At 38.8% G+C, this 72,089-nt stretch overlaps 1 protein-coding gene, 1 long non-coding RNA gene and 4 pseudogenes across 4 annotated transcripts; 2 read left to right on the plus strand and 4 right to left on the minus strand.

Annotated features, from left to right (window-relative positions):
* Window positions 1-382: 382 nt before the first annotated feature.
* Window positions 383-3,959, minus strand: LOC120289632 (annotated as a pseudogene).
* An 846-nt stretch (window positions 3,960-4,805) lies between these two features.
* On the plus strand, window positions 4,806-19,760 carry LOC120289871 (annotated as a pseudogene).
* Window positions 19,761-21,837: 2,077 nt separating this feature from the next.
* LOC120289872 lies at window positions 21,838-35,531 on the plus strand (annotated as a pseudogene).
* Window positions 35,532-36,719: 1,188 nt separating this feature from the next.
* On the minus strand, window positions 36,720-39,636 carry LOC120289634. 3 transcript variants are annotated; one of them, XR_005547739.1, is made up of 5 exons: window positions 38,553-39,636; window positions 38,384-38,446; window positions 37,891-38,025; window positions 37,233-37,334; window positions 36,720-37,059 (listed from the first exon to the last, which is right to left on the minus strand). XR_005547739.1 is itself a non-coding variant. In XM_039304865.1 (4 exons), exons 1-4 carry the CDS (start codon window positions 38,814-38,816, stop codon window positions 37,314-37,316), a joined length of 483 nt encoding a protein of 160 aa, XP_039160799.1. In that variant the 5' UTR covers window positions 38,817-39,636; the 3' UTR covers window positions 37,073-37,313. The 3 variants fall into 3 exon arrangements, 1 of the variants encoding a protein (XP_039160799.1); XM_039304865.1 differs by lacking the exon at window positions 36,720-37,059 and having other exon boundaries at window positions 37,073-37,334; XR_005547740.1 differs by lacking the exons at window positions 36,720-37,059; window positions 37,233-37,334 and having other exon boundaries at window positions 37,919-38,025; window positions 38,120-39,636.
* Window positions 39,637-39,709: 73 nt separating this feature from the next.
* LOC120289638 lies at window positions 39,710-52,810 on the minus strand. Its single transcript, XR_005547744.1, has 3 exons — window positions 51,880-52,810; window positions 40,124-40,203; window positions 39,710-39,870 (listed from the first exon to the last, which is right to left on the minus strand). It is a non-coding gene; the product is annotated as an uncharacterized LOC120289638 (long non-coding RNA).
* Window positions 52,811-63,702: 10,892 nt separating this feature from the next.
* LOC120289635 lies at window positions 63,703-66,764 on the minus strand (annotated as a pseudogene).
* Between the last annotated feature and the right edge of the window lie 5,325 nt (window positions 66,765-72,089).

Genomic DNA, 72,089 nt, shown 5'->3' on the forward strand with positions numbered 1-72,089 from the left:
AAATTATGTTGATGACTGGCCAGTTTAAGATGTAAATTCAAAGGTTGTTGGTGGAATTGTCTACTTTGAAATTTTGACTACCAGTATCCTGTTTTATAGGAAAAAAAGGATACATCTGTTATGGTTTGATACATCATCTCCGGTTAATACCAGAGAGCACACCATCTCTTTCTGCGTGAGCACCAATTTTTTTGACCTTGAAAAATTATGCATGGATAACCACATCGTATGAGCAGTGGTGAAATTGAAAATGACATAACAAAATGATTGCGTGATGGCTTTTAGCTTCTTGTCATTCTGATTGACCATCCATCTGGGTCTTCAGCTTGATCAAATAATTTACATGATCCATACTCAAATCGACTAGAACCGCGTCCTCGCAAGCATTAAAGCCCAAAACCCCCAAACCCTAAGAACACCACGCTCGTTCCTCCGACGGACCGAACTCCAATGCACCTTCATCCCATGAAACACCTTCATTAACATAGGTGGCAGGATTTGGTCTGTACCAGAGCTGCTCACGTAGCCCTACCTATCCAGAGATGTAACGTCCTCTACACTCAGACTCCAAAGACGATCAAATATGGAAAGCTCCAGCGTCAGATTAAATGTATAAAAGCAATTTGTAAAGAAAAGTCTCTTTCCATCAGAGAATTAAATGTTAAAAGGAATTGATAATGATTGGAAGGATAACCAAAGAAAATCAACCCAGCAAATTGGCTCGATACAATGAAACTCTGTTCTTTATCCATCGCGAAGCAGAAAAATCCTCTTGCGTCACAACTTCTTCAGAGTTTGCCCTTGCAAACCATTCCAAAATGCAGCAGCATTGACCACTTTCTTACCTGGAAGTTGAACTTCCAATACCTGGTCATGTGAGACAAATAACAAATCATCCTTTTGCAACATTTCTCCAAAAACATCTAGAAGACAAAATACCAATGTCCCCAGAAAAGAGAACTCATTACTTTTTCCAAGACTCCAAGCGTGATAAAAGCAGTGGGCTCTGAGGATAACCCAAATGACCAAATTCCATAATAAATTTTGATTGGAAGGAACAAAGCATACCTCCAGTACCGTGCCACCTCCACAAGGAACTAATAAAGCACCCTTGGCAAAACTTATGCCATCCACTTCACCACCTTCACTTCTGATCTCACCGCATACCCTCGTAGTGATGATTTTAAGCTCTATGACATTCTGCTGACCATTCTCTTTGTCCATCACGGCAAAATTGGCTTGCGTTCCTGGCCAACCTGCAAATGCACGAACCTAAAATGGTTGTATGTCATTCCACACGGTCCAACACAGGGAAGAAAGGACCGCTCACTTTATTATGAAGGGCCACAGCCTCCTCATTGACGCATGGCCATGACTCCTCAGGGGATATCTGTGAGAAGCAGGAGAAGCTATCAAAGACACTAACCTCAGTTTCAAGTGGTTACTGAAATTAAGAAATTGACTCAATCTATCATATCCTGTTCTGGCACTTATTATGTACGGAGAGTAGTACCTTCGGAGCTAAGGTGGCTTTAGTCTCATTTTGTGGCTTGGCTTCTGCTTGAGCAGAGCCATCAAGTAAAGATGGAAGTTCACGGATCAAAAGCTTAGATCCTGCAATAGAGAATATTTTCTTCAGGAGGTAAAATGTGCATATAACAAGTGGATGTCACTGTCCAAATGAAGAATTTAGATACAACACTGAATGGAGAACACAACTTTACATGTGAACAAGATAAATACACTGGAATGATGCTGAGTTCAGATATTATCTTTCCTCCTAATTAATTGGATCCTCCAAGTCCATAGCAAAGTATTGCCAGTACCAAAATAAACATGAAACCGCCATTCGATTCACCGAGTCAGCTCGATTACACCCGAGTCCAGCCCAACATATTCTGTACCAACTAGCTGATATGCTTGCTATGAAAGAGCAGATGAAGGAAAAACCTAACCATCTGCTCTAGTAACACCGATGGAACAAATTTTGGAAAATCATTTGAGAAAACAATCCAAATCTGCATATTCTCTACCAAGAACTCTCACTACCTTACTTTCGATCATCAACTTCCCATCGCTGAGTGGCAATCACGGGTCCCGCATCCAAAGCACGGACAGTGAATGCTAATGATACTCCGGTTTCCTAGAAACCATCCTCATACATAACTCCACAAATGAGAATATCCTCCTTATTTAATCACAAGTTCTGTAAGCATATGTTAACTTAAGCCTACCTGAATTGCTCTTTGAACTGGAGAAGTGCCACGGTATAATGGTAGTAGGCTTGGGTGTATATTAACAGTCCCTAATTGCAGATAAGTAAACCGATCAAATGTTATTCATGCAGCCTCGTGACTTTAAAAATGTTCATTGATTGATTACATTTAACGAAAACAAGAAGATCAATCATTGGTAAATCACATGATCTGGAAGATAATCATGCAGATTATAATAAGAAGCCGGCATTGCATTTGACTAACCCAATGGAGGAATTTTAAGAAACTTGCTCGGTAGAATATTTCCATATGCTGCAGCGTTGCAAATATCGGGATTCAATGCTCTTAAAGTATACGGAAGGAGTCCTGAAAGAAAAGCAAAATCTTAGCCTTATTGAAAGTTTCGCGCCATCTTTACAATGTCGAACTTTCTAGAGTAGCGCCATCCAAGCAATACAGAAGAACTGGAGGAATTTGAAGAAAAATAAGTTAAGCGGTTGATAAATCAAATGCATCGTCAACGACTTATCAGTAAGTAATATTTCCAGTGAGCTAAGTACTGAGCGACCGAAAAGACGAGAAGATATGTACAGTTCGTCTGCATTAACATGCAAGGGAGAACCATCAGATAACCTCTCCAACAATTCTGATACTTGTACGTAAATAAGAAGAGTAACGGGCATGTCGAAACCAGGAGGACGAGAAGGAACCGCTTAGACTAGTGAAGTAGCTATACAGATAGCTGTAATCAAAACAAGCAGTTCAACTTGTACGGAGAAAAGATAAATGAGAAGTCCAAGCTCCATTCTAGCTCAACGAACTAGAATACTTCAGCTGAATGCAGCGAATAAATTCAAAATCACTGAGACCATAAAAAAGAAAAACAATAGAGATAGAGAAAAAGGCACTAGATCTACATTACCTCTCCTGCTGGTTCTGGCTTGAGAATAAGTTTGGGGGAGAATCCCCTGTCGAGCGCATATTGTGCCACCGGAGACGGCATGATCTTTTTCCCCCTGTTTCTTCTAGCCGGCGGTTGGGTAACTATTGCTGCAACCTAAATCGCACCATATTAGCGACGCGAGTCACCACCACTGGATGTCGAAAATCAGGCCATACTAATCAACGAATCCAACCTTTCGCCCCCTTACCGTCGCGGGCTGACCATAACCTCTCCAAACAACCCAACATTGCCAACACAGCAATCACATCTATCTTCAGCTCTACATGGAATTTCAAAAAGCACCCATCTCCAGTCTCCTATGCATTAAACGCGTACATATATCTCGCAAATAAAATACACCCAGTAAACCGAGCGACGCCGCGAAACCAGGTAAAGCAATGGACGGGAACAGCAGCTCAGCGGATCGATGAAAGAGACCACAACGCAACGAGGTTGGAGTCGGTACCTCAAACGGGGAGTCCGGGGAGCTCGAGGCGTTGAAGAGGGCGTCAAGAACAGTGGCCGAGACCTGCCCACTTGAGTAAATGAAGGAACTTCAAAGGCTACACATCATGCGGGTTCTCACAGGAACGAACTGGTACGAGTAGATACACGCCTGCAACGAGAGAGAGGACCTGAGGAGAGCCGAGGAAGACGAGGGGCTTCTTCTTGGCGGTGGGAGCGGATGACGAAGAGGAGGTGGAGGGACAGACGGCGGTGCCGAAGCAGCAGAAACGACGTAATTTTATTTTTTCAATTCGATTTATAACTTTCATGGGATAACCAATTTCCACGTACGAGAATTTACTATCCGTAATATAGAGATCTAGTGTCGTCAACGGTCTTAATAATACACAAATGTAATATTTCTCGAGAATTTTAATTGCGCATGTATTCATTAGGTCGGACTTGGGTTCATGAGCAAGAAAATTCGTTGGACCCGCCCATAATATTTTTTCTTCTCGACATTCGTCAGTAACTTCTTCTTGTAATAAGTAGTACTCAATAAAGAAAAATTAATTGATTTAATAAAATGACCTGTTGCCACAGTTGGTTATCTTTTATATTGACAAAATATACACCTATTTTTATTAACATAAAATATAGATTCGATTTATAATCTCCATGCCATTAAAGAATTATTTGTGACCAGTTTACTCATTCATTTGACTAATGACACTTATGCATAATTAGGAACTTTAATATTCATTAAAATTTTAAGTGAAATGACACCGGTGGTATCTCTTTTTTTGCGCGATTGGAAACCCAAACTCCTTTTATATGTATTACTTTTGGCTCAAAATGACACTCGGTATTCTTTAAAAAGTGTCGCGATTAGTCCATCGATTATTTAGGAAGTGTTTGGTAATACTCTATTTTGAAGAATAATTTCTTTTCAAAATTAAATTTTTTCTATTTTTATTCCCAAGAACAATTTCTGAGTAAAGGAACGCATTTGGTAGCCATATAAAATTTCTATTCTCGGAATAGAAAATGAACAGTAATGCGTTTGATACGATCCATAAATTTTTTTTATAAGGCAGTATTTATTTTATATTTTATATATATTTTTAAAATTTTCCTTTTTTTCCACTCTTCTTCTTCTTGCTCCTCCTTTAGTCAGTGGCAGCGGCCAGCGCTGGCAAATGGCAACAGGGGGCGACGGATGGCAAGGAGCGGCGGCAGCGAGGAAGACATTTAGACAGGTGAATTTACTTCAATGCAAAGTTATGATTCCCTTTAGACCACATTTATGAGTTACTCTCTTATGTACATGAACACATTCACATTATATATGTTACTGATTACTAACTTTGCATTCCAATATCATCATTATAACTTATTATTGGGTGGTGATGCCTCTTTGCTATGAACCTCAATAGATAGGACCTTTCCCAATCTTCGACAAGGTGCTAAGGTAATTATTTGAGTAGAGAACCCTAAAGATGCTTTCAAACTGTTATGAATTCTTTATTGTCTATCATTTATTGCAAATTTTTTGCTCAGGATCATTTATCATGTTCAAGCTAGAATAGATTTGTAGAGAAATGGTACAATTATTGTGCTTGAATCGATGTGAATGACATTGTGATATTGATGGATTTATTGTGTTAAACCTATTCTTTAAAGAAGATTAATAAACTCACATTCTCTTATCTTTATAGCTTCTAGAGAAAGAGTGTTATGATATCGATATTACTCCTGATGACATGTTGGGTGGCGCATTCGTTGATAAGGCTACCCAATATTTAGCGTCAATAGGGAAAGAGGCACAAAATCTGGCTGTTATCCCAAGATACACTGAGCTTCATACTTGCCTTTTGCCTTCAAATATTAGCTTTTCATATTTTAATGTATAAATTTATGATTTGACATGAAGTTTATGTGTTGAGTATTGGTCAATGTTTATTCTACACCAGAAGTCTGCAATGTGAGCGGTGGTTATTTGTTTGTTGTGCACTCCATGTCTTACATAGTGATTTCTTCATTGCTGAAAAGGAAAGACTCGAAAAGAGTGTTCACTAGAGTATAAATTAAAGATGAATAGGTGTACAATATCTAGTCAAATAACTAAGATCTTAGGATCAAGTAATACCAGCTGAAAGTGCGAAGGAAGAGGATTATAAGAGTGTTTTGAAGGCTTTGAGATTGCTATTTTGAAGACAAAAGACTCTTAATTCTTCATGATAAAACTGTTTCTTTTACTTCATGAAATTTGAAGTGCTAAACATTTTATAGACATTAGATTCTATATATTGAATGTGACCTATATGTTAGGGTTGGCACGCATGTGGTTTAGGTTGTGCAAGACCCTTGTAGCTTTTATCAATTTTCACTGTAAATAATCCATTTCTATATGTGTGATCACACTGCTTTGCACTGACCTCAAAGCACAACCCAAAAATTATTAAGTAAATCAAATAATTCAAAGAAGTGTTCCAATTGCCAATCTCGTGCACATCTTACAAATTCTATATCCCTCCAAAAAAGACTGTCATCAAAAGTTGATCACCTCATGATTTGTAAAGCAGTCTCCCTAGAGATAAAGCTACTCTTGGAGGGAGTCTACACTTAGAAATCAAGATTAATTGGCCCTCTTAAATATTTCTCCTTGGGCTTTGAAATATGGTTAAGTGTAGAACAAATGGTTCACTTTAATTGGAATAAGGAGCATATCTTTTGAGAATACCCTTGTCTTGCTACATTTTCCCCCCTTGATTTTTATATTTTAGTCTCATTATCTGGCAAGGTCTACTCTGAACTTGTTTTTGTATGTTAGTCACGAAATATGTTTTCGTTGGCATAGTTGCATTTGGAACTTGTTATTACATGAATATTTTCTCCTATTATATGATTGAATTAGGTTGTGGTATATTATTGTGGCAGATGCTATCTCCATTCCGATTGGGTATTTGAAGACATTTATACATAAATTTAGTTTTGCAGCAACCCAAACCAGTCAAAACATTTGCAAACAGTGAGGATGCGCCTCTATGATATATGGATAGATTTTATGAATTTAAGGTCTGAAAAGTACAGTGAGAATAGCCGCATTCCCACCTAGATGGTATGCAATAGTACAGTTGTTATTTCATCTGTTGTATATATTCTTTCCACCTGTATCTTATTATCTTGTTTAGTGATGGCTAACTAGACGGTATCATACAAGTATATAGTAGAAATAGCTTTTAGCACTTTCATGAACTCTCTCTTTTTTAAGAAAAGAAAGATAAGCTAATTTAGTAGGTATTCTCAATAGGGCTACAGCTTGCTCACTCCACAATGGTATTCGTACTCAAGGAATGCAAGCCTACAAATGACAAGTATGTAGCTCATGATCAATGGTAAAGTGACTTGAATTCTAACAATCATACATCTATCCTTGGACAGTCTTGATTGAGGAACTTTCTTCTAAATTATTTTTCTTTCTTTTGCTAATTCACTCGAGAGACTTGTTGAATAAACATTAGTTTCTTATAAGTGTCAAGTATATCATCCTAAGATAAGAGGGCCTAAAAATCATCATGAAAGCTAAAAGCAAGGCAGAAGTACACCACAAGTGCCATAACTTGGCACGCCGGGACACTTAGGTCCATAACTTCAAAACGGTACACTTAAGTGCCACTTTTTTTTTCGAGTGGGACACTTAAGTGCCACCTCCGGCGACCCTTTGCTTAGAAATCCTACGTGGCAATATATTTTATTATTATTTTTTGCCTACGTGGCTCGCCGAGCTCCAAATCAAAGCATAAAAATTAAAAAAAAAATTAAAAAAATTTAAAAAAAAAAAGTAAAATTTAAAAATTTTAAAAATTTTAATTTTAAAAATTAAAAAAATAAGAAAATTTTAAAAATTTTAATTTTAAAAAATTTTATAAAAAAGAAAATTTTTAAAAATTAAAAAAATTTAGAAAATTTAAAAAAATTTAAAAAATTTTAAAAATTTTAAAAAATTAAAAAAATAGAAAAATTTAAAAATTTAAAAAATTTAAAAATTAAAAAAATTTAAAAATTTAAAAAAAATTTAAAAATTTTAAAAAATAAGAAAATTTTAAAAATTTTAATTTTAAAAAATTAAAAAAAATTATAAAATAAGAAAATTTAAAAATTTTAATTTTAAAAATTTTAAAAATTTTTAAAAAAAAGAAAATTTAAAAAAATTTAAAAATTTAAAAAAAGGGGGTGGGGGAGGCGGAGGTGGCGGCGGTGAGGGAGCCGGCGGCGGCGGCAAGGGAGCCGCCCCATTCGGCCTCCCACCCCCCTTTTTTATAATTTTTTTCTAATTTTAATTTTTTTAATTTTTCTTAATTTTTAAAAAATTTAAAATTTTCTTAATTTAAAAAAAATTAAAATTTTCTTAATTTTTTAAAATTTTTTAAAATTTTCTTAATTTTTTAAATTTTTTTAAATTTTCTTATTTTTAAAATTTTTTAAAATTTTCTTAATTTTTTTAAAATTTTTAAAATTTTCTTAATTTTTAAAATTTTTTAAACTTTTTAAAATTTTCTTAATTTTTTAAATTTTTAAAATTTTCTTAATTTTTAAAATTTTTTAAAATTTTCTTATTTTAAAAATTTTTAAAAATTTTTAAAATTTTTTTAAATTTTTCTTAATTTTTGAAATTTTTAAAATTTTCTTAATTTTTTTTAATTTTTGAATATTTTAAATCTAATTTAATTAATTTATATACTATTATTTACACGTAGACGCGAAACGGCGTCGTTTTTGCATTTTCTCCGCCACGTCAGCGTGCAAAACGACGCCGTTTTGGACCGAGCTCGCCGGAAAGTCGCCACGTCAGCCATTTGGCCGGATTTTCGCTGGAGTGGCACTTAAGTGTCCCATTTCACTCCGATGATAGCACTTAAGTGTACCATTTTAAAGTTATGACTTAAGTGTCCTTGCCAGAAGCTGTGCGACTCAGGTGTCCCGCACTCCTAAAAGCAATGAGCTCAAGGCCTCTTATATTTTGTGTGCATGGCTAGTCGTTTTTTACATTAGCTTGGTGTTTTCTCTTAGATTGTCTATGCTTGGAGCAAACTTTTGTTTACTTATTGCTTTATCCCCTCCCCCCCAAAAAAAAAAAAAAAATTGGTGCTTCCAATGTAATTGAGCTTTTGTTAAACTATTTATGACCTAAAAATTATGCTAGTTTCCCGGTTGTTACTTTTGTGAATGGTTGTTCAATTTGACTTCTCTTACAATATTTTGGCACTACAAAATAGGATGCTTATAGAAGGGATTTAAGTATAAACAGGTGTCTCTTTTGCTTATGTAATTGATAAATTGCTCTTGAATCAAAATGTTAATTGCATTATATTATGTTTATCTCAAAACAATGTATTGCTTAGTTTTAGGTGGTATTTGATCTAACACCTGTTAGTTAAATCCATTTTGAACGTATTAAATCATTCTATTGCTCTATAATTGGCACATAACAAATCATTATATTACTCTATCCAACCTTATTTCCGATTATGGAGGTGAATGAATGGTTGTCAGTTGTAGCAGATAGTGGACATGGTCTGCTCTTCCGTGAAGTATATGTAGTTCCAAATTTATTGCCAGTTGATTATTTAATGCCAATTAACTAAATGAGAATTAAAGAGGAATTAGTGGTCATTTTGGTTTTTGGTCAGATGGCAAGAAATCATGGAATGTGTAGTCTTTCATATCTTTATTCGGATATCTTTTTTTTTTTAATAGCTTATAAAGTGGTTTAGCACCACATGTGTCACATCCCGATCCTCGGTCACGTGCCCATCCTTCATCTTTGGTTGATTTTAAAAACAATATCCCAAGACGTATCGCCAACCCTTTTCTTTTTAATATGCACATGCGGAAGCAATTATAATCCCCAAACAATAAAACAATGGGATATAAAAGTAGGGCCATATTTTTCATATAGAAATTCACAACCAAACTTTTATACAACCACACCTCAAAGTATTTTACCATACTATTAACAAAGGTCTAGTCTCACACTCAACCACCTATAAACAGGGTTCACAAAAGAGGGTGGGATCTCAGTCCTCATCTGGGTCGTACTCGGGATCATCATTAGGGTTCTCCTCCAGGTACTCCTCTTCGGGTTCTTTCTCCTCAAGCTCCTCATCAGGATCCTGAAATGTTGTCCCACAACTAGGATGAGACTACGTCTCAGCAAGTTCTACCCCCTAAGACCCGATTAGTAAACCAATACGCTATCCGGGCTGCCTATGCACGCACGGGTCAGAGGACTTACCTTGGCCTCAGATTCCACTTGCATATTAGCACAATTCAATAGGCACACAAGCAATCACATCACAGATCGATATCTCGATCAATCGGCCTAGTCAATTACATGTCATCATGACCATTTCTTGGTTGGCCCATTCCATACTATCTATAAGTCTGATCAACATCCAAGACTACTCACCCTTGGTGATAGATATATAGTATATTATTCTATCTCTATATGACATATAGAGTCATCGAGCTGTCAAATCATACCGTACTATCTCAAGATGACCTATAGAATTACCGAGCCGATATGTCATATCGTATTGTCTCAAGATAATCTGTAGAGTCACCGAGCCAGTAGATCATACCATACTATCTCAAGATGACATATAGAGTCACCGAGCCGGTATACACACAATTTATCATACCATACTATCTCAAGATGATCTGTAGAATTATCGAGCCGGTATATCATACCGTACTGTCTCAAGATAACCTGTAGACTCACCGAGCTGGTAGATCATACCGTCCTATCTCAAGATGGTCCGTAGAGTCATCGAGCCGGTATATATGCCATTCCAAGCAAACAATCAAATAACCATTTTTATCCCTTCCGATAAAATGTCGTGTGTGGGTACACAGTCGGCTTTAGTCAAAATATAATTATTTCCTTTCTATAAATCCCACCATTTCCTGTAGTCCACCAAAACATTTTTGGCGCTGTCAACCGACGCCCGGTTATTTTTTGATTAATAACCAATGATTATCCAATTAAAGAATAATTCTCACTTTCACAAATAATTCAATTAAGCATGAAATAGAGATCAATTAAATAAACGGACTGCACCACGACAATCAGCATAAAATTCCGGTCGTTGGCTATCCCTGCCTAATTTCTGAAAAAATAAGTAAATAATTAAATTAATTTCGAAAATTAATAATTAAATACTAAAAATCCAATTTAGGCCCGTAATGCCTAATTGAAGCCCGAAACGGGTCGGGAAAAATCCTGAGATGCATTCAATAAATAATAGTACGTCTCTACTTGCTAATTGCACAATTCAACTGCCTAACATGCATCACAATTATCTAATAATCACTAATCTACTCTAATCTAACTACCTAATTGCACTTAATTAAACCTAATCAACCCTTAAGCATAATTACAAACTAAGAAAGCATTAGTGAGTAAAACTCACTTGATTTTAAAGCGTAGATCGGATCACCACGACGACGACACGACGGCGGCCGAAATCTGAATTTTCGGCAACGTTGACAGGTACTTGGGCCGGGCTCAAAAGCCTTGCAAACCCACAGAAAAAGCTGGGCTTGGGCCGAAATTGGGCCGACTTGCTTTGCGGGCTTGGGCTCGGAACTGGGCTTGAATTACTAGATCTCTGGGCCGAATTGCAACTGAACTGGGCTGAGCTTAATGGACCCAATGAAATTCGCTAGGCTGGCTTTCACAGAGATGGGCTGCTGAAGATAAGGTGGGCTGCTGGGCTCACTTGGGCTGAGATGGGCTAAAGACTTGGGTTGCTCACAGCCTGGGCTTCTTGCGGACTCACGGGCTGAAGGAATGTTTTGCGCGAGAGACACGGACAAATGGTGCTGCTTCGTTTGTGGACTGGCACGGCAGCAGCTTCTGTCTGGGCCGCGAGGGAGTCAACGAAGAGGAGAGCTCCACCGTTTGTTGACGCAGGCGTGAGCTGAAGACGAAGACGCGTGGAGATGGGATCGCGAGCTGGCCTCGAGCTGGGAAGACCAAGGAAACATTGGACTGCTGCTTCGGTTGACTGGAATGTGCGTGTCTTCGGTGGAGGATGAACGGTGCAAGAGTTGCTGACGTTGATCGACATGGGAAGAAGACGCAATGTGGCTTCGCTGGGGTCTTCAAATTGCTGAAGTCCACGGACGTGAGGCTCCTTCAGTGGAAGGAAGTGTTGACCGGCAAATTGAAGACATGAAGAAGCTGGTGGCTTTCGGTGGGACGCGTGGGCGAAGAGATCGGTGGAGCTGCTCGGTCTTCAAAATCAGCAAAGCTTCAACTATTGACTTGGGGATTTCGATAGAGGAGAGGCGTGAGGTGGATGGAGGACGTGCGGTATGGGTGACTTCGGTAGGTGTTGGGCGGTGAAAGAAAGAGGGCACGCAGCCGAGATCGAAGGAGAACGGGCTAGCAGACTTCGAAGGAATATCGAAAGTGAAGCAAAAGCAAGACTTGGTTGTGAGAAGAGGAACTCGGCGCATGAAGGAGAGAGGAAAGCAGCTGGCAAGCGTGAGGACGAAGCTGCTGAAGGAGGGAAGAAAGTCAACAATCCATATCCATTCAATTAAGGCCTTGTCTCTCCCTAGGCTTGCATAAATATCACCATGTTCCCTTGTATTACTTTCCTGCTCAATAATACCACAAAATAAACCACCAATTATCCAATTTTTTGAAGCCAAAGTTGCTGCCATGCCTTATTCTGAATTCTTCAATTTAAACTTCAATTTCCATCCAAATTCTTCTATTTAATGTCCAAATTTGATGTAGAAAAAGCCCACATAATTTCTACAAGTGCCCCTCATCAAGTAGCTCGGCTCGCAAGTCCAAATTTCCTTTAATTGAGCTCATTCGAATTTCCGCTAATTTTCGCAACGTCCGAATTGATTTTCCGCAAAAATCTCGAAATCCTTGAAAAATCTTCGGAGGATGAGTTGACGCTCCCAAAATAGATCGTGACATGACAAGACTTTCAATTTCCGAAATCGGACTCGAATTCATGGTTAATTTCCATCCGACGCGTTTTTAGCGTGAGTTAGACTACTGGGTAGTTTTTGGAGATTTTTAGTGCAAATGACCCGTGATCGATTTTCTTCGAATCACAATGAACCCACTCGACTTATTGGCGACTCTTGATTGTCATGAAAATCTCGATGATTCAAATACAGACACATGGTCCCAAAACGATAGAAAAATCAGTCTAGTGTCGATCAACGAGAATTTTCTAATTTAGTGGTGTCACCCACGATTAGCCACACATCTCAGTCGAATAGACTTATCTCTAATCTCAAATCGATTTTATATTGTGCCGTAATGGCCTCTAAAGATAATCACGGTCGAGAAGCCGATTCTGGTCGAATTCTCAAGTCTATTGTATTAAAATTCCTTAATAACTTCCCTAAATAGTCTAGTTATCTCCAGAGTGATCAACTCTGAGAATAGCCCTATAGGCGTGTCAATGAATTGCCCAATTTATTCAGTAGAAAATAGGATTGAAAATCTAGAATGTCATAACATGCCACTCATTAACTTGGGAAATTTGTAAGTTAATGAAATTGGATTCTGAAGGCTATAATCCTTTCTTTATTTTAGACATGATCGGACATCCATATAGCATTTGCCTCTTTATATGTTTAAGAAACGAAGTTCGTTTAACATAATCTTCTTATGTACTTCAAACGGCTTGGCTTCTCTTATTCATACCATTCCGTTTTAAATCGATCCAATTGTTTGATGACCTAAATTTTTGTCTGACAGCGTGTTTTACAATATCAACACCATCTTGGTTGAAGATTTAACTGGGAGGGGTCATAATACATTTTTGACTTAGTTTACTTCTCAATGAGAAGTTTTTGGAGAATTAAACTATATTAAATTCTTCTACTTTTCGAATTTTTGTTCACTGTACAAGAATTGACAATCTTAGATCAAGAAAAATTGTGACACCTCTAGCTCCAAAGGAAACGGTTTTGGATGATCCTCTGCGAGTTCTTCATGTCATTCGCTTTGGTGCTGTTTTATTTCAATTTTGTTAACCTTTTGTTTCTTAATTTAGTTCTAGATATTCTTATTTAGTGTGCTTGAGACCATTTATTATGCAACCTTCATCAATTCCATAGCATGTTGCCTTTGGAGTAGTTGCATGAAATTGTGTTAACAACTACATGTCACTGTCTGAGTACCCTTGCATGCACCTAATGCAGTCTTCCTTCTATTCACATAATTTTTTATGTACAAATGGATGTATTATGGGTGTGAACATGTGACTGCACAAGTAAGTAAATGTTTGAATCAAGGAAGTAATGACTGCATGAAATACATATATACAATAGAGTGTGCTGGAACCGTTAGCCTACCGTTTGTACTTTATGTATGATTCTTCTCTTTTGAAGACTCTTGGATCCTCTTACATCCCCACAATCCCTGAATTGAGAGAGCTTAATGCCTTATTCTTAGATGAGCTTTGTAAACCTTGCATTTTTGCAGCTCATCTTTCAAAGAAGCTTTCTTTTTTTCATTCTTTTGCCATGCAATGTGGATGCTCATTTTCTTTGATTTGTACAAGAGTTTTTTGAGTTCAAAAAGGCACTTTCTGGTTCTTCATCTATGGTATAGTCATTTTTGTGCCTCAATGTTCATCATCTCGTGTTCATTTTAGGCGCAAGGTTCAATTTGACATTGGATGAAGAACTGAAGAAAGCTGCTGCATCTAATGATGTCAAAGATACACTCGCAACTAAAATCAGTAGAGAGAGCATTGGAACAGAAGTATGTGTTTAGAAAATTCCTCTTATCGGCTACTTTATCTAAATACATGTTTTTTCGTGGGAGTTCTTTTTGTACGTGCTTTCTTTATCTTTTCTCTCAACTTCTCTATATGATTTGTATCTCCTTTTTGTTGTTACTTATCAATGATGAGATGAGATCAATGTTTTCCCCTTTCTTCGGTATGACAGGTTGATCCGATGGTATCGGGCAATGAACTAGTTAAAGCTATTGCTTACATCTATGAGTTGCAATTATTTTGGGTTGTCTTCAGTCTACCTCATGAACATGAACTGGCATTGCCAGGAGAATCTGATAGGTTGGTTTTGTGGATTGGTTCTTATGATTGTTCAGCTAGACATGATTGATATCTACATATTTGATGCACTGTTAATAATGACTTAGCATTCAGCAACATCAGGCTAGGATATATTGGTTGCGACAATCTAATTCATTCCACTTATGTGAATTGTATCTGGTTGTTAGTTATTAGGAAGAATAAAATGAGACTTGTGCTTATGAATATATCAGGGAATATGTTACCATTTTGACAAAACTGGTTTGGGAAGAGGGAAACCCGATGGAAATCTTTTGTGACAAAAGAGAAAAAATAATAAATATTACTGCAACTTATAGAGAATTTTTAATGCTTTTCCATGTGAAAGATGACACAGTTTTATCTTCATCCTTCTTTTGGCCCTAAGAGACTAGTGAGTGTATACAATTCCTTTTTTTTGGGGGTGGCGTTTGGGGTTGGGGGCTAGAGATCTAATTTATGGTGGCGTTTTCAAAAGCTTCTACGTCCTAAAATCTACCCAACTAGGTCTAGAGGCTGGAGCCTTGCTATTTCCTACAGGATGAACAAATGAAGTGTACTAATGTTTCTTTTGATGTAAGTATAGAAGCATTATTAAGAGAAGAAGGCATGCTACTAAAGCAATCTAAATATACTGTTAAAAGAAAAGGAAAGACAAGTTGATGACATGTGAAAAGCATCGAGAAAGCCTAATGTTCAAAATGCTATGCACCTCCTAGAACTCTTCTTGGTTTAGCATACAACATCTTTCAAGTTGTTGGGAGGCATTATAGAGTCTCCGCTGCTCTCATGTTTCTTTCCATGATAATTTTAATTAAGGTTGTTATGTCCCTTTTCTAAAACGAGTTAGTAATCTCATTTCTGCACAAATTTCCCAAAGCTTCTACCGCTTTTAGAATATGACCATAGAAATTTATAGTTTCTCTTATTCTCATTGTTGTGTTAGTGCATAGTTGCTTACACATTGCATCTGTTGGTATGTTTCTAGGCTCTGCTTAGCTCATATGGATGCTGCATGGAGCCTTTTGCAGCTAATTGGGTCGTTGTCTCTTACTGTGTGTGATAATCCTTGAATTTATACTATTTCATGCTGGTTCACGCTTGATTTTTGTGTTTTTCATCCAAAAATTTATATGCAGTTAAGTGGTTTATGGTATTCAAACTACTCTTTGGCTTATTTACTTACCTTTTACCAAAAAAAAAAAAAAAAAAAACTACTCTTTGGCTTATAGACTCATGATGGGACGCTTGCTTTTGGTTTCCCAGTAATAGATGAAATAAGTGATTCATGAAACACTATATGCTTAATCTTTCGCAGAGTTGTGTCATTTTCATTATATTTTGGATGGAAGATGTCATAATATGGCTTTAGAAGTTTTGACTTGATAAGGATCAATTTGAAGCACTCGGTTGCTTTATTTTCATGATGATCTTATATTTTAGCAAAAATAGGCAACTTACGGAGTGGTGATGCGAAATTAGCTATATTTGTTAGCAGGAGATAAGTTACTAATTTTAATTAGCTCTATTCATCCTATCCGAACCAAATGAAATTTTTCAGAATTTATTATTTGCTCATTTATTTTTCTTCCTTGTAGTTTTGCTTTATTTCTTTCTGAACCTACACTTGATTGACAATTGCGTTATGTCGTGGGTTTATGTGATCAATGTTTTTTTGAGAAAAGAAAATTGTAGAAACATGCAAAGAATTATTGTGGGCATGCTGATCTCCTTCTGTAGGCACTAGCCGCTTGAATCTTATAAATTCTGTCTTGCATTATAATACGGGGTAAGTACACTATCAATGCCAAAAGTTGTGTACGGTGCTCACTTTGGTGCCGAAAGTTTCTGTCAGATCACTTAAGTGCCAAATCGAAGGAAAAACGATCACTTCTATGCCACCAGTGAGAGATTCCGACCAAAATGATTACGTGGCTTTTATATTTTAAAAAAATTGACATGGCTTTTAAATGACGTCATTTTTTGCCGTCCTTAAGAAAACGGCATCGTTTTGCCATCATATGTGGGTGGCCTAACAAAAACAACACTGCATAACTCATATGGGATTGAAATTATGGTTCTTTTGTTTGATCCTCGCCCAACGCCGACCTAGCTTGCTTGGCCATCGTCGCTCGGCCACCGTGCTCGGCCACCGCCGCTGGGCCTCCGTTGTAGTTGCTCGACTCGTTGAGTAAGGAAAGGCTGAGGTTGTTTCTCGGGCAAGAAGCGAAGGGAAGAATAGGAGGTGAGGGTGGGGAGGAGGAGGAAGAAGGGGGGTCAAAGGTGGAGAGAGAGAAGACGAGGAGGGCACAGATGGAGATGGTGGATTGGGCTTTGCTCAAGGAGTGGCTGGTGCTGGTGTTGTTCTTCGGGGAAGAAGACGACAGGGAAAGTCCTGCCATGCCTTCTCTCTCTCTCTCTCTCTCTCTCTCTCTCTCTCTCTCAATTTGGGGATTTAGGGTTTTGACTTGGGGGAAAGATGCCAAATGACGCCATTTTGTGGTTTAAATGCTGATTGTACTCTCCGGCGAACCACATCAGCTTCAAAAATTAATAAAAAAGTGCCACGTTGGATACCCGATCAATTAGATCTGAGTTGGCACTAAAATGATCATTTTTCAAACTTTTCGACACTTAAGTGATCCAAAATAAACTTTTGGCACCAAAGTGAGCGCTGTACATAACTTTTGGCACTGATAGTGTACTTACCCCATTATAATACTATTACTCTATTATATATGCCCAAGTTTCTCTTGTTTAGATTCCGTTACTTCTTACTAGAGACGGCATTCTCATCGTGATTGTTTTACTAGATTTGTTCTTTTTGTGCATGGTCTAGTTGATACAGTTAAGTTATAGTCTAATGTTGAAGGAAACCATGTACTTTCTTTGATCATTGCTTATGCTACTTATTGTGGCATATTCTTCTTGAACTTTCCTTGGATTAATATGCTTTTGATTACTCAGTATGTATACCTATTTCAGGATGAACAAAGAAGGTTGTCCTTGTATGCAATTCTATTTTTCCCATTCAGAATCGTCACATATGAAGATAACAAAGGCAAGAAGGTACCTTCGTCTTTCCTTTCTTCAATTTGCATGTGCACGTCTTCTAATTGGATTAATGGGTCTTCTCCTTTTACCTGAGACCTTCAGCTTTTGGATTGGACTTAAATTGGGAACATAAAGTTATCCCCATTTTTACATATTGTTCCCTTTCTATTGCAATCATAGTTATTTATTGTCTTCTGCAAATTCCAAGTCAACTATGTTTTTCAAAGCTCTCTCAAGCGAAAGGCTAGCGATGCTGAGACAGTTAGTTCATATACTCTCGGAAAATTTTGTACTTGATGAGCTGTTTATCTTTTATGCAGCTATGAATTAATAGTAGTTAAAGTCTTTCTCCTTTTAAGGTTGTCAGTTTACACTCTGCCGTGGCGAAATTGCTTAGCTTAATTCCCTTTATTGAATCAAATGTTGACAAAGAGCTCAATGAAGATGATATTGGCAGTGAACTTGTTGATATCCCTGCCTCGTCAAAGCTGTGGGTATTAACAAGTAAGAATAGAGTAGTTTTTCTTTGGTTACTCTGAAATTTTTTTCATCTGCTATCTTTTCACTCAATGAAAAAACTTTTGGAGTAATGAACTAAGCCATCAGGATTGTAGAGCTGGAATTTCTATAAGTGAAAGCACAAGAGATGGGAGGCAGTTATTAATTGACTTATCCACTATTTCCTAGGCATCACCAATCTAATGATGATATGCATGGTGTTTCATCAACGTATTATTTAAAATTTTGTAACAAAACGAGGAAAAAATCCAGTTGAGGGTGGTAGGGAATCATAAATATTTCCTTGGAAATGAGAAGTGCAATAGTATTTTGGAATTGGAATCCTCATATGTATAGGACTATGGCATATGTATGATATTGGCCAGGTCATCGCATTCACGTCAAAACTGAAATGTTATTTTGTATATCAATATATTTATATTGTTCTAGCGATACTTATGCTATATATATTGTGAACCCAATGTGCTTAGGCCATCAAATTGGACTTGGGTTTCCTTACCTTTTCTTCTTCCTTTGCCTTTTTAACCTTGAGATTGTTACTTCCTAGTATGAGTCAACCACATGGATTGTCTGCGGAAAGCATTGAAGTAGTTTAAGAGGACCGTATCTACTTGGTTCGCCTTCTTTTTAGTTTGTCACACTTTGCCAATCTTCTTGTTATTTTTTAGAGTCATTTTATGAAATACTTACGCCATATTGTTTCTCGTCTATGCAGGATCTCTCCTGCGAGAAGCAAAGGATTTCTTGCAAGTTGCATTATCAATTGATGTGTTGGCTTATCCCTCTCCAATTGGCTGCTCTAAAGATGCCATGTTCAAGCACACCGAATTAGACAAGAGAAAAAAGGTGTTCCATGCAGTTGAGAATGCTATTCTCAAATTAGGTATGTCTAGAGGTCCTTTGCTTTCTTTGTCTTACAGAAGTTCATCCATGCGTTGTGGATTGCTCATAAAGGATTTATGCTCTAACCCCTCCCTGTGCCATTGATATTTATGAGAAAAGACACCCACATAAATTGAGTGTGCATGTGTACTTTCTACATGAATTCAATTTTTATTAGAGTTTGCATGGAATCTTTTGGAAGAGTAGTCTTGGGATTTGTTTTGAGCAATGTTCTGATATACACTCCATTTGCATGATATGCAAGCCTGGAAAAAATATGGGAAGTGAAGCCTCTAGTCACTAGAAATGACATTATGAATGTTCTGCAGCTCAAATGTGAAGGTCCATTTGTTAAAGAATGGGTAAGAGATACTTTTCTGCACCAATTTACTGAACTATGAAATTCAAGCTGACTTCTTGTTTCTTTTTTAGCAACAAAAGCTACTTGCGCGGCAGCTGGCAAACCCGATTGGAACTGTAGATGAGTGCCTTGAATGGATGAGGCAAACTCATTTGAAGCGAATAAAAATGGAGTGAAATGAGGCAAAGGTCTGTGCAAGCTATGGCATTTTTTTTTTTTTTTGTAATTCAAATATGTTTCACAAGGTCAGAAGACTAGTTTCAAAATTATGTTGATGACTGGCCGGTTAAGGATGTAAATGCAAAGGCCATTGGTGGAATTGTCTACTTTGAAATTTTGACTACCAGTATCCTGTTTTACAGGAGAAAGAGGATACGTCTGTTATGGTTGGATACATCATCTTCAGTTAATACCAAAGAGCACACCATCTCTTTCTGTGCGAGCACGGATTTTTTTTGCCATGAAAAATTATACATGAATAACTACATTGTATGAGCAGTGGTAAAATTGAAAATGGTAGAACAAAATGATTGCGTGATGGCTTTTAGCTTCTTGTTATTCTTATTGACCATCCATCTGGGTCTTCAGCTTGATCAAATAATTTACACGATCCATTCCCTTGTGCTTTATAATATCACAAAGTAAATTTTCTAGCATATGCACATCTCTAGTGTGCAGCTAATGTAGTTCACTCCATACTAATTCGTAGTTTCTGAAGATCGATGGTGGAGATCAGAGAACTATTATGATACAAGACGTTAGGTTGGCAATATGTGTTTGCAGGTGGCGTTTGTATCGACGTAAGGGCATATTGAGAATTATTTGATTAATCGTGTTTAATTTGATCATGTATAGGTCGTGACAACACTAGCTAATTAATTGATTATATAAACTAATTTCGTATCTTATGGGTTGTCACAAACACGATGTGTAATTACGGTCTCTTGTAGGTCTACATGAAATGAATGAACACAGTGAACCTCATTCCAAGTCCGCTAACTTTTGGTACGTGTTTGAATTATGCTATGTGTCAGTATGAGAAATTGCTACCATTACTCGTGTCGACACTTGCAGCTGGTTCTTGGCACTTTTTAAGGGGGTGGTCTGGGGTTTGGCCACTGCATTTGTTGTGATCTATTGACCAAAGTTGACCTCAATTAAGTGGAAAGAGGATTCATCACTGTTGGGAAACAAGCGGCAACCAATCCGCGCTAGCATTTAGCAATTATAGCTTTGTGTCCTCAAACATATTACCGATCTATAAAAAATGTTCACTGCCAACATAGAGCGATACCGATGCATTTAACAATATACTAAATTTACTGCACCTTCGAATACTTGAAATTTACCATCGTCGATTTTCATAGGTAATCGTCGTATGCAGTACAGGAAAATGTACAACTACCGCATGGCAAACGTTTCTGAAGTAGTGCCGGAATTATAGAAACATTTGCTAACATACTCAAATCTGCTAAACGTACTAAACTTGCTTCTATATATTAAGAAGCTGGTGTTTTTTGAGGGCTGAGTACGCCTTGAACGGTACCAAACATCACTCTCTCCTGACTTTCACAGTGCGGGTATTGCCACCAAAAATTAAGAAAAGAAGAAGAAAGGAAGAAGAAGCGGAGAAGCATCAGATGGGTAATTTCCTAGATCTCTGAGTATTGCTTCACAAGACAAATTCAGGAAAAAACAGAAAAACAAAAACAAAACAGGCGGTGAGATTCGTGAACAAAGCAAAGAAGGTTATCAAGGGGGAAAAAAGCTCAGTGCTGATTAAATATTAAGTGCACACTGGCTGAGGTTGCAGTGCCATTTTTAAAATCCAAAGCATTGCCTCCCTGAAAGCGAAAACCATGCAAAAGGATCATTACTACCTACATAAGTAACTTAAATAATTAAATTATAGAAGCATTTGCTAACATACTCAAATCGACTAGCCGCGTCCTCGCAAGCATTAAAGCCCAAAACCCCCAAACCCTAAGAACACCACGCTCGTTCCTCCGACGAACCGAACTCCAATGCATCTTCATCCCACGAAACACCTCCTCAGGGCGGTCGTGAAACGAAACGAGCGCGAGCAAAGGAGGCGATAGGAATCACCTGAATTGCGACGATCAAACGCGGGAGAACCGTATCAAAACCAAGGCACGGTGCGCTTTGTGGCCGGCGAGGAGGCAGCGGCAGCAGCAGCCTGACCTAGCTACTATCGTCGGCGCCCGCGTGTGAAATGCGCCCCCGTGACGGCGGTCCGAGAGGCTGCGCGGGAGGCGATTCTCTTCTGTGCGCATGGAGGATGTGATCCACCACGCGTTCATCGCTTCTGCGGGGCTTGAGCTTCGTTATGGATTTTGGTGATTCTCTCTGGTTTTGATCTCTGCGTTCGAGTTCGAACCGGGGAGCGCACACGAGCGGGGCGCAGGTCTGTTCGAGAGGGGAGTTGGGCCGGGTCATGGTGATTTTGGACGGTGAAGAATACGATCGATAAAGAAAGGGGGGCCCGTGGAAAGTGGCCCACCTTATAAAGTGGGCTTTTCGTTAAAATTGCCGTGCCTTTTTTTTTGTGCCTCCATGTTCATCATCTTGTGTTCATTTCAGGTGCAAGGTTCAGTTTTACATTGGATGAAGAGCTGAAGGGAGCTGCTGCATCCAATGATGTCAAAGATGCACTAGTAGCTAAAATTAGCAGAGAGCGCATTGGAACAAAAGTATGTGTCTAGAAAATTCTTCTTATTGGTTGCTTTATCTAAATAAATATTTTTTCGTGGGAGTTCTTTTTGTACCCGTGTTCTTTATCTTTTTTCTCAACTTCTCTATATGATTTGTATCTCCTTTTTGTTGTTACTTATCAACGATGAGAGGGGATCAATGTTTTCCCCTTTCTTCGGTATGGCAAGTTGATCTGACGGTGTCGGGCAATGAACCAGTTCAAGCTATTGCTTACATCTATGAGTTGCAATTATTTTGGGTTGTCTTGAATCTACCTCATGAACATGAACCGGCATTGTCAGAAGAATGCGATATGTTAGTTTTGTGGATTGGTTCTTATGATTGTCTAGCTAGACATGATTGATAGCTACATATTTGATGCACTGTTATTAATGACTGAGCATTTAGCAGCATCGAGCTAGGATATATCGGTCGTGACAATCTAATTTATTCCACTTATGTGAATTGCATCTAGTTGTTAGTTATTAGGAAGAATAAAATGAGACTTGGGCTTATGAATGTATCAGGGAATATGTTACAATTTTGACAAAGCTGGTTTGGGAAGAAGGAAACGCAGTGGAAATCTTTAGTGACAAAAGACAAAAAACTTATAAATATTACTGCAACTTATAGAGAATTTATAATGCTTTTCCATGTGAAATATCACATAGTTTTATCTCCATCCTTCTTTTGGCCCCAAGAGACTGGTGAGTGTATACAATTCCTCTTTTTTTTTGGGGGGGAGAGGGGAGGGGGTGGGGTTTGGGTTTGGGGGCGGGGGACCTAATTTATGGTGGTGTCTTCAAAAGCTTATATGTCCAAAAATCTACCCAACTGGGTCTAGAGGGTGGAGCCTTGCTATTTCCTACGGGATGAACAAATGAAGAGTACTAATGTTTCTTTTGATGTAAGTATAGAAGCATTATTAAGAGAAGAAGGCACGCTACTAAAGCAATCTAAGTATACTGGTAAAAGGAAAGACAAGTTGATGACATTGAGAGAAGGAAGCAAGTTAAAACAACATCGAATTAAATCCAAAAGGGTCATGTGAAAAGCATCGAGAAAGGCTATTGTTCAAAGTGCTACGCACTTTCTAGAGCTCTTCTTGGTTTAACAGACAACATCTTTCAAGTTGTTGGGAGGCATTATAGAGTCTCCGCCATTCTCATGTTTCTTTCCATGATAATTTTAATTAAGGTTGTTATGTCCCTTTTCTAAATCGAGTTAGTAATTCCATTTCTACACAAATTTCCCAAAGCTTTTACCGCTTTTAGAATTTGATTGTAGAAATTTGTAGTTTCTCTTATTCTCATTGTTGTGTCAGTGCATAGTTGCTTACACATTGTATCTGTTGGTATGTTTCTAGGCTCTTATTGGCTTATATGGACGCTGCATGGAGCTTTCTGCAGCTAATTGGATCGTTGTCTCTTACTGTGCGTGATAATCCTTGAATGTATACTATTTCATGTTGGTTCATGCTTGATTTTTGTGTTTTTCAATTTGAAGCACTTGGTTGCTTTATTATCATGATGATCTTATATTTTAGCGAAAATAGGCAACTTACGGAGTGGTGATGCGAAATTAGCTATACTTGTTAGCGGGAGATAAGTTATCGATTTTAGGTAGCTCCATTCATCTCGTTTGAACCAAATGAAATTTTTCAAAATTTATTATTTGCTCATTTATTTTGCTTCCTTGTAGTTTTCCTTTATTTTATTTTTTTCTGAACCTGCATTTGATTGACAATTGCGTTATGTCGCGGGTTTATGTGACCAATGTTTTTTTGAGAAAAGAAAATTGTAGAAACATGCAAAGAATTATTGTGGGCATGCTAATCTCCTTCTGCAAGCACTAGTCACTTGAATCTTGTAAGTTCAATCTTGCATTGTAATACTATTACTCTATTATATATGCCCAAGTTTCTCTTGTTTAGATTCCGTTACTTCTTACCAGTGACGGCATTCTCATCGTGATTGTTTTACTAGATTTGTTCTTTTTGTGCATGGTCTAGTTGATACAGTTAAGTTATTGTCTAATGCTCAAGGAAACCATGTACTTTCTTTGATCATTGCTTATGCTACTTATTGTGGCATATTCTTCTTGAACTTTTCTTGGATTAATATGCTTTTGATTACTCAGTATGTATACCTATTTTAGGATGAACAAAGAAGGTTGTCCTTATATGCAGCTTTTTTTTCCCATTCAGAATCGTCACATATGAAGATAACAAAGGAAAGAAGGTACCTTCTATTGGAGAAATTTTCCTGGAATATTTTGAAGCTGACAAAACGTTTCCATCAGTCTAGTCTGAAGATTTGCAGACTCTACTATTCAAAGTCTGAAGACCTCCGGACTGCCAGACTCAAGAGTCAAAGTCTATTCTCATTGACAATTTTTAGACCGTCGAAGAAGGGTTATCCAGAACTGGGTGTTTCATTAAGGATTTGACCTTATCGACTGGAGAAGATCTCTTGGCTGGATATGACATAACGGAATCCTTTATTTGATCATGATTGATTCAGAGATTAAGGATCCGATGATTGGTGAAATATACTTGGAAGGTTCTACTTATGGAAACCGAGATCCTGATTGTATGGGCGAGCAGGATTGATGGGCTATCGACATGTTCCTTTAATAGCTCGAATAATCTTCCTAATTGATTCCGTCCAACGGGTAGATTGGAGAAATTCCTTTGGTAAGTGCCAACGGGTATGATGGCATAAAGGAGTATAAAAGGAAGACGTTCCAGTTGTTCAAGTGTGTACACGATAGAAGAATTCCAAAGTCTGAAGCTCTTTGTTCTTAGTCAAATCATTTGTTGAGTGAAATCTTGTACACAAAAGAGAGTCTATTTCTTTGAGAGACCTGGAGGAAGTGTGGTAGAATTTCTACACTGTGGAATCAAGGAAGAGAGCTTTGTTGTAACATCTCTTTTGTCAGTGCAGAAGAGTGGACGTAGGCTTGGAATAAGCCGAACTACTATAAACCTTGTGTTTAATTTTCTCTTCCCTACTCTCTGCTTTACTTTGATCATAATTCGTTTTGTTAACTAAAGAAGAACTTCCTTTATATTGTCTGCTTAGTATTGCTCTTATATCTCAGAAAATTATTTTTACACCTATTCACCCCCCTCTGGTGCTTATACTAGCAATGTCAATTGGTATCAGAGCCTGTGTACTCACTTTGTTTGAAGTGTTTTTCTTCAGAGTTAAAGATCCATGGCTAGTATGTTAGCTCCAGGGCTGGTAGAAGGGCAAAACAATACCAGACCGCCTTACTTTGATGGAAATGATTACAACATATGGAAAAACAAGATGAAGGCGTTTCTAAGATCAAAGGATCCTCTGGAATGGGACGTTGTAGACAAAGGAATCATTCCTAAAGCTGCACCTATCTCAGAGAGAGGAAAAGATACTGTTGAGTCTAGTGAAATGACTCAGGAAGAGATAATCAAGAGACAAGCTCTGATGCAAAAGCAATTTATTCTTTATATTGTGCATTGTCACCTATTGAATATAACATAATATCTTCTTGTTCTACAGCTAAAGAAGTCTGAGATAGATTACACATCACTTATGAAGGAACTAATCGAGTAAAAGAAACCAGAATCAACATTCTACTCGGTCAATATGAAGCATTCAAAATGAAATCTGGAGAATCTATCACTGACATGTTTAGTCGTTTTACAGAGATCGTGAATGGCCTTGAAAATCAAGGGCAACCAATTTCTGATCCCATGAAAGTAAACAAGCTTCTGCGTGGACTCTCTAAGGATTGAAATCACATAAAGACCTCAATAAGGGAGACACAAAAAATTATGCCACTTTCGGTCGATGAATTGGTTGTGACTCTTCAGTCTTATGAAGTAGAGCGAATCAACGAAGATGAAGATCCTAAAGGTAAGAAATACATTGCATTAAAATCTAATGATGATTCTGATATCACAGATTCTGAAGACGATATGGATGACGAAGAGCTTGCTCTCATGATAAGAAGATTCAGAAAACTAAACAGAAAAGGAAGAAGATTCAATCCAAAGAAACAGAGTTTTCAAAAGCAACAGACTAAGTCTGTTGAGGATGATGAATCAAACAAAGATGTAGTCTGCTTTGAATGTAAGAAAAAGTGACACATCAGACCCAACTGTCCTTTTCTGAGAAAGAAGAAAGGAAAAGCTGAAAAGTATCGAAAGGCTTTTAAAGCAGAAACCTGGAGTGATACAGAGTGTGAAGAAAGTGATGATGATTATGCCAATATATGTTTGATGGCACAATCGGATTCAGAATCAAACTCCGAGACAGACTAAGATTCAGATAGTGAATTTGAGAAAATATAGGTACCAAAGAAAGTTTGAGTTTCTTTTTTAAATACAGGTCACTATCAAGAAAAATGTAAAATGGTATATGGATAGTGGATGCTCAAGATATATGACAGGAGATTCAAATTGTTTCGTAAAGCTCGTTCAAGTAAATGGTGGAAAAGTCTCTTTTGGAGGAAACAGCAAAGAAAGAATTGTGGGATTTGGAACTGTAAAGATTGGAAACCTCACAATAAGCAATGTTTCCTTAATGGAAGGACTCAACTACAATCTGCTCAGTATCAGTTAGCTGTGTGATAACGGTTTCAAAATCAAATTTCAAGAGGGAATATGTTCAGGAACCAGTAAAGATTCTACTCAGTCATTCATGGGTCGAAGACATGGAAATATCTGCCTCTTGGATGTGAAATCAGATGAATCGCAATGTCTAATCTCAATTCAAGACGAAGCGAACTTATGGCACAGAAAGCTTGGGCACATCAATATGAAGCAGATAGCCAAAATTTCAGCAAAAAGGCTTGTTCGTGGTTTACCCAATCTATCATACCAAAAGTCTGATCTATATACACCATGTATATTGGGAAAGCAGGTAAGAAATTCCTTTAAACCAATAAATCAAGTTTCCACTAATCGTGTACTGCAGCTCCTGCATATGGATCTCTTTGGACCAACCAGAACTCAAAGCATTGGAGGTAAGAAATATTGCCTAGTAATTATGGATGACTACTCACGATTTACTTGGGTATATTTCCTGGCAAGTAAGTTTGAAACCTTCTCTTACTTTGAAAAGTTTGCTAAAAAGGTTCAAAATGAAAAAGGGTTTGTTATTTCAAGTATAAGAACAGACCATGGAGGTGAATTTGAAAATCAAGATTTTACAAAATTTTGTGATGAATCTGGTTTTCAGCATTTGTTCTCCTCTCCATATACTCCAGAACAAAACGGAGTTGTGGAAAGAAAGAATAGGTCACTTCAAGAAATGGCTAGAACATTTTTAATTGAAAGTAACATCTCTTCACGTTTTTGGGTTGAAGTAGTTTCTACAGCATGTTATATTATTAATAGAGTTTTTCTAAGACCAATTCTAGAAAAAAAACCCCCTATGAGTTATTCAAAGAAAAGAAGTCTATTGTTTCATATTTTCATGTGTTTGGATGTAAATGCTTTATTGAAAAATGCAAATGATTGAGTTGGCAAGTTTGAAGAAAAATCAGACGAAGGCATCTTCCTTGGATATTCTACCTCAAGCAAAGCCTACAGAGTCTATAACAATAAATCTCAATCTGTGGAGGAATCAATGAATGTCAAATTCCAAGATTCTATGCAAAACGAATTTATTCAGACTCATCTTGAAGAATCTGAACCTGGTCCAGACTCTACAAAGTCTAAATCTCAGGAAGCAGCTCAGACTTCGAAAGACCAGCATCAAATGATTGTTGAGGATTCAAATGAACAAAGTGATCATCAATCTGACAAATCAACCAGTAACTGGAAGCATAAGTCCAGTCATCTCAAAGATCTCATTATTGGCGACATTAATGAAGGAATTCGCACAAGATCCAAAAGGCGCGAAGAGTCTAGTGTTGTGGCTCTTATTTCTGAAATAGAACCCAAAAGCATAGAAGAAACTTTATCTGATGAAAGCTGGATTGAAGCTATGCAAGAAGAACTCAGGCAATTCAGCATTAATGATGTCTGGGAGTTGACTCCTAAACCGAAAGGTAAATCTATTATTGGAACTAAATGGGTTTTCAAGAACAAGATGAACGAGAAAGGAAAGGTCGTAAGAAACAAAGCAAGACTCGTGGCCAAGGGATATACGCAAGAAGAAGGGATAGACTATGACGAGACTTACGCACCAGTAGCAAGGTTAGAAGCAATTCGATTATTACTTGCTTTTGCTTGTTATAAGAATTTCAGGTTATTCCAAATGGACGTCAAAAGTGCTTTCCGAATGGATTTATCCATGAGGAAGTCTATGTGGAACAACCACCAGGTTTGAAGACCCAAGGAAACCAGACTCGGTATTCGATTCGATGAAAAGCCTTATATAGTTTAAAGCAAGCACCTCGAGCTTGGTACTACAGGCTGAGTAAGTTTTTAATTAAAAACGGCTTTGTAAAAGGTAAAGTAGACACTACTCTGTTTATCAAAAGAGAAAACAAAAATTTTCTGCTTGTTCAAATATATGTTGATGATATTATTTTTGGATCCTCTAATGAAAGTCTGTGCAAGAAATTCTCTAAGTCTATGCAGGATGAATTTGAAATGAGCATGATGGGTGAACTAACCTTCTTTCTTGGACTTCAAGTGAAATAATTAAAGGAATGGACTTTTATTCATCAAGAAAAATATGCTAATGATCTTGTCAAAAAGTTTGGACTGGAAAATTGCAAAAAGACTGATATACCAATGTCAAGTTCTTTGAAGATAGACAAAGATGAAGGAGGAAAGAAAGTTGACCGAAGCTATACGGGAGTATCATTGGTTCACTTCTTTATCTTACTTTCTAGACTCGACATTTTGTTTAGTGTTTGCATTTGTGCTAGATTTCAAGCAAACCCAAAAGAATCTCATCTAAGTGCTGCAAAGCGTATTATCAAATACATTACATCAACTCCGAGCATTGGTCTCTGGTATCCTAAAAAGGGAGACTTTACTCTTCTCGGATATTCAGACGCAGACCTAGCCGGATGCAGAGTTGATAGAAAGAGCACCTCGAGTACCTGTCAACTACTTGGAAGCAGGACAGTGTCTTGGTTTTCAAGGAAGCAAAATACAGTAACTCTTTCTACAGCAGAAGCAGAGTATGTAGCTCTTGGAAGTTGTTGTTCACAAATTATATGGATAAAACAACAGCTAAGAGACTTTGGAATTGAAGATTCATGTACGGAGATCAACTGTGACAACACCAGCGCAATCAATCTCATTAAGAATCCAATTCTTCACTCAAGAGTAAAGCATATAGAGATTCGACATCACTTCATTAGAGATCATGTTCAAAATGGAGAAGTTTCGATTCAGTTTGTTGACTCAAAGAACCAACTGGCAGATATATTTACAAAGCCTTTGGAGAAAAATCAATTTGAAATCATCCGTTCAAGACTCAACATCTTGAAGTTTGACGAAGTTAAAGTCTAGAGATTCCTAGACTCAGACGATCAAGGTTTTCTTTCGTAAGTCATTTTACTTTCTTATGTCTTGATTCTCATCTCGAAAAGGTACGATCATCAACCGTGTTTGATTATTGCTATCTTTAATTGACATGATTATTGCAACGTTTCCTTTTCGAAAATGGAGTTATTTTTTAAATGAAAATTATCTAAAAAGGGCAGTTATTTTTAAAAAAGGCATTTGTTTACTTTCTTTTATGATGTTCCGTATGCCTCTCTTCGACTGTTATATATACTGTCGATTTCTCTTTGTTTCACTCACAAAAACCCTAAGAGAGTACCGATCTTCCATTTCTGTCTTCTTCTCTTGTTTAATCTTCGAAAATTTGTCATCTTTCTTGGGAAAACAAGCTTGGAATCTCTCAAAGACTGTGAAAAATGTCTTCCCAAAGAAAGTCTTCGAGGATCGCAAGCAGGGGATCACAGCAAATGTGTGAGGGGCCTACGCACTTCGATCTCACCGAGGAAGAAGAGTTTCCTAGTCAGCAGTAGAGCCCACAACATTCTCAGCAGCGTCCATCTTCTCCATCTAGACAACAGGAGGTTGCTCGACAAGAAAAGGAAGAAATAATTGAAGATGCAGAACCTGTAAGAGTCTATAAGCCCTCTTTTACCTACAAGCTTTATCGTGCTTTAAAAAGGGGTGGAACTCCTTTGAACTACATTGACGAATTTCTGAAAGACAAAGGGTACAAAAATGAAACATTCTTTTTACGCACAATGGAGCGTTTAGGAATTGCCCCTGTTGGATCAGCGGAAGAGGCATTCGCAAATATCCTAATCAATCCTCGTGTTGGAGGGTTGAATCAGATAAATGGGAATGATGATGACAAGTTGTACAGTCAGTTTCAACCGAGAATGGGTGTTGCGGCAAAAATTCGGGTAAAAATGACAGATTTATTTCGATCGGAGGAACAAAAGCATCTATACTCTAAGTTGTTGAAGCGTGGGGTAATAAACCCTAGAAGTGTGGACTTTGATTTCCTTGATGCTGTGAATGTTAAATTGAGGGAAAAATTCAGTCTTCTTCAACTTGAACAATTCTATTCTGACTCTACAGAAGCCTATGCTGAACTCACTGCTTATTTCTATTTGAATCTTAGTTTCTTGGATGCGAATAGATTCTCTTTTAGTGTCCGAGATCAGGACTATGTGGTGGATGTAGATATGTTGGCTGATGTGATTGGGGTTGAAAGAGGGAGATATCAACCCATTAATGTCTTTATTGCTCGTACTACGTTGGAATTTGTTAAGGATTGAAGGATAGAGGGAAAGGTTTCCTACTCAAGGATGAGTGCATTCAACATTCTGCTTCACAAGATTGTGATTAATTGCCTTAGACCAAAATCTACTTCAAAGACTGATGTTTCAAACTCAGAGGCAAAGCTGATGTATGTCATCAATGTAGGGAAAAAGTTCTCTCTTCCACATACTATTATGTTCCACATGTATAGGGCAGTGGTGAAGGACAAGGGTCAACTTCCTTATCCAGTTCTTGTGACAAAGTTATTCAGACATTTGAATGTTCAGCTTCCACGAATTCTCTGTGTTCGATCGTGCGATCAAATGGTGGTGGGACTGAAAATGGTCTCCAAAATGCGTCTGAAGGAACTCAACAAGGCGTTGGAGAAATTCAAGGAGAAACCCCTGTTAAGTCTCATCAAGTCTCTTCGGCTGCAAAGAGAAAAGGAAAGGAGCCCATGGTAGCTCCATCCAAGAAAAGAAGAGCTCTCATCGTTGAGGATGAAGATGATGAGGAAGACATTACCATTTATGCTATGGCATTGAAGAACTTGAGTCGTTCTGTTCAAAAATCAATGGAGAGACAAGATAAGGACACAGATGAGACAAAACAGAGGACTGGAGAAAGAGAAAATTTGGAAGCAGAGGAGAAAGAAGCAGAGGAAAGACAAACAGAGGAGAGAGAAGCAGATGAAAGAGATGAAGAGGAGGAAAGAATTGAAGAAGAAGAGGAGAGAGGAGATCAAGCGGAAACAGAGCATGAGGAACACTCTTCTCCACCTGAAGGCATGGAAACAGGGGGAGACCGTGAGAAAAGAGGAATGTCCTCATATCCTACTATCAGTGAGGGAGTCAATCGCTCTCCAGTAGATCCAGAGGACATCTATGCCTCTTAATTTCCTGAAGAGGGACATGATGTTTCATCGCCCAATCTGTGTGATCATGCTGATTTGCCATCGTCTGCCTTTACTCCATCTGATCGAGCAGAAGCCAATACATAGACTGATAATTCAGCAGACTTTCGCAGAATTCTTGATGTTTTCTTGGAAATGCGGGGTCAGATATATGCTCTGGGATGTGAATTTTAGAATTTGCATAATGCAGGTCAAGCTTCTTCAGTTTCTTTGAATGATCAGATCCAAGCCCTTTCTCTTCAGATTCAGGCAAATGCTAAGGGTGAAGATGTGGCACAACTGAAGGAGGACTTGAAAAAGCTGGAAGGCATTGTCCAGTCAATGGGAGATTTCCAGCTTGTTCGTGTTCCCAAGCATTCTTGAATCTATTCTCTTTCCATCTCAACCTTTTTTTTATGATGACAAAAAGGGGGAGAGATGCAAGATTTGAAACTTTGAACTTAAACTTGTTGAACTTTGGTTTGTTTTGATTTTGATGTTTGACTTGACTTGTGTGTCTGGATGTGGACTGAATTTGGGATTTGGATTTGACTGCTTATATTAAGTACTATTGATATCTTATATCTTATGAATGGCTTTACTCACATGAAAGACTAACCTATTTTCTGTGGTTGCAGATTCTAGTGTTATCATTAAGCCATTTATCTTTATAAGATAACCATATTTGCTTGAGTAATGTTTTGCAGGTCAAAGTTATTCAAATCTGCAGGAAATTTTTGTCACCATAAAAAAGGGGGAGATTATTGGAGAAATCTTCCTGGAATATTTTGAAGCTGACAAAACGTTTCCATCAGTCTAGTCTGAAGATTTGTAGACTCTACTATTCAAAGTCTGAAGACCTCCGGACTGCCAGACTCAAGAGTCAAAGTCTATTCTCATTGACAGTTTCTAGACCGTCGAAGAAGGGTTATCCAGAACTGGGTGTTTCATTAAGGATTTGACCTTATCGACTGGAGAAGATCTCTTGGCTGGATATGACATAACGGAATCCTTTATTTGATCATGATTGATTCAGAGATTAATGATCCGATGATTGGCGAAGTATACTTGAAAGGTTCTACTTATGGAAACCGAGATCCTGATTGTATGGGCGAGCGGGATTGATGAGCTATCGACATGTTCCTTTAATAGCTCGAATAATCTTCCTAATTGATTCCGTCCAACGGGTAGATTGGAGGAATTCCTTTGGTAAGTGCCAACGGGTATGATGGCATAAAGGAGTATAAAAGGAAGACGTTCCAGTTGTTCGAGTGTGTGCACGATAGAAGAATTCCAAAGTCTGAAGCTCTTTGTTCTTAGTCAAATCATTTGTTGAGCGAAATCTTGTACACAAAAGAGAGTCTATTTCTTTGAGAGATCTTGAGGAAGTGTGGTAGAATTTCTACACTGTGGAATCAAGGAAGAGAGCTTTGTTGTAACATCTCTTTTGTCAGTGCAGAAGAGTGAACGTAGGCTTGGAATAAGCCGAACCACTATAAACCTTGTGTTTAATTTTCTCTTCCCTACTCTCTGCTTTACTTTGACCATAATTCGTTTTGTTAACCAAAGAAGAACTTCCTTTATATTGTCTACTTAGTATTGCTCTTATATCTCGGAAAATTATTTTTACACCTATTCACCCCCTCTAGGTGCTTATACTAGCAATCTCACCTTCATCTTTCCTTTCTTCAATTTGCATGTGCACGTCTTCTAATTGGATTAATGGGTCTTCTCCTTTTACCTAAGAGCTTCTGCTTTTGGATTGGACTTAAATTGGGAACATAAAGTTATCTCAGTTTTTACATATTGTTCCCTTTCTATTGCAATCACAATTAGTTAATGTCTTCTGTAGATTCCAATTGTCAACTACGTTTTTCGAAACTCTCTCAAGCGAAAGGCTAGTGATGCTAAGACAGTTAGTTCATATACACTCGGAAAATTTTGTACTTGATGAGCTGTTTATCTTTTATGTAGTTGAGAATTAATAGTAGTTAATCTCTTTTTTCCTTTTAAGGTTGTCAGTGTACACTATGCTGTGGCGAGACTGCTTAGCTTAATTCCCTTTCTTGAATCGAATGTTGATGGAGAGCTCAATGAAGATGATATGGGCAGTGAACTTGTTGATATCCCTACTTCGTCAAAGCTGCGGGTATTAACAGGTAAGAATAGGATAGTTTTTCTCTGTGTACTCTGAAATTGTTTTCATCTGTTATCTTGTCACTCAATGAAAAAATATTTGGAGTAATGAACTAAGCCATCAAGATTGTAGAGCTGAAATTTCTATAAGTGAAAGCACAAGAGATGTGAGGCAGTTATTAATTGACTTATCCAGTATTTCCTAGGCATCACCAATCTAATGATGATATGCACGGTGTTTCATCAACGTATTATTTGAAATTTTGTAACAAAACAGGGAAAAATTCCAGTTGAGGGTGGTAGGGAATCATGGATATTTCCTTGGAATTGAGAAGTGCAATATTATTTTGGGATTGGAATCATCATTTGTATAGGACTATGGCATATGTATGATCTTGGATAGGATCACCGCATTCACGTCGAAACCAAAATGTTATTTTCTATATCAATATCTTTATATTGTTCTAGCAATACTTATGCCGTATATATTGTGAACCCAATGTGCTTATGGCCATCAAATTGGACCTAGGTTTCCTTACCTTTTCTTTTTCCTTTGCCTTTTTAATCTTGAGATTGTTACTAGACTGTTACTTCCTAGTATGAGTCAACCGCATGGATTGTCCGCAAAAAGTATTGAAGTAGTTTAAGAGGACCGTATCTACTCGGTTCAACTTCCTTTTGGTTTGTCACACTTTGTCAATCTTCCTGTTATTTTTTAGCGTCATTTTATGAGATACTTATGCCATATCGTTTCTCGTCTATGCAGGATTTCTCCTGCGAGAAGTAAAGGATTTCTAGCAAGTTGCATTATTGATAGATGTGTTGGCTTATCCCTCTCCGATTGGCTGCTCTGAAGATGCATGTTCATGCATACTGAATTAGACAAGAGAATAAAGGTGTTCCAGGCAGTTGAGAATGCTATTCTCAAATTAGGTACGTCTAGATGTCCTTTGCTTTCTTTGTCTTACAAAAGTTCATCCATGCGTTGTGGATTGCTCATAGAGGATTCATGCTCTGATCCCTCCCCGTGCCATTGGTATTTATGAGAAAAAACACCCAGAGAAATTGAGTTTGCATGTGTACTTTCTACATGGATTCAATTTTTATTAGAGTTTGCATGGAATCATTTGGAATAGTAGTCTTGGGATTTCTTTCAAGCATTGTTCCGATATACACTCCATTTGCATGATATGCAGGCCTGGAAAAAATATGGGAAGTGAAGCCTCTAGTCACTAGAAAAGACATTATGAATGTTATGTAGCTCAAATGTGGAGGTCCATTGGTTAAAGAAAGGGTAAGCGATACTTTTCCGCACCAATTTATTGAACTATGAAATTGAAGCTGACTTGTTGTTTCTTTTTCAGCAACAAAAGCTACTTGCGTGGCAACTGGCAAACCCGGCCAGAACTATAGATGAGTGCCTCGAATGGATGGGGCAAACTAATTTGAAGCGAATAAAAATGGAGTGAATTGAGGGAAAGGTCTGTGCAAGCTATGACATTTTTTTTGTAGTTCAAACATGTTTCGCAAGGTCTGGAACTAAGAAGACCAGTTTCAAAATTATGTTGATGACTGGCCGGTTTAAGATGTAAATTCAAAGGCTCTTGGTGGAATTGTCTACATTGAAATTTTGACTACCAATATCCTGTTTTACAGGAGAAAGATGATACATCTGTTATGATTGGATACATCACCTCCCGTTAATACCAAAGAGCACACCATCTCTTTCTGCGCGAGCATCGATTTTTTTTACCATGAAAAATTATGCATGGATAACCACATCGTATGAGCAATTATGAAATTGAAAATGGCATAAAAAAATGATTGCATGATGGCTTTTAACTTCTTATTCTGATTGACCATCCATGTGGGTCTTCAGTTTGATCAAATAATTTACACGATCCATACTCAAATCGACTAGAACCTCGTCCTTGCAAGCATTAAAGCCCAAAACCCCAAACTCTAAGAACCCCACGCTCATTCCTCCGACGAACCGAACTCCAATGCACCTTCATCCCACGAAACATCCCCCCAGGGCGGTCGTGAAACGAAACGAGCACGAACAAAGGAGGCGATAGGAATCACCTGAATCGTGACGATCAAACGCGGGAGAACCGTATCGAAACCGAGGCATGGTGCGCTTTGTGGCCGGCGAGGAGGAAGCGGCAGCAGCAGCCTGACCTAGCTACCATCGTCGGCGCCCGCGTGCAGAATGCGTGCCCGCGATGGCGGTCAGAGAGGCTGCGCGGGAGGCGATTCTCTTCTGTGCGCGTGGAGGATGTGATCCACCACGCGTCCATCGCTTCTGCGGGGCTTGAGCTTCGTTATGGATTTTGGTGATTCTCTCTGGTTTTGATCTCTGCGTTCGAGTTCGAACCGGGGGAGCCCACACGAGCGGGGCGCAGGTCTGTTCGAGAGGGGAGTTGGGCCGGGTCATGGTGATTTTGGACGGTGAAGAATACGATCGATAAAGAAAGGGCGGCCCGTGGAAAGTGGCCCACCTTATAAAGTGGGCCTCTCGTTAAAATCGCCGTGCCTTTTTTTGTGATTTATTATTATTATTTTCTTTTTGTGATAAATATCATATGGTGATGATAGAGTAGTGCCACGGTATAACGGTAGTAGGCTTGGGTGTATATTAACAGTCCCTAATTGCAGATAAGTAAACCGATCAAATGTTATTCATGCAGCCTCGTGACTTTAAAAATGTCCATTGATTGACATTTAACAAAAACGAGAAGATCAATCCAAATCTGCATATTCTCTACCAAGAACTCTCACTACCTTACTTTCGATCATCAACTTCCCATCGCCGAGTGGCAATCACGGGTCCTGCATCCAAAGCACGGACAGTGAATGCTAATGATACTCCGGTTTCCTCGAAACCATCCTCGTACATAACTCCACAAATGAGAATATCCTCCTTATTTAATCACATGTTCTGTAAGCATATGTTAACTTAAGCCTACCTGAATTGCTCTTTGAACTGGAGCAGTGCCACGGTATAATGGTAGTAGGCTTGGGTGTATATTAACAGTCCCTAATTGCAGATAAGTAAACCGATCAACTGTTATTCATGCAGCCTCGTGACTTTAAAAATGTTCATTGATTGACATTTAACAAAAACGAGAAGATCAATCATTGGTATAATCGCATGATCTGGAAGATAATCATGCAGATTATAATAAGAAGCCGGCATTGCATTTGACTAACCCAATGGAGGAATTTTAAGAAACTTGCTCGGTAGAATATTTCCATATGCTGCGGTGATGCAAATATCGGGATTCAATGCTCTTAAAGTATACGGAAGGATTCCTGCAAGAAAAGCAAAATCTTAGCCCTATTGAAAGTTTCGCGCCATCTTTACAATGTCGAACTTTCTAGAGTAGCGCCATCCAAGCAATACAGAAGAACTCGAGGAATTTGAAGAAAAAGAAGTTAAGTGGTTGATAAATCAAATGCATCGTCAACGACTTATCAGTAACTAATATCTCCAGCGAACTAAGTACTGAGCGACCGAAAAGACGAGAAGATATGTACAGTTCGTCTGCATTAACATGCAAGGGAGAACCATCAGATAACCTCTCCAACAGTTCTGATACTTGTACGTAAATAAGAAGAGTAACAAGCATGTCGAAACCAGGAGGACGAGAAGGAACCACTTAGACTAGTAAAGTAGCTATACAGATAGCTGTAATAAAAACAAGCAGTTCAACTTGTACGGAGAAAAGATAAATGAGAAGTCCAAGCTCCATTCTAGCTCAACGAACTAGAATACTTCAGCTGAATGCAGCGAATAAATTCAAAATCACTGAGACCATAAAAAAGAAAAACAATAGAGATAGAGAAAAAGGCACTAGATCTACATTACCTCTCCTGCTGGTTCTGGCTTGAGAATAAGTTCGGGGGAGAATCCCCTGTCGAGCGCATATTGTGCCACCGGAGACGGCATGATCCTTTTCCCCCTGTTTCTTCTAGCCGGCGGTTGGATAACTATTGCTGCAACCTAAATCGCACCGTATTAGGGACGCGAGTCACCACCACTGGATGTCGAAAATCAGGCCATACTAATCAACGAATCCAACCATTCGCCCCCTTACCGTCGCGGGCTGACCATAACCTCTCCAAACAACCCAACATTGCCAACACAGCGATCACATCTATCTTCAGCTCAACATGGAATTTCAAAAAGCACCCATCTCCAGTCTCCTATGCATTAAACGCGTACATATATCTCGCAAATAAAATACACCCAGTAAACCGAGCGACGCCGCGAAACCGGGTAAAGCAATGGACGGGAACAGCAGGCAGAGCTCAGCGGATAGATGAAAGAGACCACAACGCAACGAGGTTGGAGGCGGTACCTCAAACGGGGAGTCCGGGGAGCTCGGGGCGTTGAAGAGGGCGTCAAGAACAGTGGCCGAGACCTGCCCACTTGAGTAAATGAAGGAACTTTAAAGGCTACACATCATGCGGATTCTCACAGGAACGAACTGGTACGAGTAGATACACGCCTGCAACGAGAGAGAGGACCTGAGGAGAGCCGAGGAAGACGAGGGGCTTCTTCTTGGCGGTGGGAGCGGATGACGAAGAGGAGGTGGAGGGACAGACGGCGGTGCCGAAGCAGCAGAAACGACGTAATTTTATTTTTTCAATTCGATTTATAACTTTCATGGGATAACCAATTTCCACGTACGAGAATTTACTATCCGTAATATAGAGATCGAGTGTCGTCAACGGTCTTAATAATACACAAATGTAATATTTCTCGAGAATTTTAATTGCGCATGTATTCATTAGGTCGGAATTCGTTGGACCCGCCCATAATATTTTTTCTTCTCAACATTCGTCACTAACTTCTTCTTGTAATAAGTAGTACTCGATAAATAAAAATTAATTGATTTAATAAAATGACTTGTTGCCGCACTCGGTTATCTTTTATATTGACAAAATATACACCTATTTTTATTAACATAAAATATAGATTCGATTTATAATCTCGTCATGTCATTAAAGAATTCTTTGTGACCAGTTTACTCACTCATTTGACTAATGACACTTATGCATGATTAGGAACTTTAATATTCATTAAAAATTTAAGTGAAATGGCACCGATGGTATCTCTTTTTTTGCCCGATTCGAAACCCAAACTCCCTTTATATGTATTACTTTTGGTTCAAAATGACACTCGGTATTTTTTAAAAAGTGTCGCGGTTAGTCCATCGATTTTTTAGGAATTTTTTGGTAATACTCTATTTTGAAGAATAATTTCTTTTCAAAGTTAATTTTTTTCAATTTCTATTCCCATGAACAATTTTTGTGTAAATGAACGCGTTTGGTAGCCATATAAAATTTTTATTCTTAGGATAGAAAATGAACAGTAATGCGTTCAATACGATCCATATTTTTTTTATAAGGCAGTATTTATTTTATCTATTTTATATATATTTTTTAGATTTTTACTTTTTTCCACTCTTCTTCTTCTTGCTCCTCCTCTAGTCGGTGGCGGCAGCCAACGCCGGCGAACGGCAACAGGGGGTGACGGACAGCAAGGAGCAGCAGCGGCAAGGAAGAAGAAGAAAAGAAAGAAAATGACTTATTTTTAGAAATTGTTCTCGGGATCAAGAAATTATTTTTTTTCTACTTCTTGTTTCTATTTTAAATTTATTCTCTGACTACTTTTATATTTTGGAAAATAAAAAAATTAGTTGACATTACTAAACGAATTTTAATTCTTTTTTCGTTCCGAGAAACAAAAGAACAAAAGAACAACGAAATTGGAGTATTACCATTTACAACCTTGACTGTCGGAGCATGGGGGATGCATATCGTGCTCTTGTTGTTGTATTTTCTATTCATGTGGTCACAACAAAAAATAAAAATTCAGTAAAAGGTCACAAAAAAAGTGGGCAGGGACAGGTTGGCTGCCGCCACGATGGTCCTACCCACTCGGCAGCAACCACCCAGGTTTCGATCTCGATCTCAGTCTAGTAAAACAATCACAATGAGAATGCTGTCGCTGGTAAGAAGTAACAGAATCTAAACAAGAGAAACTTGGGCATATATAATAGAGTAATAGTATTACAATGCAAGATTGAACTTACAAGATTCAAGCGACTAGTGCCTGTAGAAGGAGATCAGCATGCCCACAATAATTCTTTGCATGTTTCTACAATTTTCTTTTCTAAAAAAAAAAAAAAACATTGATCACATAAACCCGCGACATAACGCAATTGTCAATCAAGTGCAAGTTCGAAAAGAAATAAAGGAAAACTACAAGGAAGCAAAATAAATGAGCAAATAATAAATTCTGAAAAATTTCATTTGGTTCAGACAAGATGAATGGAGCTACCTAAAATTGATAACTTATCTCCTGCTAACAAGTATAGCTAATTTCGCATCACCACTCCATAAGTTGCCTATTTTTGCCAAAATATAAGATCTTCATGATAATAAAGCAACCAAGTGCTTTAAATTGATCCTTATCAAGTCAAAACTTCTAAAGCCATATTATGACATCGTCCATCCAAAATATAATGAAAATCACACAACTCTGCGAAAGATTAAGCATATAGTGTTTCATGAATCGCTTATTTCATCTGTCACTGGAAAACCAAAAACAAGCATCCCATCATGAGTCTATAAGCCAAATAGTAGTTTTAATACCATAAAGCCACTTAACTGCATATAAATTTTTGGATGAAAAACACAAAAATCAAGCATGAACCAACATGAAATAGTACCAACAGAGCCTAGAAACATACCAACAGATGCAATGTGTAAGCAACTATGCACTGACACAACAATGAGAATAAGAGAAACTACAAATTTCTACAATCAAATTCTAAAAGTGGTAGAAGCTTTGGGAAATTTGTGTAGAAATGAAATTACTAACTCGATTTAGAAAAGGGACATAACAACCTTAATTAAAATTATCATGGAAAGAAACATGAGAACGGTAGAGACTCTATAATGCCTCCCAACAACTTGAAAGATGTTGTTTGCTAAACCATGAAGAGCTCTAGAAAGTGCGTAGCACTTTGAATAGTAGCCTTTCTTGATGCTTTTCACATGATCCTTTTGGACTTAATTCGATATTGTTTTAGCTTGCTTCCTTCTCTCAATGTCATCAACTTGTCTTTCCTTTTAACAGTATACTTAGATTGCTTTAGTAGCGTGCCTTCTTCTCTTAATAATGCTTCTATACTTACATCAAAAGAAACATTAGTACTCTTCATTTGTTCATCCTATAGGAAATAGCAAGGCTCTAGCCTCTAGACCCAGTTGGGTAGATTTTTGGACATAGAAGCTTTTGAAGGCACCACCATAAATTAGGTCCCCCGCCCCCGCCCCCAAACCCCACCAAAAAAAAAAAAAAAAAAAAAAAAAAAAGGAATTGTATACACTCACCAGTCTCTTAGGGCCAAAAGAAGGATGGAGATAAAATTGTGTCATATTTCACATGAAAAAACATTATGAATTCTCTATAAGTTGCAGTAATATTTATTATTTTTTCTCTTTTGTCACTAAAGATTTCCACTGCGTTTCCTTCTTCCCAAACCAGTTTTGTCAAAATTGTAACATATTCCCTAATACATTCATAAGCACAAGTCTCATTTATTCTTCCTAATAACTAACAACTAGATACAATTCACATAAGTGGAATAAATTAGATTGTCACAACCGATATATCCTAGCTTGAGGCTGCTAAATGCTCAGTCATTATTAACAGTGCATCAAATATGTAGCTATCAATCATGTCTAGCTAGACAATCATAAGAACCAATCCACAAAACCAACCTATCGCATTCTTCTGACAATGCCTGTTCATGTTCATGAGGTAGATTCAAGACAACCCAAAATAATTGCAACTCATAGATGTAAGCAATAACGTTAATTGGTTCATTGCCCGACACCATCAGATCAACTTGTCATACCGAAGAAAGGGGAAAACATTGATCCCCTCTCATCATTGCTAAGTAACAACAAAAAGGAGATACAAATCATATAGAGAAGTTGAGAGAAAAGATAAAAAACACGCGTACAACAAGAACTCCCATGAAAAAATATTTATTTAGATAAAGCAGCCGATAAGAGAAATTTTCTAGACACATACTTCTGTTCCAATGCGTTCTCTGCTAATTTTAGCTACGAGTGCATCTTTGACATCATTGGATGCAGCACCTCTCTTCAGCTCTTCATCCAATGTAAAACTGAATCTTGCGCTTGAAATGAACACAAGCTGATGAGCATGGAGGCACAAAAATGACTATACCATAGATAAAGTAGCAAAAAGCTCATTTTTGATCTCGCAAAACTCTTGTACAAATCAAAGAAAATGATCGTCCACATTGCATGGCAGAAGAATGAAAAGAAAGTAAGCTTCTTTGTAAGATGAGCTGCAAAAATGCAATGTTTAAAAAGCTCATCTAAGAATAAGGCATTAAGCTCTCTCAATTCAGGGATTGTGGGGATGCAAGAGGATCCAAGAGTCTTTGAAAGAAAAGAATCATCCATAAAGTACAAACGGTAGGCTAATGGTTCCAGCACACTCTATTGTAGATACGTATTTCATGCAGTCATTACTTTCTTGATTCAAACCTTTACCTACTTGTGCAGTCACATGTCTGCACACATAGAACATCCATTTGTACATAAAAAATGATGTGAATAGAAGGAAGACCGCATTAGGTGCATATAGGTGTACTCAGACAATCACATGCAACTGTTAACACAATTTCATGCAACTACTCCAAAGGCAACAAACTATGGAACTCATGAAGGTTGCATAATAAATGGTCTCAGGCACACTAAATAAGAACATCCAAAACTAAATAAATTAAGAAACAAAAGGTTAACAAAATTTAAATAAAACAACACCAAAGCGAATGGTATGAAGAACTCACAGAGGATCATCCAGAAATGTTTCATTTGGAGCTAGAGGTGTCACAATTTTTACTGATCTAAAATCGTCGAGTTCTGTACCGTGAACAAAAATTCGAAAAGTAGAAGAATTTAATATAGTCTAATTCCCCAAAAACTTCTCATTGAGAAGAAAACCAAGTCAAAAATTTATTATGACCTCTCCCAGTTAAATCTTCAATTGAGCTAGTGTTGATATTGTAAAACATGCCGTCAGACAAAAATTTAGGTCATCAAACAACCGGATCAATATAGAGCGGAATGGTATGAATAAGAGAAGCCAAGCTATTTGAAGTACATGAGCAAATTATGGTAAACGAACTTCATTTCTTGAACATATAAGGAGGCAACTGCTATATAGATGTCCGGTCATGTCTAAAATAGAGAAAGGATTATAGCATTCAGAATCCAATTTCATTAACATATAAATTCCCCAAGTTAATGAGCGGCATGCAGTGCTAAACCACATTATAAGCTATAAAAAATGAGATATCCGAATAAAGATATGAAAGACTGTACATTCCATGATTTCTTACCATCTGACCAGAAAACCAAAATGACCAGTAATTTCTCTTTAATTTTCATCTAGTTAACTTGCATTAAATGATCAACTGGTAGTAAATTTGGAGCTACACATACTTCACGGAAGAGCAGACCATGTCCACTATCTGCTACAACTGACAACCATTCATTCACCTCCATAATTGGAAATAAGGTTTGATAAAGTAATAGAATGATTTGTTATGTGCCAATTATAGAGCAATAGAATGATTTAATGCATTCAAAATAGATTTAACTAACAGGTATTAGATCAATTACCACCTAAAACTAAGCAATAAATTGTTTTGAGATAAACAGAATGTGATGCAATTAACATTTTGATTCAAGAGCAATTTATCAGTTACATAAGCAGAAGAGATACCTATTTATTGTTAAATCCCTTCTATAAGCATCATCTTCTGCAGTGCCAAAATCTTGTAAGAGAAATCAAATTGAACAACTATTCACAAAAGTAACAACCGGGAAATTAGCATGATTTTTAGGTCATGTTGAACAAAAGCGCAATCACATTGGAAGCACCAGGGCTTCTTTTTTTTTTTGGGGGATAAAGTAATAAATAAACAAATGTTTGCTCCAAGCATTGACAATTTAAGAGAAAACACCAACCTAATGTCAAAAATGACTAGCCATGCATACAAAATATAAGAGGCCTTGAGCTCATTACTTTTAGCTTTCATGATGATTCTTAGGCCCTCTTATCTTATGATGATATACTAGACACTTATAAGAAACTCATGTTTGTTCAAAAAATCTCTCGAGTGAATTAGCAAATGAAAGAAAAATAATTTAGAAGAAAATTCATCAATAAAGACTGTCCAAGGATAGACGTATGATTGTTAGATTTAAATCATTTTACTATTGATCATGAGCTACTTGTCATTTGTGAGATTGCATTCCCAGAGTACAAGTACCGTTGTGGAGTGAGCAAGCCGTTGCTCTATTGAGATTGCCTACCTAATTAGCTTATCTTTCTTTCCTTAAAAAAGAAATAGTTCATGAAAGCGTTAAAAGCTATTTTTACTATATACTGGTAATGATACCGTCTAGTTAGCCCTAGCTAAACAAGATAATAAGATAGAGATGGAAAGAAAATAAACAACAAATGAAATAACAACTGTACTACTGCATACCATCTAGGTGGGAATGCAGCTATTCTCATTGTACTTTTTAGACCTTAAAGTCACAAAATCTATCCATATATCATAGAGGCGCATCCTCACTATTTCCAAATGTTTTGACTTGTTTGGATTGCTGCAAAACTAAATTTATGTAAAAACGTCTTCAAATACCCAATTAGAATGGAGACAGCATCTGTCACAACAATATACTACAACCTAATTCAATCAGATAATAGGAGAAAATATTCATGTAATAACAAGTTCCAAATGCAACTATGCCAACAAAACCATATTTCATGACTAACATACAAAAACAAGTTAAGAGATTATAGGAGACAAAAAAGAGAATCTCTTCTACAGAGTTTAAGACAGTAGACCTTGCCAGAAAATGAGACTAAAATATAAAAATCAAGGGGCAAAAAAAGTAGCAGGAAAGGAGTATTCTCAAAAAATATCTTCATCCTGCAAACGCTCCTTATTCTAATTAAAGTGAACCATTTGTTCTACACTTAACCATATTTCAAAGCCCAAGGAGAAATATTTAAGAGGGCCAATTAATCTTGATTTCTAAGTGTAGATTCCCTCCAAGAGTAGCTTTATCTCTAGGGAAACTACTTTATAAATCATGAGGTGATCAACTTTTGATGATAATCTTTCTTTGGAGGGATATAGAGTTTGTAAGATGTGCACGAGATTAGCAATTTGAACCCTTCTTTGACTTATTTGATTTACTTAATAGTTTTTGGGTTGTATTTTGAGGTCAGTGCAAAGCAGTGTGACCACATAGATAGAAATGGATTGTTTTCAGTGAAAATTGATAAAAGCTACAAGGGTCTTGCACAACCTAAACCACATGTGTGCCAACCCTAACATATAGATCACATTCAATACATAGAATCCATCGTCTATAAAATGTCTAGCACTTCAAATTTCATGAAGTAAAAGAAACAGTTTTATCATGAAGAATCAAGAGTCTTTTATCTTTAAAATAGCAATCTCAAAGCCTTCAAAGCACATTTATAATGCTCTTCTTTCACACTTTCAGTTGGCATTGCTTGATCCCAAGGTCTTAGTTATTTGACTAGGTATTGTGGATCTATTTATTCCTCTTTAATTTATACTCTAGTGAACACTCCTTTCAAGTTTTTTCATTTTCAACGATGAAGAATCACTATATAAGACATGGAGTGCACAACAAACAAATAACCACTGCTCACATTACAAACTTCTAGTGCTGAATAAACATTGACCAACACTCAACACATGAACTTCATGTCAAATCATACATTCATACATTAAAATATGAAAAGCTAATGTATGAATTTATAAAATCACAGGTACACTGAGCTCCATACTTTTCATATTTTAATTTATGAATGTATGATTTGACATGAAGTTTATGTGTTTGGTGTTGGTCAATGTTTATTCAGCACCAGAAGTCTGTAATGTGAGCGATGGTTATTTGTTTGTTGTGCACTTCATGTCTTACATAGTGATTTTTCATCGCTGAAAATGAAAGACTCGAAAGGAGTGTTAACTAGAATATAAATTAAAGAGGAACAGATCCACAATGCCTAGTCAAATAACTAAAACCTTGGGATCAAGCAATGCTAGTTGAAAGTGTGAAGGAAGAGGATTATAAGGGTGTTTTGAAGGCTTTGAGATTGCTATTTTGAAGACAAAAGACTCTTGATTCTTCATGATAAAACTGTTTCTTTTACTTCATGAAATTTGAAGTGCTAGACATTTTATAAACGATGGATTCTATATATTGAATGTAATCTATATGTTAAGGTTGGCACGCGTGTGGTTTAGGTTGTGCAAGACCATTGTAGCTTTGATCAATTTTCACTGAAAACAATCCATTTCTATCTGTGTGGTCACACTGCTTTGCACTGACCTCAAAGTACAACCTAAAAACTATTAAGTAAATCAAATAAGTCAAATAAGTGTTCAAATTGCTCATATCGTGCACATCTTACAAACTCTATATCCCTCCAAAGAAAGACTATCATCAGAAGTTGATCACCTCATGATTTATAAAGTAGTCTCCCTAGAGATAAAGCTACTCTTTGAGGGAATCTACACTTAGAAATCAAGATTAATTGGCCCTCTTAAATATTTCTCCTTGGGCTTTGAAATATGGTTAAGTGTAGAACAAATGGTTCACTTTAATTAGAATAACGAGTGTTTGTAGGATGAAGATATTTTTGAGAATACTCTTTCGTGCTACTTTTTTTGCCCTTTGATTTTTATATTTTAGTCTCATTTTTTGGCAAGGTCTACTGTCTTAAACTCTGTAGAAGAGATTCTCTTTTTTGTCTCCTATAATCTCTTAACTTGTTTTTGTATGTTAGTCATGAAATATGGTTTTGTTGGCATAGTTGCATTTGGAACTTGTTATTACGTGAATATTTTCTCCTATTATTTGATTGAATTAGGTTGTGATATATTGTTGTGGCAAATGCTGTCTCCATTCTGATTGGGTATTTGAAGACATTTTTACATAAATTTAGTTTTGCAGCAACCTAAACCAGTCAAAACATCTGGAAACAGTGAGGATGCGCCTCTATGATATATGGATAGATTTTGGGACTTTAAGGTCTAAAAAGTATAGTGAGAATAGCTGCATTCCCACCCAGCTAGTATGCAGTAATACAATTGTTATTTCATTTGTTGTTTATTTCCTTTCCACCTGTATCTTATTATCTTGTTTAGTTAGGGCTAACTAGACGGTATCATTACCAGTATATAGTAAAAATAGTTTTTAACGTTTTCATGAACTCTTTCTTTTTTAAGGAAAGAAAGATAAGCTAATTAGGTAGGCATTCTCAATAGAGCAACAACTTGCTCACTCCACAGCGGTACTTGTACTTAGGGAATGCAAGCCCACAAATGACAAGTATGTAGCTCATGATCAATAGTAAAATGACTTAAATCTAACAATCATACGTCCATCCTTGGACAATCTTGATTGAGGAACTTTCTTCTAAATTATTTTATTTCTTTTGCTAATTCACTCGAGAGACTTGTTGAACAAACATTAATTTCTTATAAGTGTCTAGTATATCATCATAAGATAAGAGGGCTTAAGAATTATCATGAAAGCTAAAAGCAATGAGCTGAAGGCCTCTTATATTTTGTATGCATGGCTAGTCATTTTTTACTATAGCTTGGTGTTTTCTCTTAAATTGCCAATGCTTGGAGCAAACATTTGTTTATTTATTACTCCACAACCCCCCAAAAAAAAAAAGAAGAAGCTGGTGCTTCCAATGTGATTGCGCTTTTGTTCAACTATTTATGACATGAAAATCATGCTAGTTTCCCGATTGTTACTTTTGTGAATAGTTGTTTAATTTGACTTCTCTTACAGGATTTTGGCACTATAGAAGAGGATGCTTATAGAAGGGATTTAACTATAAATAGGTGTCTCTTCTGCTTATGTAACTGATAAATTGCTCTTGAATCAAAATGTTAATTGCATCAGATTCTATTTATCTCAAAACAATTTATTGCTTAGTTTTAGGTGATATTTGATCTAGCACCTGTTAGTTAAATCTATTTTGAATGCATTAAATCATTCTATTGATTTATAATTGGCACATAACAAATCATTCTATTACTCTATCCAACCTTATTTCCGATTATGGAGGTGAATGAATGGTTGTCAAATGTAGTAGATAGTGGAGATGGTATGCTCTTCCGTGAAGTATATGTAGCTCCAAATTTACTACCAGTTGATCATTTAATGCCAATTAACTAGATGACATTCAAAGAGGAATTATTGGTCACTTTGGTTTTCTGGTCAGATGGCAAGAAATCATGGAAAGTACAGTCTTTCATAACTTTATTCAGATATCTCATTTTTTTTATAGCTTATAATGTGGTTTAGCACCACATGTCGCTCATTAACTTGGGAAATTTGTATGTTAATGAAATTGGATTCTGAAGGCTATAATCCTTTCTCTATTTTGGACATGACCAGACATCTAGATAGTAGTTGCCTCCTTATATGTTTAAGAAATGAAGTTCGTTTACCATAATCTGCTTCTGTACTTCAAACAGCTTGGCTTCTCTTATTCATACCATTCCGCTCTTTATTGATCCAGTTGTTTGATGACCTAAATTTTTGTCTGACAGCATGTTTTACAATATCAACACTAGCTCGGTTGAAGATTTAACTGGGAGAGGTTAGAATAAATTTTTGACTTGGTTTTCTTCTCAATGAGAAGTTTTTGGGGAATTAGACTATATTAAATTCTTCTATCTTTCGAATTTTTGTTCACTGTACAAGACTCAACGATCTCAGATCAAGAAAAATTGTAACACCTCTAGCTCCAAAGGAAACGTTTCTGGATGATCCTCTGTGACTTCTTCCTGCCATTCGCTTTGGTGTTGTATTATTTAAATTTTGTTGACCTTTTGTTTATTAATTTATTTAGTTTTGGATATTCTTTTTTGGTGTGCCTAAGACCATTTATTATGCAACCTTCATGAATTCCATAGTTTGTTGCCTTTGGAGTAGTTGCATGAAATTGTGTTAATAGCTGCATATCACTGTCTGATTACACCTGTATGCACCAAATGTAGTCTTCCTTCTATTCACATCATTTTTTATGTACAAATGGATGTATTATGTGTGTAAACATGTGATTACACAAGTAGGTAAACGTTTGAATCAAGGAAGTAATGACTGCATGAAATACATATCTACACTAGAGTGTGCTGGAACCATTAGCCTACTGTTTGTACTTTATGTATGATTTTTTTCTTTCAAAGATTCTTGGATCTTCTTGCATCCCCACAATCCCTGAATTGAGAGAGCTTAATTCCTTATTCTTAGATGAGCTTTGTAAACCTTGCATTTTTGCTGCTCATCTTACAAAGAAGCTTACTTTCTTTTCATTCTTCTGCCATGCAATATGGAGGCTCATTTTCTTTGATTTGCACAAGCATTTTGTGAGATCAAAAAGGAGCTTTTTGCTTCTTTATCTATGGTATAGTCATTTTTGTGCCTCAATGCTCATCATTTTGTGTTCATTTCTGGCGCAAGGTTCAATTTTACATTAGATGAAGAACTGAAGAGAGCTGCTGCATCCAATGATGTCAAAGATGCACTCATAGCTAAAATTAGCAGAGAGCCCATTGGAACATAAGTATGTGTCTAGAAAATTCCTCTTATCGGTTGCTTTATCTAAGCGTGTTCTTTATCTTTTCTCTCAACTTCTCTATATGATTTGTATCTCCTTTTTGTTGTTACTTATCAACGATGAGAGGGGATCAATGTTTTCCCCTTTCTTCGGTATGACAAGTTGATCTAATGGTGTCGGGCAATGAACCAGTTAAAGCTATTGCTTACATCTATGAGTTGCAATTATTTTGGGTTGTCTTGAATCTACCTCATGAACATGAACCGGCATTGTTAGAAGAATGTGATAGGTTGGTTTTGTGGATTGGTTCTTATGATTGTCTAGCTAGACATGATTAATAGCTACATATTTGACGCATTGTTAATAATGACTGAGCATTCAGCAACATCGGGCTAGGATATATTTGTCACGCCCCGATCCTCAGGCACGCGCACATCCCTTACCTTGGCCGAATTTAAATGCGATGTCCCAAGACGTATCGCCGACCCTTTTCATTTTAATATGCACATACAAAAGCAATTATAATCCCAAGACAATAAAGAAATGGGATAGAAAAGTAGGGTCATATTTTTCATATTAAAATTCACAACCAAACTTTTATACAAGCACCTTATAGTATATAATATAATATTATTCACAGAGTCCTAGTCTAACACTCAACCACTTATAACCAGGGTTCTTAGGATCTCAGTCCTCATTCGGGTCGTACTCGGGATCATCATCGGGGTTCTCCTTCAGGTACTCCTTTTCAAGTTCTTTCTCCTCAGGCTCCTCATCAGGGTCCTGAAATGTTGCCTCAGAACCGGGATGAGACTACGTCTTAGCAAGTTCTACCTCCTAAGACTCGATTAGTGAATTAATACACTATTTGGGCTGCCTATGCACACTACCTTGGCCTTAGATTCCACTTGCATATTAACATAGTTCAGTAGATACCCTAGCAATCGCAGATCAATATCTTGATCAATCGACCCAGTCGATTTCATCTCAATCGGACCATTCATCGGTCATTTCAATTCAATCAATCAATTCACGACATCAGATCAAAACAATGATCAATCGACTTAGTCGATTACATGTCAACGATGACCATTCCCCGGCTGTTTCAATCAATACTACCTATAAGTCCGATCATACTTAGGATTGCTTATTATAAGCCGATAATAGGTTATATAGCTCACCAGAAGTTGCCTCAATTACTGAGATAATATACTATAGATTTATGCTCGCCAAAAGCTGCCTCAATTCCAGATATAGTATATTATATATGCTCACCATAAGATGCCGCAATTATACTCATATAGTATACTATTTATGCTCACCAGAAGCTGCCACAATTATCAATATAGTATACTATAGCTTACCAGAAGGTGCCGCAATTATCAATATAGTATACTATAGCTCACCAGAAGCTGCTGCAATTATCAATATAGTATATTATAGCTCACCAGAAACTGCCAGCCATACTTTCATAGTATGCTAAAAGTTGATCATTTAATCAAATCACCATTTTTATTAATTCTGATAAAAATACCAATGCGTGGGTACACGATCGGCCTTAGCCAAAATATTATAATTTTCTTTTCACAAATCCCACAATTATCTATAGTCCACCAAAACACTTTTGGTGCTGTCAACCGACACCCGGTTATTTTCCAATTAATAACCAAAGATTATTCCATTAAAGAATAATTCCCTATTTCACAAATAATTCAATTCAACACAAAATAAAGCTCAATTAAATAAACGGACTGTGCCACGACAATCAGCATAAAATTCCAGTCGTCAGCTATCCCTGCCTAATTTACGGAAAATAATTAAATAATTAAATTAATTTCGAAAATTAATAAATAAATACTAAAAATCCAATTTAGGTCCGTAATGCCTAATTGAAGCCCGATAAGGGTCGGGAAAAATCCCGAGATGCATTCAATAAATATTAGCACATGTCAATTCGCTAATTGCACAATTCAATTGCCTAACATGCGTCACCATTATCTAATAATCACTAATCTATTCTAATATAACCACTTAATTGCACTTAATTAAATCTAATCAATCTTTAAGCATAATTAGCAAACTAAGAAAGTATTAGTGAGCAAAACTCACTTGATTAAAAGCGGGGACCGGGAGACCGCGACGGCGGCCGAAATTGGGCTTTCGACGACACCGGCGAGCTTGGACTGGGCCTTAAACTTGGCCCAAAAAATCTTAGCCCAACTGAGATTTGTTCTTGCTTTTGGGCTGGACCCAAGTTGGATTGGGCCTGCTGAAGATGGGCTGAGCTGAACTTAAGTAGGGCTGAAGTCTTGGGCCGGGCTTGACTGAAATAGAACCTGCTGGCTTCAAGATGGGCTGCTGGAATTGAAGGCGGGCTGGAATTGCGGACTGAATTGGAGCTGCAATTTCGTGGGCTGCTTGCTCACGGGCTTCCAATGAGCTGAAATTGGGCCACTGAAAACCGGAATGGGCTCGCTGCGGCTGGTCCACGAGCAAAGGAAATGGACGCTGGCCGCGTGGAGCAGGAAAATCACGCGTGAGCTGTGCAGTCTTCGTTGGGTGGTGTCTCGTACGCGTGTAGGAAAGCTGCAGCTGGGACGTTGTCGAAGGAGCTGCTGCAAGCGGTGGAGGCTTCGCTCGGTTTTCTTCACACGGAAAAATGGAGGCAACAACGAGGAAGCGAGGGGGAGTTCGGTGGGTTCTGCTGGCGGTCCAAGATGGGGCGGGGCGATGGAGTTGTTTCGGCAACTGGTCTTCGCGCAGCTGGATGAAGAAGGCGGTGCAAGGTCAACAAACCGGTGGAACCGTGGACTGAAGAAGCTGAAGACGGCCACGTAAACTGGAGCTGCTTCGGGTAACCTGCTGGCGTGAGATGAGGGTCTTCGGTGGAGCTTTGGAGGTCAACAAATTGGCTTCACTTGGAGAATTCTGCTGGAGTTGACCGAGGGAAACCAAATAATGGCGGAGCAGCTGGCGTGAGATGAGCGCTGGAGTTCGAACGGTGAAGGAGAAGGGCAGCAAGAGAGAGAGAGGAGCTGTGGCGTCCAGAGAAAAGGAAAATGAAAACAGAAGCTGCAGACGGTCTTCGAAGGAAAGAAAAGAGAGAGAGAGAGCGACTTGGAGAGAGAACGAACGGATAAGGGAGAGGGACGCGTGAGGCTTGCTCGAAAAGCCGTGGGTGAGAGGAAGAAAGATCAAATTAAATATCTAATCCATCATTATCTAGTCTCCAAAAGTCCACAAGCCTATCCTCTTGTCCCCCATTACTTTCTTGCTCAATTATCACAAATAATCCACTTTTGATATCCAAAATCCAACCTCCTCCCAAGCCCGAATTTCACTCAATCGAGGTCCAAATTTTGATATGAAAAATCCACAAAAATTCTTTTTGCAAATGCCCTTCGCCAAATAATGCTCGGTTTACAGTTCAAATTTCCTTTAATTTATTTTCATCCGAATTTTCGTTGATTTTCCGCGACATCCGAACTAATTTTCCGTAAAAATCTTGGAATCTCTGAAAACTCTTCGGATGATGAGTCGACGTTCCTAAAATAGATCATGACACGACTTTCAATTTCTGAAATCGCCATTCTGATTCACCAGAGTCAGCTCGATTACACCCGAGTCCAGCCCAACATATTTTGTACCAACTAGCTGATATGCTTGCTATGAAAGAGCAGATGAAGGAAAAAACCTAACCATCTGCTCTAGTAACACCAATGGAACAAATTTTGGAAAATCATTTGAGAAAACAATCCAAATCTGCATATTCTCTACCAAGAACTCTCACTACCTTACTTTCGATCATCAACCACCCATCGCTGCATGGCAATCACGGGTCCTGCATCCAAAGCACGGACAGTGAATGCTAATGATACTCTGATTTCCTAGAAACCATCCTCATACATAACTCCACAAATGAGAATATCCTCCTTATTTAATCACATGTTTTGTAAGCATATGTTCACTTAAGCCTACCTGAATTGCTCTTTGAACTGGAGCAGTGCCACGGTATAATGGTAGTAGGCTTGGGTGTATATTAACAGTCCCTAATTGCAGATAAGTAAACCGATCAAATGTTATTCATGCAGCCTCGTGACTTTAAAAATGTTCATTGATTGATTACATTTAACGAAAACAAGAAGATCAATCATTGGTAAATCACATGATCTGGAAGATAATCATGCAGATTATAATAAGAAGCCGGCATTGCATTTGACTAACCCAATGGAGGAATTTTAAGAAACTTGCTCGGTAGAATATTTCCATATGCTGCAGTGATGCAAATATCGGGATTCAATGCTCTTAAAGTATACGGAAGGAGTCCTGAAAGAAAAGCAAAATCTTAGCCTTATTGAAAGTTTCGCGCCTTCTTTACAATGTCGAACTTTCTAGAGTAGCGCCATCCAAGCAATACAGAAGAACTGGAGGAATTTGAAGAAAAAGAAGTTAAGTGGTTGATAAATCAAATGCATCGTCAACGACTTATCAGTAACTAATATTTCCAGAGAGCTAAGTACTGAGCGACCGAAAAGACGAGAAGATATGTACAGTTCGTCTGCATTAACATGCAAGGGAGAACCATCAGATAACCTCTCCAACAGTTCTGATACTTGTACGTAAATAAGAAGAGTAACGGGCATGTCGAAACCAGGAGGACGAGAAGGAACCGCTTAGACTAGTAAAGTAGCTATACAGATAGCTGTAATAAAAACAAGCAGTTCAACTTGTACGGAGAAAAGATAAATGAGAAGTCCAAGCTCCATTCTAGCTCAACGAACTAGAATACTTCAGCTGAATGCAGCGAATAAATTCAAAATCACTGAGACCATAAAAAGAAAAACAATAGAGATAGAGAAAAAGGCACTAGATCTACATTACCTCTCCTGCTGGTTCTGGCATGAGAATAAGTTCAGGGAGAATCCCCTGTCGAGCGCATATTGTGCCACCGGAGACGGCATGATCCTTTTCCCCTGTTTCTTCTAGCCGGCAGTTGGGTAACTATTGCTGCAACCTAAATCGCACCGTATTAGGCAGTATTTATTTTATATTTTTTATATCTTTTTTCCACTCTTCTTCTTCTTGCTCCTCCTCTAGTCGGTGGTGGCGGCCACCGCCGGCAAATGGCAACAGGGGGCGACGGACGGCAAGGAGCGGCGGTAGCGAGGAAGAATAAGAAAAGAAAGAAAATGACTTATTTCTAGAAATTGTTCTCGGGATCAAGAAATTCTTTTTTTCGTTCCGAGAAACAAAAGAACAAAAGAACAACAAAATTGAGTGTTACCATGCGCAACCTTGCCCATCGGAGCATGGGGCTGGTAGCCAAAAAGATAAGGTGGCAATCTAAGAATGCATATCGTGCTCTTGTTGTTGTATTTTCTATTCATGTGGTCACAACAAAAAATAAAAATTCAGTAAAAGGTCACCAAAAAAGTGGGCAGGGACAGGTTGGCTGCCGCCACGATGGTCCTGCCAATTGAAAAGCAACCACCCAGGTTTCGATCTCGATCTCAGTCTGCACGGCGGCCATCGTGGCGGCGGTCTTGACTCCAGCAACACATGCAGAAGAGAGGGGAGGGAGCAGATCCGGCACCCCCACGTCGGTGGTGGCTGGGCACATTTTCAGTCATTTTCAGTGACCCAGTGAAATGAGCCCTTCAAATTCGCTTAGCGGACAAGTCAATCACAAGCCTAAATGGCCAAGGCATGTGCAAGAATTGCCCTTAGCAGAAACTTCATGCATCATCACTTCTGATAGCTGTAAGTAGTCAAAGCATCGAAACATAGCTCAATGACAATCTGCCTCTCAGATCTTCAAATGAAACCTAATTGCTTCCCTTTCCATTCACGGGGGCACACAGAGCTAATAATCATTTGAGAGAGAGAAGAGAGACGCCGACACCGATAAAAAGGCAAGGCAAAGTATAATGTAATGTTAGCGAGTTGATGTGACAACCATCTGCTAGCTTGAAGCAGTATGTGTGTTGGAGAAATCTTTCCAGAATATTTTGAAGCTGACAAAACATTTCTATCAGTCTAAGTCTGGATATCGATAGTTAAAGTCTCAAGACTTTATAGTCTCAAGACTCTATTATCTCAAGACTCAAGACTCAAGACTCAAGACTCAAGACTCAAAGTTATTCTCACTGACAGTCTTTCTAATCCAGTGTTGAAGGAAATCCAAAGTCGAGGTTTATGATTGAGGATTTGATCCTATCCTCTCGGATAGATTCTTTGGTTGGATAATCATTTCGGATTCTTTATATCTTATCTAAGAACGATTGAAGATCCGATGGTCTAATCTTGGATTATTCTATTCTTGGAAACCGAGATCCTGATTGTATGGGCGAACAGATTGATGGGCTATCATCGATTCCTTATATAGCTCGGATGATCTTCTTGATTGATTCCGTCCAACGGGTAGATTGGAGGAATTCCTTTGGTAAGTGCCAACGGCTATGATGGCATGAAGGAGTATAAAAGGAAGACGTTCTAGTTGTTTTAAGTGTGTGATCGATAGAAAAATTCCAGAGTCCAAGATCCTTTGATTGTTAGTTGAGACTGAGCGAAATTGTATACCGAGAGTGTTTATACTTGGTGACGCCTTGAGCAAGTGTGGTAGATCATCTACACCTAGAAATCAAGGAAGATCAACACCGTAACAACTCTTTGATCATAGTGGAATCCAGCCAATCGGCTGTCGCTGCGAAGAATGGACGTAGGCTTGAATCAAGCCGAACCACTATAAACCGAGTGTTCAATTCTCTCTTTCCCTTACTCGCATTGCGATTGAATTTTCAACTCGTTGCAAAGTCTCTAATTGTTTAAGTATCGTGCAAACATCGAGAAATTTTTTGTGTATACCTATTCACCCCCTCTAGGTACTTTCGTACTAGCTATCTCAATTGGTATCGTAGCCTGTGTTCTTACTTTGTTTGAAGTGTTTTACTTCGAGTAAAAGATCCATGGCTAGTATGCTAGCACCGGGCTGATGGAGGGGCAAAGCAATACCAGACCTCCCTACTTCGATGGAAAGGATTACAACATCCGGAAGAACAAGATGAAAGCTTTCCTACGATCAAAGGATCCTCCGGAATGGGACGTAGTGGAAAAAGGAATCACTATTGCTGCTGCATCAAACACCGAAAGAGGAAAAGAAACCGTTGAAACCAGCGGAATGTCTCAAGAAGAAATAAACAAGAGACAAGCACTTGATGCTAAAGCAATTTATTCTTTATATTGTGCTTTGTCACCAACTGAATATACCGTAATATCTTCTTGTGTCACAGCAAAAGAAGTCCGGGACAGGTTACATATCACTTATGAAGGAACCGATCGAGTGAAGGAGACCAAATTAACATTCTTCTTGGTCAATATGAATCCTTCAAAATGAAACCAGAGAATCTATAACGACATGTTTAGTCGTTTTTTGGCGTATATTGTCAATGGTCTTGAGAACCAAGGACAAAAATTTCTGATCCCATGAAGGTGAACAAGCTTCTACGTGGACTCTCAAGGATTGGAATCATATAAAGACTTCAATAAGAGACGCAAAGAATCATGCCATTATCTCGTAGACGAACCGATTGGAACTCTTGATCTTACGAAGTGGAACGAATTAATGAAGACGAAGATCCAAGAGGTAAGAAATCTATTGCACTAAAATCAAATGATGATTCTGATGATGCAGATTCTGAAGATGATATGAATGATGAGGAGCTCGCCCTCATGATAAGAAGATTCAGAAAACTGAATAGAAAAGGCAGAAGGTTTATCCCAAAGAAACAAAGTTCTCGAGAGACAAAGACAAGTCCGTTGATGATGAGGAACCAAACAAAGAAGTAGTTTGCTTCAATGTAAAAAGAAGGACACATCGTACCAACTGTCCTCTTCTGAAAAGAAAAGAGGAAAAGCTGAGAAATTTCGAAAAGCTCTTAAAGCCGAAACCTGGAGCGATACGAGTGTGAAGAGAGTGATGAGGAATATGCCAACCCGTGTCTAATGGCGCAATCAGACTCGGACTGGATCGACTCGAGCCGGTGAATTTGAGGTCTCGTCAAAAAGAAGGTAAAGTGGTATCTTGACGGCGGATGCTCAAGACACATGACAGGAGACTCGAGTGTTTCATAAAGCTTATTAAAGTGAATGGTGGAAAAGTTTCATTCGGAGGAAATAGCAAAGGAAGTATTGTGGGATTCGGAATTGCGAAAATTGGAAATCTCACAATAAGCAATGTCTCTCTAGTGGAAGGACTCAACTACAATCTACTCAAAGATTAGCCAATTGTGTGATACTTTTGGTTACAAGATCTTCTTTCAAGAAGGCATTTGTTCTGGAATTAGCAAAGATTCGACTCGAGTCTTTCATGGGTCGAAGGCATGGAAACATCTACCTCCTTGATGTAAAGCCAAATGAAGAACAATGCTTAATTTCAATTCAAGATGAAGCAATTCTATGGCATAGAAAGCTTGGCCATATCAACAAGAAGCAATTAGCCAAAATCTCTTCAAAGCAGCTTGTTAGAGGTCTACCTAAACCGCCATACCAAAAGTCTGACTTATGTACTCCATGCATTCTCGGGAAAGGTGGTAAGAAATTCATTTAAACAAATAAATCATGTATCTACTAATCATGTAATACAGTTGCTTCATATGGATCTCTTCGGACCAACAAGAACCCGAGCATTGGAGGTAAGAAATATTGTCTAGTAATTGTAGATGATTACTCGTTTTACTGGGTATATTTTCTAGCAAACAAATCGAAACCTTTTCGTACTTTGAAAAGTTTGCTAAAAAGGTTCAAAATGAAAAAGGATGTGCTATTTCTAGTATAAGAACAGATCATGGAAGTGAATTTGAAAATCAAGATTTTACGAGATTACGTGATAAATCTGGTGTTAATCACATGTTCTCCTCTCCGTATACTCCCGAGCAAAATGGAGTTGTGGAAAGAAAGAATAGATCTCTTCAAGAAATGGCTAGAACACTTTTAATTGAAAGTAAAATTTCTTCACGATTTTGGGCTGGGTCGTTTCAACTGCTTGCTATATTATAAATAGAGTCTTTTAAGACCTATTCTTGATAAAACCCCTATGAATTGTTCAAAGGTAAGAAGCCTATTGTTTCATACTTTCATGTGTTCGGTTGCAAATGCTTTATTTTGAAAAATGCAAATGATCGAGTTGGTAAGTTTGAAGAAAGATCGATGAAGGCATCTTCCTTGGATATTCTACATCAAGCAAAGCCTACGAGTCTACAACAAAAAAGCCAGTCTGTGGAAGAATCAATGAATGTCAAATTCCAAGACTCGGTGCAAGATGAATCCGGCCCGGACTCGGTACGATGAGACCGAATCCGCTCTAGATCTTCAAATGTCTACATCTCAAGAAGCATCTCGGATTCCGGAAGTCCATCATCAAGACGATCATGGAGAATCAAATAAAGAAAGAGATCATCAACCCGGTAACTTGGAAACACAAATCCAGTCATCCCAAAGATCTTATTATTGGCGGAACTTAATGAAGGAATCCGCACCAGATCAAAAAGGCATGAAGAATCTAGTGCTGTGGCTCTCATCTCGAAATTGAACCAAAAAGCATAGAAGAAGCTTTATCGATGAAAGCTGGATCGAAGCTATGCAAGAAGAGCTTAGAGTTCAACATCAATGATGTCTCGAATTGACATCTAAACCAAAAGGTAAAACTGTATTGGAACCAAATGGGTATTCGGGAACAAAATGAACGAAAAGGAAAAGTCGCAAACAAAGCAAGGCTCGTGGCCAAAGGGTATACGCAAGAAGAAGGAATAGACTATGACGAGACTTACGCACCCGTTGCAAGGTTAGAAGCTATTCGTCTATTACTTGCGTTTGCTTGTTACAAAAATTTCAGGTTATTCCAAATGGACGTCAAAAGTGCTTTCCTAAATGGATTTATCCATGAGGAAGTTTATGTGGAACAACCGCCTGGTTTGAAGACCCAAAGAAGCCGGACTCGGTCTTGATCGAAAAGGCTCGTATGGTCTAAAGCAAGCACCTCGAGCTTGGTACGACAGATTAAGTAAGTTTTTATTACAAAATGGTTTTGTCAAAGGTAAAGTAGATACTACTTTGTTTATCAAAAAGGAAAACAAAACTTTTTACTTGTTCAAATATATGTTGATGACATTATTTTTGGATCTTCTAATGAAAGTCTTTGCAAGAAATTTTCTAAGTCTATGCGGATGAATTTGAAATGAGTATGATGGGAGAATTAACATTCTTTCTTGGACTCAAGTGAAACAAATGAAGGAAGGAACTTTCATCCATCAAGAAAAATATGCGAATGATCTTGTCAATCTAATAATCACTAATCTATTCTAATATAACCACTTAATTGCACTTAATTAAATCTAATCAATCTTTAAGCATAATTAGCAAACTAAGAAAGTATTAGTGAGCAAAACTCACTGATTAAAAGCGGGACCGGAGACCGCGACGGCGGCCGAAATTGGGCTCGACGACACCGGCGAGCTTGGGTCGGCCTTAAACTTGGCCCAAAAAATCTTAGCCCAACTGAGATTTGTTCTTGCTTTTGGGCTGGACCCAAGTTGGATTGGGCCTGCTGAAGATGGGCTGAGCTGAACTTAAGTAGGGCTGAAGTCTTGGGCCGGGCTTGACTGAAATAGAACCTGCTGGCTTCAAGATGGGCTGCTGGAATTGAAGGCGGGCTGGAATTGCGGACTGAATTGGAGCTGCAATTTCGTGGGCTGCTTGCTCACGGGCTTCCAATGAGCTGAAATTGGGCCACTGAAAACCGGAATGGGCTCGCTGCGGCTGGTCCACGAGCAAAGGAAATGGACGCTGGCCGCGTGGAGCAGGAAAATCACGCGTGAGCTGTGCAGTCTTCGTTGGGTGGTGTCTCGTACGCGTGTAGGAAAGCTGCAGCTGGGACGTTGTCGAAGGAGCTGCTGCAAGCGGTGGAGGCTTCGCTCGGTTTTCTTCACACGGAAAAATGGAGGCAACAACGAGGAAGCGAGGGGAGTTCGGTGGGTTCTGCTGGCGGTCCAAGATGGGGCGGGGCGATGGAGTTGTTTCGGCAACTGGTCTTCGCGCAGCTGGATGAAGAAGGCGGTGCAAGGTCAACAAACCGGTGGAACCGTGGACTGAAGAAGCTGAAGACGGCCACGTAAACTGGAGCTGCTTCGGGTAACCTGCTGGCGTGAGATGAGGGTCTTCGGTGGAGCTTTGGAGGTCAACAAATTGGCTTCACTTGGAGAATTCTGCTGGAGTTGACCGAGGGAAACCAAATAATGGCGGAGCAGCTGGCGTGAGATGAGCGCTGGAGTTCGAACGGTGAAGGAGAAGGGCAGCAAGAGAGAGAGAGGAGCTGTGGCGTCCAGAGAAAAAGGAAAATGAAAACAGAAGCTGCAGACGGTCTTCGAAGGAAAGAAAAGAGAGAGAGAGAACGACTTGGAGAGAGAACGAACGGATAAGGGAGAGGGACGCGTGAGGCTTGCTCGAAAAGCCGTGGGTGAGAGGGAAGAAAGATCAAATTAAATATCTAATCCATCATTATCTAGTCTCCAAAAGTCCACAAGCCTATCCTCTTGTCCCCCATTACTTTCTTGCTCAATTATCACAAATAATCCACTTTTGATATCCAAAAATCCAACCTCCTCCCAAGCTCCGAATTTCACTCAATTGAGGTCCAAATTTTGATATAGAAAAAATCCACAAAAAATTCTTGCAAATGCCCTTCGCCAAATAGCTCGGTTTACAAGTCCAAATTTCCTTTAATTTGGCCTATCCGAATTTTCGTTGATTTTCCGCGACATCCGAACTAATTTTCCGTAAAAATCTTGGAATCTCTGAAAACTCTTCGGATGATGAGTCGACGTTCCTAAATAGATCACGACACGACTTTCAATTTCAAATCGCCATTCGATTCACCGAGTCAGCTCGATTACACCCGAGTCCAGCCCAACATATTTTGTACCAACTAGCTGATATGCTTGCTATGAAAGAGCAGATGAAGGAAAAAACCTAACCATCTGCTCTAGTAACACCAATGGAACAAATTTTGGAAAATCATTTGAGAAAACAATCCAAATCTGCATATTCTCTACCAAGAACTCTCACTACCTTACTTTCGATCATCAACCACCCATCGCTGCATGGCAATCACGGGTCCTGCATCCAAAGCACGGACAGTGAATGCTAATGATACTCGATTTCCTAGAAACCATCCTCATACATAACTCCACAAATGAGAATATCCTCCTTATTTAATCACATGTTTTGTAAGCATATGTTCACTTAAGCCTACCTGAATTGCTCTTTGAACTGGAGCAGTGCCACGGTATAATGGTAGTAGGCTTGGGTGTATATTAACAGTCCCTAATTGCAGATAAGTAAACCGATCAAATGTTATTCATGCAGCCTCGTGACTTTAAAAATGTTATTGATTACATTTAACAAAAACAAGAAGATCAATCATTGGTAAATCACATGATCTGGAAGATAATCATGCAGATTATAATAAGAAGCCGGCATTGCATTTGACTAGCCCAATGGAGGAATTTTAAGAAACTTGCTCGGTAGAATATTTCCATATGCTGCAGTGATGCAAATATCGGGATTCAATGCTCTTAAAGTATACGGAAGGAGTCCTGAAAGAAAAGCAAAATCTTAGCCTTATTGAAAGTTTCGCGCCTTCTTTACAATGTCGAACTTTCTAGAGTAGCGCCATCCAAGCAATACAGAAGAACTGGAGGAATTTGAAGAAAAAGAAGTTAAGTGGTTGATAAATCAAATGCATCGTCAACGACTTATCAGTAACTAATATTTCCAGAGAGCTAAGTACTGAGCGACCGAAAAGACGAGAAGATATGTACAGTTCGTCTGCATTAACATGCAAGGGAGAACCATCAGATAACCTCTCCAACAGTTCTGATACTTGTACGTAAATAAGAAGAGTAACGGGCATGTCGAAACCAGGAGGACGAGAAGGAACCGCTTAGACTAGTAAAGTAGCTATACAGATAGCTGTAATAAAAACAAGCAGTTCAACTTGTACGGAGAAAAGATAAATGAGAAGTCCAAGCTCCATTCTAGCTCAACGAACTAGAATACTTCAGCTGAATGCAGCGAATAAATTCAAAATCACTGAGACCATAAAAAGAAAAACAATAGAGATAGAGAAAAGGCACTAGATCTACATTACCTCTCCTGCTGGTTCTGGCATGAGAATAAGTTCAGGGGAGAATCCCCTGTCGAGCGCATATTGTGCCACCGGAGACGGCATGATCCTTTTCCCCCTGTTTCTTCTAGCCGGCAGTTGGGTAACTATTGCTGCAACCTAAATCGCACCGTATTAGGCAGTATTTATTTTATATTTTTTATATCTTTTTTCCACTCTTCTTCTTCTTGCTCCTCCTCTAGTCGGTGGTGGCGGCCACCGCCGGCAAATGGCAACAGGGGCGACGGACGGCAAGGAGCGGCGGTAGCGAGGAAGAATAAGAAAAGAAAGAAAATGACTTATTTCTAGAAATTGTTCTCGGGATCAAGAAATTCTTTTTTTTTCGTTCCGAGAAACAAAAGAACAAAAGAACAACAAAATTGAGTGTTACCATGCGCAACCTTGCCCATCGGAGCATGGGGCTGGTAGCCAAAAAGATAAGGTGGCAATCTAAGAATGCATATCGTGCTCTTGTTGTTGTATTTTCTATTCATGTGGTCACAACAAAAAATAAAAATTCAGTAAAAGGTCACCAAAAAAGTGGGCAGGGACAGGTTGGCTGCCGCCACGATGGTCCTGCCAATTGAAAAGCAACCACCCAGGTTTCGATCTCGATCTCAGTCTGCACGGCGGCCATCGTGGCGGCGGTCTTGACTCCAGCAACACATGCAGAAGAGAGGGGAGGGAGCAGATCCGGCACCCCACGTCGGTGGTGGCTGGGCACATTTTCAGTCATTTTCAGTGACCCAGTGAAATGAGCCCTTCAAATTCGCTTAGCGGACAAGTCAATCACAAGCCTAAATGGCCAAGGCATGTGCAAGAATTGCCCTTAGCAGAAACTTCATGCATCATCACTTCTGATAGCTGTAAGTAGTCAAAGCATCGAAACATAGCTCAATGACAATCTGCCTCTCAGATCTTCAAATGAAACCTAATTGCTTCCCTTTCCATTCACGGGGGCACACAGAGCTAATAATCATTTGAGAGAGAGAAGAGAGACGCCGACACCGATAAAAAGGCAAGGCAAAGTATAATGTAATGTTAGCGAGTTGATGTGACAACCATCTGCTAGCTTGAAGCAGTATGTGCACAAATTTAACAAATCCTACTCTTCTTCATTGCTGATTGGTCCTATTTAACTGGAGAATTAGAGCGGTTCCGTTGAGCTGTTGGGGGTAATTTCTCTGATGGACGACAAGGAAGCTGTCGTCCAGTTTCCTGCTCAATTTTGCGCTTGAGCTCCCTCAGAATACGAATTTGACCCAGCTTCTCAGGAGAGAGTTTATCGCAATAGATTCCTATAAAAGATCAAGTACACGGTTATGCCACAGAGAGAGATGACGGATCCGAAGGAGATATAGTGCTGCTTCACTGACCTTAGGGCTTAGGAATGGAAGTGTCAGTGAAAATGACCTGTGTGGGAGTGGATTAACAATTTCTCCACTGGAATGTCATCCGCCAATTGACAGCCATGCACTGCAAGAGCACATTCACCAATTTTCTGGTGTGGTCAGCTAATAAATACTGCTATGGAAATTGATAATGAATGGTTAGAGAGCATGCTTATGCTGATGTATGCTGCACTAGCACTAAAACACAAAGGCTTGAGACATCCTTCACTAAGCAGATGCCCCCTCAAAATGTCAAAACTCATGACACATTGTTAGCTAAGTGAGATCGACTCCAATTTCTCTTCAAATGATAAAGCAGAAACCCATACCAAATATATATATATATATATATATTTTATATATATTTGGGAAAAAGCCACTTAAAAATCCCGAACTTTGCCCAAAGTGACACATTTACCCCAAACTTTTTTTGTGACGTGAAAAACCCCAAACTTTGCCAACCGTGACACATTTACCCCAAACTTTTTTGTGACACGAAAATCCTGAACTTTCATTATGTGACACATTTACCCCAAAATTAGAGGGCATTTTGGTCTTTTCATTTTTTAAATTTTTTTAAATTTTTTTTACTTTTTTAATTTTTTTTTTCCTTCTCTCTTCCCTCCACCGGCTGGCCGGCGAAGGGAAGCCGGCGTCCAACGAGGGCTGCCCTTGCCGGCACCGAACGAGGTCACCCTCGCCGCCTCGGGCTTGGGCGGCCCTCGCCGGCGTCGGGCGGGCCGCCCTCACTGCGTCGGCGAGGCTGCGACCCCCGCTGTGATCGCCTGCCCGTGCGTCGGGCGAGGGCCGTCCCCGGGCGAGGGTGTCCGCCGCCCGGATCCGGCGAGGGCCGTCCTCGCCCGTCGCCGGCGAGGGCCGCCCTGGCCTGTGTCGGGCGAGGGTGTCCCTGCCCTCGCCAGACGGCGAGGTCGCCGGACGCCGGCTTCCCTCCGCCGGCTCCACCATGGCCGGCGGAGGGAAGAAGAAGAAAAAAAGAAAAAAAAAAGGAAAAAGGAAAAAACAGAATAAAAAGACAAAAATGCCCTTGATGGGGTAAATGTGTCACGGTTGGCAAAGTTTGGGGTTTTCACGTCACAAAAAAAAGTTTGGGGTAAATGTGTCACTTTGGGCAAAGTTCAGGGTTTTTCGTGGCTTTTTCCCTTTTTTTTTTTTAAAACTGCTCTTGCTTCCTAACAAGAATCCTGGAGTTCACTCATGATGACAGTAACTGACAATAGGATGCATACCATTGAATCTTCCGAACTAGCTGATACTTAAATCATGTAATGATGCAGTCATCAGGGTGAGAATTGAGAGGATAATTCTCTATTGGATAGTCAAAGGTTTACACAGACGTGGAGGATCTTTCCACGTCACCCGTAGATCAATAACGTGCCTGCGATTGTGGAAATATTGGTGAGTCCAGCATACCAATTTCGGTGGAATAACCGTCAGTTACTTGAACTAGGTGAAATATGGACAGTATTTATGAAACAACTCACCAGAGGTGACGACTGGTGTCGATTCATCAATAGATCCCATGTGTCGTAGCACGCCATACTCGAGTTCTGCAAACCCCTGCATCAAAATTTTAGCGAATGATTTGGGAACTCCAATAGCTTTTCAAGATTCTGTGAATAGCCAGACATCATATCTAAGATCTTGATTGCCAGACATTTTGCTTTACCAGTATCAGGAATGCACAAGCAAAAGATACTTTCAAAAATGGATCTATGAGTCGCAAATATGTAGTAATGGCAACAACTAGCAACTAATTTCTGTAAATTAGAAAAAACCGCCTTAGATGCCTCTAGATCTTTGCAACCCGCAATTTTAGTCAATACACATTTAACTGAAACTGATTCAGAACCTTTTGAAGCAACCATACTTGTCCCTGCAATCCCCACAGGAAAAGAACACATAAATTTTCGCAAGAGACAGCATGTCTATAATTACCTCACCCTTCCCAAGCCGAGCACCAGTATTAGGGTCAACTGCAACGGAGCCAATCACAATCAGATCCCCTTTATCTTCTCATCCAATCCAATCGGCCTTCCATACTTGGCAACCCCGCAGAGGTACAAGCCTCATTGACGGAATGAGGGGCCAACATAGAGGACTGAAGAACAGAGAAGAAACCTGTCCTCAAACGGGGTTGAGGCGTTAACAACTTCTTCCCATCTGCACATAGAGGAGTACAATCCCTTACCCTTTTTTAGAAAGTTAGCTCCACATTGCTACACATGTTCCTTCCATGGTTGAAAATAAACCAAATTAACTAAGTGAACATCTTAGCTGGAAAGAAACTGACCAGAGAGAGTGAGGAACCTGACTTGCTTCTGGGGTAAATCCGGGTTAACCTTCACACACTCTGCAACTTGATCCATCCCTGGGCCAGGCCCGTCTCTTTTTTAGGAAATAGGGCTAATTTAATTTGGGCCTCGCTCATTTTAAGAAAAGAAAGAAAGAGGGTCCTGGGCTGGGCCTGTACTGCAGGCCCATGCCGCAAGCCCAGCCGAGTCAAACCCGGGTCCGGCCCAAAAATTTATTATTATTATTATTATTATTATTATTATTATTATTATTATTATTATTATTATTATTATTATTATTATTATTATTATTATTATTATTATTATTATTATTATTATTATTATTATTATTATTAAAAAAAATTAAAAATTAAAAAAAAATATCGAAAATTAAAAAATGTAGGGTTTGGTTAGGTATTGCTATGTCTTACTTTTTTTTTTTTAGTGTAATTAGATCTTTATTTGCTCGTATTTTGATCATATTATATGTTTAATTTGCATATTTAATTATGTTTAATTGCACGTGTTTAATTTTACTGCAATTAGGATCTTGGTAGCTGTGATTGTTACTATAATGATTGTGCACCCGCATGATCACCTCGCATGTTAGTGGATAGGTGTAAAATCAATTCAATTTGCCTGGCAAAAATCTTTTCTCTTAAAATGAACAAGATTAGCTACCGAAAGTGCACTAATTGGTCAATTAGTGTAATCAAGTCCCCGATCCTAGATTTTCTGATTGCATAGAAAGTGAGGTATACTTCATGCCTCGCTTGATTTCTAGCCGACTCCAATAGGCTAGTGGCGACTCTTTTATGCAAAATCTTGAAAAATACCCCAATGTCACGCGGGATATGGGCTTGGGAGAGCCCGCGCCTAATCATGGGCCATAGGTTCATCCTTTAGGCAATACTCCTAAACATGCTCCCTCCCCCCGAGGGTAGGTCGCGACAACTGTGATACTTCAAAATTTGGTTGAGTTGATATGTTAAAACAAGCCGAGAAACCCAACAGAAATTCATTGGGTGATAAAGAGAGGTGAAGAGAGGAAAGGGGTGGAGAGGGCAAAAATGTAAACCCGAGACCTGACCCGAATTATTGCTTCGGGTATGATGCTTTTAGGTTCGGTTCAAATAGGGTCAAAACACATTGCCTTATGATTCGAGTCGGGTCGGGTCAATCGTTAATCTCCAGCCCAAAGCTGACCAGTACAACCATGTGTCACCCCGTGGGAATCCATGTTATCAAACAATTTCCTGCAATTCTTCCTAGTATGGAATGAGTAAAGAATCAAGCTCCAAGTCTCGATCTATATAAAACAAAACGCACTGGTTTTTGGAAGAGCTTGACTAAGCCCTTGAAATAGTATCATCTTGATCAAGCCCGTTCAAGGTTGAGTCCTTCTCCTTTCTTTGCTTCTCTAGTAGATTTAACCAAATGGATTTATTTCCCCATGGTTTGAGATCCCGTTTCAATTGTAGTTTCACTCCTTTTCCTCAAATAAAAATGTCTCCGACGCTACTCTCTCGGGAAACCAACTTTATCTATTGTGATTTTTTTTTGGCGGGTTCTATCAGGAGGGAAAAAAGAGAGATGCTTTCTATAAGTCAAAAGTGTATACTGGCCTCCTCCCCCAATGCTCCCATAGTCGTCTCTTTTGAAATATCCCAAGAGGTCAATTGCTACAAGAAGAAAGAGCGTACAAGTCAAAAGCTTAATCTATCTTTCCTATCAAAGTTGTAATTCGTAGGCTTTCCCTCATCAATAGGGAGCTAGAAGAAGCAAGCAGAATCCATTGAAAGTCCCGCCTGTCTCCTAAATGGAGTCGCTAAAAAAGAAGCAAAGTGCATTAGTCACAGAGTGAAGCATAAGGACGAATGGAGTGAGCAAGCACGGAGTGGGTTAGAACACACTGCCTTATGATTCAGGTCGGGTCGAGTAACGTTAAAACCTGACCTAACTCGACCCGTTGACAACCTTACTTAGCATCATAGAGTGCACTCTTGAAAAATTCAGACTTTGTTTTGGCTCATTAGAGTTGCGATACTCGAATGTGAAGGGAAAAGGAATTCGGTTTTTAACCCTGCAGAAGCAAGCCTCTCGCAATTGCCGAATTCTCCTAGCAACGGAAGGGAAAAACCAAGTGAATTGAAGCAATGACATTTCCAACATGAGTAAGGGGGAAAAGGAGAGCGTTCTTATTGAACGGTAACAGTTCCGGTCTTTTTCTTATAAGTATGGTCCGTAGTTGCAATCCTCTTACTTTAGGGAGCATTTGGAGTCCTCTTAAGGCACGAAACCCGACTGAAATAGTAGGGCTCTTGAGTTACAAATCGATGTCGACGAACATGTTAGTGGTGCGAGTGAAGGAAAAGATCGATTTGACAGAGAATGAGAAGATGATCTTTGATCGGCTTCTTGCCACTGTTCGTCATTTTGATATTCCTACCCAGTTGCAGGTCTCTGGGGTTTGTGATAAGGTTGGTGCATATTTAAGTGCAGTAAGGTGTTCACTTCAATGTTAATTTAAGTTCTTTTGTGATACTAATTGTGTAAAAATATGTTTTTTGTTCATTGAAACGAACATCCTACTGCACTAGAATATACACCAACCTTATCACGAACCTAGCCACTAGCGACCTGCAGCTGGGTTGGAAGATCAAAATGGTGAACGATGGCGAGAAGCCGATCAAAGATCATCTTCTCCTTCTCTGTCAAATCGGTCTTTTCCGTCACTCGCATCACCGACGTGTTCGTCGACATCGGTTTGTGACTCAAGAGCCCTATCATTTCAGTTGGGTTTCGTGCCTTAAGAGGACTCCAAATGCTTCATAAAGCAAGAGGATTGCAACTACGGACGATGTTTCTAAGAAAAAGACCCATGTTGCGTCACCGGCGCATCATTATTTGCCGACACCTAGTTCATTAGACCACTGCTGCTTATCACCGGCATCATCCCTCGAGTCCTTCCATCCATAGAGCACCGTCGTCACTCATGGCCTTCCATCGACAAGCCATGGCCTCAGACCTAGAGCTCGTCCTAGAGATGGAAGATCAACAAGTTCCTCTAGATCTTCTCCATCTCATCTCATATCCACCTTCCTCTCTCGATCTAAACTCAACCCAACATCGATCCACTCTCACGCTCCCTCAAAGTTTATAATTTTATCGCCAATTCGATGCATAAATGAAGGCTCCGCTACGTGTCGGTGACCTGAGCGAGACTCAGATGGGAAAACGCACTCTCTGCTTCAACCACATATGTCGCTTTGGCTGATTATGTTGACCATAGGTGTCACTCTCGAGCTCAAGGAATGGTTATCTATCTTCCCCCATTGAGCAAGCTTTATTCTACACAAAAGATGAAAAACAAAGGATGTTTCATACTATGGAAGGGGCAGTGCTCTTTGGATGAAAGGCCACGAGCGACGGCTCATTTGACGAACATGAGTGGTTGGCTTGAGGCAATGCCGGCAACTCAACCTGTGACCGAATGAAGGAGATGACGGTGGACGAAGGAGGAAGATGACAGAGAAATCACAGAAGTTTAATTTTCATTTTCTTTTATTTAGCTGTTAGGTCATGGACACGTGTCGATTTTTTATTTGCCTTCAGTACAAAAGTATATGCCACGTCATAGGCTGATGTGGCATATATTTTTGTTTTTAAAGCCAATAAGAATTCGACACGTGTCCATGAACAGGCAAGTAAAAAAAATCAAAATTTAACTTCTATTTTTGCTCTCCCATATTCCTCCTCTGTCTACTGCCATCTCCTTCGTTCAGTTACCGGCAGAGTCACCGATGTTGCGTCACCGGCGCGTCATTATTTGCCGCCACCTCCTTCATTCGACCGTTGCTTTTCACCGGCATCATCCTTCGAGACCTTTCATCCACAGAGCACCGTCGTCACTCAAGGCCTTCCATCGACAAGCCATGGCCTCAAATCTGGAGCTCGTCCTAGAGATGCAAGATCAACGAGTTCGTCTAGATCTTCACCATCTCATCTCATATGCACCATCCTCTATCGATGTAAACTCAACCCAACATCGATCCACTCTCAAGCTTCCTCAAATTTTATATTTTTATCCCCAATCCGATGTGTAAATGAAGGCTCCGACTACATGTCGGTGACCTGAGCGAGACTCAGATGGGAAAACGCACTCTCTACTTGGACCTCATGTCGCTTCGGCCGATTATTTTGACCATTGGAGTCACTCTAGAGCTCAAGGAATGATTCTCTCTTCCCCCACGGAACAAAATTTATTCTACACAAAAGATGAAAAACAGAGGATATTTCATACTATGGAAGGGGCGGTGCTCTTTGGATGAAAGGCCACGAGCAACTATTCATTCGACGAAAAGGAGTGGTTGGCTTGAGGCAGCACATACAACTCCACCGGTGATCGATTGAAGGAGGTGACAATGGACAGAGGAGGAAGATGAGAGAGAAATCACAAAAGTTCAATTATGATTTTCTTTTATTTAGCTACCAGGTCATGGAGACGTGCCGATTTTTTATTGGCCTTCAGTACAAAAGAATATGCAACGTCATAGGCTGACGTGACATATATTTTTATATTGAAAGCCAATAGGAAATTGACACGTGCCCATGAATAGGTAGGTAAAAAAAATCAAAACTTTAACCTCTGCTTTTTCTCTCTCATCTTCCTCCTCCGTCTACTGCCGTCTCCTTCGTTCAGTTACCGGCAGAGTCACCGTTGTTACGTCACCGGTGTGTCACTATTTGCGCCACCTCTTTCATTCGACCACTACTGCTTGTCACCGGCATCATTGCTCGAGACCTTCCATCCACAAAGCACCGTCGTTACTCATGGCCTTCCATCAACAAACCATGGCCTCAGATCTGGAGCACGTCTGGAGATGGAAGATCAACGAGTTAATCTAGATCTTCACCATCACATCTCATATGCACCCTCCTCTCTCGATGTAAACTCAACCCAACATCGATCCACTCTCAAGCCCCCTCAAATTTTATATTTTTATCCCCAATCCAATGTGTAAATGTGTAAATGAAGGCTCCGACTACGTGTCGGTGAGCTGAGCGAGACTCAGATGGGAAAACGCACTCTCTACTTCCACCTTATATGTCGCTTCGGCCAATTATGTTGGCCATGGGTGTCACTCTCGAGCTCAAGGAATGGTTCTCTCTCTTCCCCCACGGAGCAAAATTTATTATGCACAAAACATGAAAAACAGAGGATGTTTCATACATTGGAAGGGGAGGTGCTCTTTGAATGAAAGGCCATGAGCGATGGCTCATTCGACGAACATGAGTGGTTGGCTTGAGGTAGCACCAGCAACCCCACTGGTGACCGAATGAAGGAGGTGACGGTGGATGGAGGAGGAAGTTTTGACTTTCTTTTATTTAGCTACTAGG

The sequence above is a fragment of the Eucalyptus grandis genome, chromosome 11 (genome assembly GCF_016545825.1).
Source record: "Eucalyptus grandis isolate ANBG69807.140 chromosome 11, ASM1654582v1, whole genome shotgun sequence".
Taxonomy (NCBI): Eukaryota; Viridiplantae; Streptophyta; class Magnoliopsida; order Myrtales; family Myrtaceae; genus Eucalyptus; species Eucalyptus grandis.

Bases quoted from the DNA above. Each gene is read 5' to 3' on its own strand.
- LOC120289634 (XM_039304865.1), bottom strand. From the start codon at position 38,816: ATGAATACATGCGCAATTAAAATTCTCGAGAAATATTACATTTGTGTA. The intron at 38,447-38,552 runs GTCCTCTCTCTC...TCAAGTGGGCAG, and splicing joins TCTTCCTCGGCTCTCCTCAG to GTCTCGGCCACTGTTCTTGA. The intron at 37,335-37,890 runs GTAATGTAGATC...CTTTTCTTGCAG, and splicing joins AGCCAGAACCAGCAGGAGAG to GAATCCTTCCGTATACTTTA.